The 72,089-nt window shown below is 42.7% G+C and overlaps 1 protein-coding gene across 1 annotated transcript; it reads left to right on the top strand.

Annotated features, from left to right (window-relative positions):
• Positions 1 to 2,240: 2,240 nt before the first annotated feature.
• Positions 2,241 to 42,048, top strand: LOC121288813 (protein shisa-like-2A). Its single transcript, XM_041207557.1, has 3 exons — positions 2,241 to 2,422; positions 23,509 to 23,648; positions 41,876 to 42,048. Exons 1-3 carry the CDS (start codon positions 2,241 to 2,243, stop codon positions 42,046 to 42,048), a joined length of 495 nt encoding a protein of 164 aa, XP_041063491.1.
• The last annotated feature ends 30,041 nt before the right edge of the window (positions 42,049 to 72,089 follow it).

The raw sequence follows: 72,089 nt of genomic DNA on the forward strand, positions 1-72,089 counted from the left end.
TAGATAAGTTCTTGATTGGTAAGGGGATCAAAGGTTACGGGAGAAGGCGGGAGAATGGGGTTAAGAAACTTATCAGCCATGATTGAATGGTGGAGCAGACTCGATGGGCCAAATTGCCTAATTTCTGCTCCTATGTCTTATGGTCTTATGGTCTATATCAGTAGTAGCACACATTAGACGTACTGGATGAATGACTGGTGACTGCCTAAGGGGTAGAAAATTCATATTAGCTTATTTTATCTCGCTGATGAGAGCTGGGATGGAAAATTTGGAAGGCAACATTTAAATTGTCAGAGGAGCAGTGTGCACATTTATCAACTTTATTTCTCTGCCACTGTAATGTTTAAATGGTAACTCCCACTCCCAATCCCTGACTTCAGCTTCAGCAGAATAGATATAGGAAGAAAAAGTTTCAAAAAGGCAAAGGAACCACAAGTAGAGTTGGGAGGAAGAGTTTCCGTTTCATCATTGTGGTGGAAGAGCAGGGCAACAGTGATAGGAATGTGAAGATACAAATGAAAAACAACAAACAGAAAATATTAATTTAACAAAACAGAAAATGCTGGAAATACTCAGCAGGTCTGGCAGCATTTGTGGAGAGAGAAACAGAGTTAACATTTCAAGTTGTTGGCATTTCATCAGAAAGTTAACACCATAACATCCCCTTGACTTGACACCAGACTTTCTGTCAGGAAAGATGAAAACCACACCACAGAGATCGCTGGATCTTTGTGGGAACCTTTCTCTGAGATCAGCAGCAAGCAGCAATATTGGACAGCAAAATCTGGGCTAACTGCATCACAAAAGAACTGCATCCTTTCTTATGCCATGCAGAGTTTCCCAGAACTTTGGAGCCAATTCAATTAAATTGTCAGAGGACTCCCAGGCTTATCCTTACACCTTTTTTGGAACAAGGGTGTAACATTTGTAATTCTCCAGTCTCCTGGCACCACCCCGATTCTAAGGAAGACTGTAAAATTATGGTCAGTGCCTCCGCAATTTCCACTCTCACTTCCTTCAGTATCCTTGGATGCATCTTATCCGTTCCTGGTGCCTTATCAACTTCAAGTACAGACAGCCTGTCCAATATCACCTCCTTATCGATCTTAAATTCTTCCAGTGCATAATTACCTTCCCTTTCACTTGTGTAGCATCTTCTTCCTTGGCAAAGGCAGATGCAAAATATTCATTTAATACCTCAGCTATGCCCCCGCCTCCATGTGTAAATCCCCTTTTTGGTCCCTGGTCCTCCTTTTACCACCCTTATACTATTTTTTATGCTTATTGAAGACTTTGGGATTTCCTTTTGCTGTTTCAGTAATATTACCATTTTGCTACCATTAAAATTCTGGACTGTTGGCTTCAGAGGATCAGGGGGAACTGTCTCTTATTTACATTTACGCACCACTGCTGAGGCCTGAACGTTTTACTTGACAGGGAGGTAATGTCAAGAAGCTACTCAGGTTGTGCCGCCATGGCCATTATTTTAGAAGTGAGAACATTCAGGCTTCAGAAGTAACCCATTGCAACCAAGAAAAGTATAGGGACAGAGGAAAAACGGACAACAGAGGGTCAGAGTGAAAGTGTTTTTTACTTATTTAATTTACTTTCAGTCTACCTATTGTATTATTATTATTTTATTTATATATGGACTTGTTCCACGAGTGAACTGAAAACGCAGTTCAACACACAATTTGCTTTGGACCTTCAGTCAGGTCATTCCAGTAAAGCGACGACTTCTGGGCTCCAACTTCAAAGAGTCATACGGACCCGAAATGTTAACTCTGTTTTTTCTCTCCACAGAGAGAGTTTTTCCAGCATTTTATGTTCTTGTTTCATGAAGGAAATATTTACGGGAATCAGACAAATAGAACAATTTCCTGTTCCACAGTGAGGTGCGGATCCGTGCTGAAGCGTCCCTCAGAGGTGCTGGGATGACAAAGCCTGCGGGTTGTCTTGTCAAATGTGCGTTGCGAGCCACGGAGCGTGAGCGGAGAAGAGGAATCAAGACAGCTTTGCTTCCCAAAGCTAGATGTTTAACCGGTCCCTGAGCAACTTTATTTTATTGAGCGGATCATTATAGCGGCGATCAGCCGAGCCAATTTCTCTGACTTTGGTATCAATCACCGGTTCCCCTGAAGCTTTCTAACTTCATTCCTCTCATCGGTCTCAACTGTTTCCAGCTTTTGGGACGGTTTCCGGGCTCCAGGTGCCCGCCGATCTTTCACTCCTGGTTCACCATGAGTGCGGGTTGCAGCGGCTATTATAACATCGAAAACGCCTTCGTTTCCAGCTTCACGTGTCCCAAATCCGACAGCCACTTGGGCGCCAAGTATTGCTGTGGCTTTAATGATATAAAATACTGCTGCGATGACCCCAACAGCTTCTTCCCTTACGAGTACAGCTACATGTGGTGGTTAAGGTAAGAGAAGTCTTGCGATGTGCTTTAAAATACCATCTCCCTTTTTAAAAAAGTCTTTAATTTTTTTGAGCAGCAATATTTAATAAACCCTCATCCAAGACATCCCCTAGGAAACCTTGGCGAATGAACACGGAATCGGTTTTACTGTTGTTAACACTCCTAAAAAAGGATGTGAACTCAAGGTTTGAGCGTCACAACAGCCACATTTGTGATTTACAAATTCAAACAAGAGCCAGTGAGAGTAACAGTCGGTGCAAAGACTCAACTGTAACACCGAATCCACTCCATTCCTCTTCATCGTAATGTGGTCTAAGATTATTGCACATAGAGGTTAGAAACTTAAGCGTGAACCCCACAGAAAAATGGACCAGACCCTCAAAATGGCATGTAAACTCTTGGAGGCTATTCGTGCAGCAACATGTGGAAATGCAGTTTTTGCAGTTTTCAGTGCCACTCTTGGTGGGAAACTGTTTACCTTCGACACCCCCTCTAGTTTTAATTAACGACAGCTCTTTTACATCGTGCGAGACTCACTGCAGAGATTTCCTAGCATCCTGGCTTCCCAAAGGTTCTCTGGAAAAGATGCAGTGGTTTTTGTCCAGGTTCACCCTGAGCAGCTCTACAGGACTCTGTGCTCTAGGGCACTTGGTTGCAAGCAGAGTAAACTTACCCAAATTCATGCAGCTGGCCAACTGGATGGGGCGGGGGGTTGGGGGAAAGTGTTTTAGTGGGGTTTTTATGGCTGTCAGTCAGTCTTTACTTGGTCCTGGCAGAGCCGCTAAACCATACTTCTAGGACTTGAGTCTTGTAAAAGATGTTTATAATGCACAGCCTTGTATTTCGACCCAGACATATAAATCCATCCATGCAAATACACATACGCAGTGCAGACGTTTAAACATTCACCTCCACTGAAAAAACTAAAGAAATGCACACAATATTCTGCTGGCTTTATTTATGGTTTTTTTCTATGCAGAAGTTGGTGAGGTTAAGTTGTATTATAATGTCAAACCATTGTATTTATAATGTTGAACCACTTTCAAGAAGTGTTTTTATGATTATCAGAGTAATGTGGATCTGCCAGTATCATGGCATGGATTCCACAGCAGCCAGGGCAGCAGGAAAACAACCACACAGTTCAGACCTCAATTCCTGGCCTTCAGCCTGTGCTTGTATAGGATATGGGGAATGAGGGGTGGGGGGATAGTAACCATATTATGTTCAGAATAACAGGTCGGCAACTGGAAAGAAAGATTTTTCAGGCTTGAAAGGGCAGCCAGAAAAGATGTTTGCTGTCAATTTTAATATTGCTGACAGGGCACTTCTAGAGTCACTAACAATTTTTTTCCCAAAATGATATTTTATTCATAAAATTATAAAAATACATTATCAAGTTGAAAATTACAGAAAATGCCATAAAACTCGACTTGTCTCCATACAGTGTGTTCCACTCTTAGGTGCCTCTATACAATTGTAATTCTTTTCCTATTTGCCATACACATTGCATGTCAGGCATACAGCCTGGGAAAACATTTCAAATTGAAAATTACAAAAAGTGCAATAGAATGCAACTTTCCTCCGTACAGCATGTTCCTTTCTGAGATGCCTGTAATTTCAATACTTTTGCATTCATATTCATTGTTGGCATATGGCCTGAGGGGTTCTACAAATTTTCCAGCCCCTCTGTGCACTATGGCTGAAAGGCTATAGCGACCTTACCCCAATGCATCTCTGCAGTGGCTTCCCCAAGCTTGAGTGCACCCCTCAGCACATAGTCCCGGATTTTGGAATGTGCCAGTCTGCAACACTCAGTCGAAGACAACTCTTTGCACTCAAAGACCAGCAAGTGTCGGGCAGATCAAAGTAACAATCTCCTTTTAGGTGGAGCTTGGATTCTTTAAAGGCAGCAATACCAGCACCAGTACAGATTATTTATCTCACAACAGTGCAGTTAAACTGAGACTGACATTATCAGAGGGGCCAGTTGAGATATGTTAAAAGTTGTCATGTTGTTGAGGAGTCATGGGAAGTAAATGTTTCATCATCCATGTTGTAATATAAAGATGGTAATGAACTCATCTCCATGTTGTAATACAGAAATGGTAATGAATTATTCCCTTAATTGTAATATATGCATGACAACAAATTATTTTGCCATGTTCTAATATATAGTAGCGCCTTTTTCTCCAATTTATTATATAGGTGTAAGTGAATTTCCTCCATAGATAGATGGTTGTAAATTTTTCCTCATGTTTTTGTATATAGTAGATGACAGTGTATTTTTTCTGTTTTGTAAAATAGATGGTAGTTAAAAACCTTGACGTTGTAGCATAGAGATGGTAATGAATATTTTCCTGTGCTATAATATTAAAATTGTAGTGAATAACCCCCATGTTGTAATATTTAGATGGTAATGGATTTCTTCTCCATGTAATCCACTGTCCAAAATAGCCTATTAAATTTGCACCTAAGAATTAAATGCCTTGAAGCCCCATTGCAAATTAATTTTTAAAGTGTACCTGACTTCAGTTACACAAACAACAGGAAAAATACACCCGACAAGAGTAAAGCTACAATCACAGATATATTCTAAATCACTAAATTGAAAGAATTTTTTATCGCTACAAGCACTGTATATTTTACCATGCATGAAACGTACTCATTGGATCAAAATCCTGAAGCTGTTGAGCAAAATTGCTTCATTTTTATATTTTTCAAGTCTGCTCTCATGTTTTGCTCAGGTTACACGTTCATGCTTGATAGCAAATAACCAGGAGCATTTTCTGTCTCTGCCTTCCTCTTTCTATATGTTTGTTTTCTTCTGTTTGTTCTCCCTCTTTTTGTCCTTTGTATAGCCATATTCTTCCACGTTTTTGCCTGTGACTACATCTTTCCTCTGACTCTGATTCTCACTGTTTGTGTTATACCCGAGGTTCTGTTTTCCTTTCTTTGTGGCCCTCTCTCTGTACACTTATCAATCTCACTATCTGTCACCATGTTTGTCTGTGTTTCTCTTTCTTGGTTCATGTTGCTCTATGTATCTGTGTCTGTCTGCCCCAACTGTGAATGTCCTGACTGTTATGACGTAACTTTGGTGGGCTAGGCTTTGGGAAAATTTGGCGGAGTTGAAAGAGCTGTATGTCACGTACTTCTGCATTCTTCCATAACTTGGTCAATAATTTTTTTTCACTTCAGTTTTCTGAAATCCATCTCCAAGGCTGTTGAAGTCAGTCAGCAGTCTCAGGTGTGAATATCAATCTTTCGGAAATATCAGTGGCTCTGTTTCTAAATGATCCTGAAACTCTGCATGGTACTCCTATATCTGAAATCTTCCATGATATCACATACCGCTGAATGGCATTTTGCAGAGCAGTGAATCATTGCCCAGCTGTATATTTCCTGTTTACATTGTGCTTTACAATTAAGGATGCAAGTGGCTGCTATGCTTGTTGATGATATCCATGAGGTTAGAAGAATAAAGTGACTTAGCAAGACCTGCAGCAATGCCATGCCGGCATTCAAGAGTAGACTGTGTTCAACTACCACCTCTGCCTCTTTCTTACTGTTACAAAGCTAAAAATACTTACCTAAATCAGCAGTCGCAGTTGAGGAACTACAGTTCCCAGTTGACCTCGGACTTTCTGCTCATGCGCCAGTCAGGAAATGGCAGCGCATGCTCAGTTTGTGTTGCTTCATATAGTTCGGGCTTTTCACGCATGCTCCGACTTGGAAAGGACCGCATATGCGCTGTCAGTCCTTTTTACATTCTTTAGTTTGGCAACCAGTGCTGTGTACATGTGCAGAAGAAAAGGAAGCAAAGAAGTCAAATGGTGCAAAACTGCGAGTCAGCTAACCTGAAACCAGATTGCCATTCTGGAGGAAGGTGTCCCAGGGAGCAGGACACGGGGAGAGGGACAGGGAGCAGGTTCCAAACCAGAGAATGGGACAGAAAGAGGTCCCAGAAGAAAGCCCCAGGCAGAGACAAAGACAAGGATCAAAGATAGATCCCATTGTGTCAAGATAAATGACAGGAGCAGAGAAAATGGCTCCAAGTTAAAGAAAGAGCTGTGGGGAATAGACTTGAAGCAAAGTGGGCTCAAGAGAAGCGCTGAAGACCTGAAAGGGCAGCCAAAGATTTGTGTCCCCATGTTGCAGACCAAAAGAGCAAAGGCACCCTTTAGATGCGCTGGTGTTCTGCTTGCATGGCCAAGAGTCTGGGGTGTGCTTGGAAGGTGAAACATGAGTATACTCAGAGAACAGGGGAAAGGAATCTTTGAAGGCGAACTTTAAATCCTGGAGGTATATTCTTGTTGGAACCATCCGAGTGGGAGTGATCTTTGGAGAGAATTCCGAGGTGAGTTCTTTAAATGTAGAAATTGGAAACCCTCATGAGAAAGGCAGAGTTTTAGGGAGTTGGTTGGTTCATGGTGTGTCAAACTTCTCTGTGGGTTGTTGAGAAATGCATGGAATCTACTTTGGTCACATCTGTCATTTACTTTGGAGTGTGGTGTGTCTGACCACAGTTCTCCAGTTGGTTCACATTTACCATCTGCTTACTCTGAATATTAGACAGATATAAGACAGATAAGATAAATTGTTTTATCTTTCCAAATTTGTATGTGTCTATAAAGATATAGCTGGGGTAAAGAAATATTGGGAAATTGAATCATCTTCTTGTATTTGTATTGAGATCTTTCCAGCCTTTTTGTCTGGTGTAATATAGTTCATATTTTCTTGTTTAAGAAATGTTTTATTCTTTGTGTTAAAGGTTCATCAGCAGATTCCTGTGAAATTGTTCAGTAACTTAACTCCATTGTTTCTAAAAAAATAAAAGTTAGGATCTATCAAGCCAGGTTTCACCCAGGGATCTAACTTGTCCAATATTAACATCAGCTGGAATTGTAACACTTACTTATGAAAGGGGAGTCATTCTATACTTCCTCTTCTAAATCACCATGATCCTCTGGAATCAATTTCTCCGGATGTGCTTGAACTAGTGGTGATGTAGAATACTGTTGTGAAATGCACCAATTTACTGAATCTGCGTTGTGATACATTTATAACAAGAAGGAAATGAAGCATACTAGTTAAATGCACATTGTTAAATATGTGTTTATTTCTGCGCCGATACTATGCTGCAAATGTTATAGTGCTGTGTATAGTCACTGTTGAATTGCATTTGTCCATGATTATTATTACATAAGCCTGGAGTGAATTCCACTTGTCCTGCTTGCAAACCATTTTATGCTGTGGGCAGCTGCATAGTTGATGGCCCCACTGATATTTCCGTTCCTCATCTGTAATCTGTATCTTCCTTTGAAGGCTGCTTTTTTTTTATTAATGAGACGATTAATATGGATTGAATGAGGGACTATTTTGTGCAGTCTATTTTAACCCAAATCACATTTTTATAGCTAACCAATGTAATAGCCCTGACCAACAAAAAGTTTGTGATAACTGACAGGGAGAGTGGAGTACTGGTAATGTTACTGAACTAATAATCCAGATGCCCAGGCTAATGCTTTGGGGACATGGCAGCTGGTGGAATTTAAATTCAATTAATTAATAAACCTGGATTAAAAGCAAGCCTTAGGAATGGTGACCATAAAACTATCATATTGTTGTAAAAACCCATCTAATGGGTTACACTAATGGGTTGTGTGGCACCATCACCGTGCTAAATAGGGTAGATTTTGAACAGATCTAGCAGCTCAAAACTCAACATCCATGAGGCACTGTGGGCCATCAGTAGCAAAAGAATTGTATTTAACCGCAACCTGTAACCTCCTGGCCTTGCATATCCCTCACTGAATCATTACCATCAAGCCAAGGGATCAATCCTATTTCAATGAAGAGTGCAGGATAAAGGTTAGGAGGAGCACCAGGCATATCTAAAAATGAGATACTAGCCTGATGAAAATACAACAGAGGGCTACTTATATGCCAAACAGTGGAAACAGCATGCAATAGACAGAGCTAAGTGAATCCCAAACCAACAGATCTGATCAAAGCTCTGCAGTTCTGCCACATCCAGTCAAGAATGGTGGCAGCCAATTAAACAACTAACCCCAGGAGAAGGTAATTCCACAAATATCCCCATCCTCAATGTTGAGGAAGCCCAGAACATCAGTGCAAAAGATAAAGCTGAAACATTTGCAACCATCTTCAGCCAGAAGTGCTGAGTGGATGATCTATCTCAGCCTCATTCAGAGTTCCCCAGTATAAAAACATACATATGAACATACATATTAGGAGCAGGAGTAAGCCACTTGGCCTCTTGAGCCTACACCATTCAACAAGATCGTGGCTGATCTGATTATAACCTCAACTCCACATTGCCACCTACCCCGATAACATTTCACACCTTGCTTATCAAGAATCTATCTAGCTGTGCCTTAAAAATATTCAAAGACTCTGATTCCACCACCTTTTGAGGAAGAGAGATCCAAAGACTCATGACCATCTGAAAAACAAAATTTCTCCTCATCTCTGTCTTAAATGGGCAACCCCTTATTTTTAAGCAGCGACTCCTAGTTCTAGATTCTCCCACAAGAGGAAACATCCTTTCCACATCAACCCTGTCAAGTCCCCTCAGGATCTTATATGTTTCAATCAAGTTGCCTCTTACTCTTCTAAACTTCAGCAGATACAAGCCTAGCCAGTCCAACCATTCCTCATAAGACAACCTTCCTATTCCCGGTACTTGTCTAGTAAATCTTCTCTGAACTTCTTCCAACGCATTTATAACCTTCCTTAAATAAGGAGGCTAGTACTGTTTACAGTACTGTAGATGTGGTCTTAATAATGCTCTGTATAACTGAATCATAACCTCGCTGCTTTTGCATTCAATTCCCCTCGCAATAAGCAATAATATTCTATTTTCCTAATTACTTTCTGTACCTGCATACTAATCTTTTGCGATTCATGCACTAGACCATCCAGATCCCTTTGCATCTTAGAGCTCTATAACCTTTCACCATTTAGATGATGTGCTTCCTTTTTTTCCTTCCTGCCAAAATGGATAATTTCACATTTTCCCATATTATACTCCATTTGCCAGATCTTTGCCCACTCACTTAGCCTATTAGTATCCCTTTGTAGTTGCCATTTATTGTCTTCACAACTTATTTTCCTACCTATCTTTGTGTCATCAGCAAATTTAGCAACCAGACCTTTGATCCCTTCATCCAAGTCATTTATATAAATTATAAATAGTTGAGGCCCCAGCACTGATTCCTGTGACACACCACTCATTACACACTTGCCAACCAGCATCACAGATGCCCGTCTTAGGCCAAATTGATTTGCAATTCTAGAGGTGAGGTGAGAATGACTACCCTTGACACAAAAGCAGCATTTGACCTAGTGTGGCATCAATGACCCATAGTAGAATTGAAATCAATGGGAATCAGGGAGAAAACTCTCCACTGGTTGGAGTCATACCTAGTACAAAGGAAGATGTTGTGGTTGAAGGAGGCCAATCACCTTAGCCCCAGGATATTACTGCAGGAGTTCCTCAAGGTAGTGCAGGAGAGCAGCTTGATAGAGTGAGAAGTTGGGAGTTTAGTGAGTGAGGGAGTTTGGTGAAGAGGGGAAGGAGGTGCTCTTTTCCTTTTCTACCTTTTTCAGTCTCTGGTATATAGTTCTTACTTTGGTACAAAGGAGGGAGCTGATTGGTTAGTAACTGGTAAGTTATTCTACTTATAATAAATAGTTCGTAAAGTTAAGGTATGGCAGGGCAACTTAGGCAAATGGAATGTGCATCTTGTGGCATGTGGGAAATAATGGATGCACCATGTGACCTAGACAAACACATCTTCAGGAAGTGTTACTGGCTGAAGAAGCTTGGCTCCAGAACTCGAGCAACAGTTGTAGTCACTGTGGTGCATCGACGAGGCAGATAACTATGTGGATAGCACATTTAGGAAGGTTGTCACACCACAGGTTAGGAGCATTCAGGCAGAGAGGGAATGGCTGATTGCCAGGCAATCCAAGAATTAGGTAGGTTATGCAGGAGTTGATCTCGCTTGCTAACTGGTTTTCTATTTTGGATACTGGTGAGGGCAATGGGTTCCTCACTATGCTAGTGAGCATAGGAATAGGAGAATTGAGAGATTGAACATGAGACTGGAGAATTAGTATAGGCATCAGATTTCTGAGGCATTGGGACCGGTTCTGGGACCTGTACAAGATGGATGGTTTGCACCTTAGAAGGACTGGGACTAACACCCTTGCAGGAAGATTTGCTAGTGCCGTTGGGGAGGGTTTAAACTGGATTGGCAGGAGAATGGGAACCTGAGAGAGAGGTCAGATTGGAGGGAAGCAAAACTAGTAACAGGAAGTAGAAAAGTAGTAAGTGAAATTAGAAGGCAAAGCGAAGGCAAGCATCAAATAGGATCAGAATGCAGAATAATGTTAAAAAATCAAAATTAAGTGCACTATATCTGAATGCACAAAGCATTCACAACAAGGTAGATGATTTGAAGGCACAAATAGTGGTAAATAGGTATGATTTAGTTGCCATTACAGAGACGTGATAACAGGGTGACCAAGCCTGGAAACTGAATAATCAAGACTATTCTTCATTTAGGAGGGATAGGCAAAAAGGAAAAGGAGGCAGGATAGTGCTATTAAAAAGGGACAAGATCAGTACATTCATGAGATAGGACTTTAAATTGAAGGATCAAGATGTAGAATCAGTTTGGGTGGAGCTAAGAAACAACAAGGGGCAGCTAACATTGGTAGGAGTTGTTTATAGGTCACTGAACAGTAGTGGTAATGTTGGACACAGTATAAATTAGGAAATTAGAGCTTCATGTAACATGGCTAATATAATAATAATAATGGGTGCCTTTGATTTACATAAAGACTGGGTAAACCTAATTAGCACCAATACTGTGATGAAATCCTGGAGTATGTACGAGATGGGTTTGGTATGAGATGGGACCAGTACGTTGAAGAACCAACTAGGGATTGGATTATTTTAGATTTAGTATTATGTAATGAGAAAGGGCTAATTAATAACCTTGCTGTAAAGAAATCTTTAGGAAATAGTGACCATAATATGATAGAATTTTACATCAAGTTTGAAAGTGATTTAGTTCTTTCTGAAACTAGGGTCTTAAATCTGAACAAAGGAAATTGTGGAGGTACAAGGGGCAGGTTTGCTGTGATGGATTGGGAAAATACACCAATAAAATTGACAGTAGACAGGCAATGGCTAGTATTTAAAGAAGGATTAGATGGTATGCAACAAATATATATTCCTCAAAGGCACAAAAACCCAACAGGAAGGGTGAATCAACTGTGTCTAACAAAAGAAGTTAAAGATTGCATTAGATCAAAGGAAGTGGCTTATAAGGTTGCCAAAAAATGGTAAGCCAGAGAATTGGGAACAATTTAGAATCCAGCAAAGGATGACCAAGAAACTGACAGAGAAAGGGAAAAGAGGATATCAATGCAAGCTAGTGAGAAACATAAAGATAGACAATAAAAGATTCTTTAGGTATGTGAAAAGGAAAAGATTAACAAGGACAAATATGAATCCATTACAGGCAAAGACAGGAGAATTTATAATGGAGAATAGAGAAATGGCAAATAAACTAAACAATTACTTTGTGTCTGTCTTCACGGAGGAAGATACAGAAAAATCTCCTAGAAATACTAGGGAAACAAGGGACTTGTGAAAGGAGCCGAAAGAAATTAGTATTAATAAAGGTGTAGTACTTGAAAAATTAATTGGGTTGAAGATTGATAAATCCCCTGGACCAGATGAGCTACATCCCAGAATGTTGAATGAGGTGGCCATAAATGGTTATCTTACAAAATTAACAGATTCTGGAAAGGTTCCTGCAGAACGGAAAGTAGAAAATGTGACCCAATTATTTAAGAAGGGAGAGAGAGAGAAAGTGGAGAACTACAGACCTATTAGTTTGATGTCAGTGGTAGGGAAAATGTTTGAATCTATTATAAAGGATGTGATAACTAGATACTTAGAAAATAATGATATGATTGGGTGGGGTCAACACGAACAAGGAAATCATGTTTGACAAACCTGTTGGAGTTTTTTGAAGATGTTAAAGGAGAACCAGTGGATGTGGAGTATTTTTTATTTTCAGATGGCTTTTGCTAAAGTCTCACACAGGAGGTTAGTAAACAAAACTAGACCACATGATATTGGTAGCAATATGCTGGTATGGATTGAAAATTGGTTAACAGACAGAAAACAGAGGGTAGGAATAAACTGGTCATTTTCAGGATGACAGGCTGTTATTAGTGGGGTGCCACAAGGATCAGTGCTTGGGCCACAGCTGTTCACAATCTATATAAATGATTTGGATGTGGGAACCAAATATAATATTGCTAGATTTTCTGATGACACAAAACTAGGTGGGAATGTAAGTTATGAGGAGGATGCAAGGAGGCTTCAAGGGAACTTGGACAAGCTAAGTGAATGAGCAAGAACACGGTGGATGGAATATATTGCGAATAAGTATGAAGTTATCCACTTTGATAGAGAACAAAACAGAAAAGCAGAGTATTCCTTAAATGATGGGAGGTTGGGAAGTGTTGATGTCCAAAGGGACCTGGTTGTCCTTGTTCATGAGTCATTAAAAGTGAGCATGCATGTGCAGCAAACAGTTCGGAAAGCAAGTGGTATGTCGGCCCTCATCATAGGGGGATTTGAGTAAAGATATCTTGCTGCAGATGTATAGAACCTTGGTGAGACCACATCTGGAGTGTTGTGTACAGTTTTGGCCCCCTTATCTAAGGTAGGATATATTTGCTATAGAAGGAGTGCAAGGGAGGTTCACCAGTCTAATCCCTAGGATGGCAGGATTGTCTTATGAAGAGAGATTGAGGAAACTTGGCCTGTATGCTCTAGAATTTCAAAGAATGAGAGGTGATCTCTTTGAAACTTATAAAATTCTTACAAGGCGTGACTGGATAAATGTAGATGTAGATGAGATGTTTCTCCTGGCTGATGAGCCTGGAACAGGGGACACAGTCTCAGAATAAGGAACAGGCCACTTAGGACTGAGGTGAGGAGGAATTTATTCACTCAGAGGGTGGTGAATCTTTGAAATTCTCTACCCCATAGGGCTGTGGAAGCTCAATCATTGAGCATGTTCAAGACAGGAATCGATAGACTTCTAGATACTCATGACATCAAGGGATGTGGGGATTTGGCAAGTTGAGAAAGTGGTGTTGAGATAGATGATCAACCATGATCTAACTGAATGGTGGAGCAGGCTTGACGAGACAAATGGCCTACACCAGCTCCTCTGTTCCTAGTGTTCTAGGCCCAATCATCTACAGCTGCTTCCTCAATGACCTTCCCTTCATCATAAGGTCATGACATAAGGGATGTTCGCCGCTTATTGCAGTCTTCAGTTCATTTTGCAACTTCTCAGATAAAAAAGCAATCCGTGTCTGTATACAGCAAGACTTGGACACCATTCAGGCTTGGGTTGATAAGTGGTAAATAACATTTGTGCCACACACGTGCCAGGCAATGGCCATTTCCAGCAAGAGAATGTCTAACCGCCTCCCCTTGATATTCAGTGGCATTGCCTTTGTCGTGTCCTCAATCATTAACCTCCTGGGAGTCATCATTGACCATTGGACCAGTCATAAATATTGTGGCTACAATAGCAGGTCAGAGCCTGGTTATTCTGCAGTGAGTAACTCCTCCTGACCTCCTGACTTACCAGCTTGCCCACCAGCTACAAGGAGAATTCAGGAGTGATGGGATACTCACCATTTGCCTGGATGAGTGCAGCTCCAACAACATTCAAGAAGCTTGACACCATCCAAGACAAAGCATCCTGCTTGATTGGCACCCCATTCACCATCTTAAACATTCATTCCCTCCACCAGTGGCGCACAGTTGCTGCAGTGTGTACCATCCACAAGATGCATTGCAGCAACTCACCAAGACTCCTTTGACAGTATCTTTCAAACCCACAACCTCCATCTCCTAGAAGAACAAGGTGAGCAGACATATGAAAACAACATCATCTGGATTTTCATGTCCTGTCACACACCATCCTGACTTGGAACAATATCATTGTTCTTTCATTGTTGCAGGGTCAAAATCCTGGAACACCCTACCCAGAATTATTGTAGGTGTTCCTACACCACACAGACAGGAATGGTTCAAATAGGTTCACCACTACCTTCTCAAGGCCAATAATGATTGGCATTAAATACTGGCCTTGCCAGAGATACCCACAATCTATTAACGAATGAGAAAAGGAATTATTTATGCCAACACCCCACTTACTGTCAAAAACAACCCTAAAGGGTAAAGAGGATATTTTTGGATAGAGTCCATAACTACGCTGTAAGAAATTGGGGTCTTGAATAAATAGATATTTTCTGCATAATTTAACACCCTCTAAAAGGTTTTCTAAAAAGGCAACACTTTTTAAACAGTCTGTGGAAACAGTCAAGGTCACTTAGTTCAAGTTGTCATTCCTAAGTTACGATGGCATCTTCTGTACCCCCTTTTTGATGTAATTGTTTAAAAAGGACCAAGATATGACCCTCAGCAAGATCCGCAAGGAGGGTGGTAACCACCCTGACGGTTTGAGTACCTGTCCTACAGCCATCGGTCAGAATAGTTAGATAGGTGATTGACACTGGGTAAGCTACCAGCCCCCCCAAAAGGGTATATAGATTGGTGTTATACTGGTGAGGGGTTGAGGGACTGCTGAGGTGCTGGTGAGGGGGCAGCACTCATTGGGCAGCTGCCTTCTTCAGATGGATGATGGACCAGAGGAGGATGAAGATCGAGAGATCGAGGGAAGAGTTTCCTAACACTTCGACTAGAGAGCAGCACGTTGTTATCACAAGCTGTTACGGGTTGTATACTTTTTTTTCATCTAATTAGTTAATATATTATATGTAAACTGTTGTTTCTTAATGAACTCAATGAACTATCTTAAAATTACTTGTGACCAGTCGACTGCCTATTTCGGTGTCTGTGGTCCGGAACCTCGAAATCCTATAGTTGGTATCAGAAGTACAGTAGTCGGGATTGACTTGGAATTTGAGAAGCAACAGTCTTAGTTTGTAGTTAATCGTGATTATTAAGTGAAGCCAGGAGTCACATGGCATTGGTATATGCTAGAATGCGACTGATAGACAGTTTGACAAGGAGACAGGAGCATCAGGAGCGAATGATGTCCTGGGAGCTGTAAAAGAATATGACAGAGTTTACGGGTGTATCCTTGATGGGCTTTCTAAAGGTTCAGAAAGGAAACAGAGAGTTGGAGAAAGTCCGGAATAAATTAGCCTACAGTGCACATCTGTGTGCCTTACAGCTGAGTAAAAAGTATAAGGAGTTAAGGGAACTGGTAGTTAAGTTGCAAAAGGACACTGATGACTGGCAGGAGAACGCGGCTGTTCTGGACAATCAATTACACTGGGAACAGGAGGCACATGATAGGGCGTGTTGTGCTAAGAAAAAACTGATGCAAGACTAAACATTGGAACAATTTGCTGAAATAATTTAGTTGAAAGCACTTCTGTTCCACCTCTCCTATGTGATAAGGGAATGCTGATGTGTGGGTTAACCAAGCCAGGCCAAGGACAGAGGTGGTTGGGAATGCTAAAGAACCATCCGCTGTGACTAGAGAAGAGGTCACAACCTTGCACCTTTCCCCAGGCGAGGTTAGGGCACTAAGGGAAGAGAACATTGATATTCACAAGGTCCTAGTTAGCATCATACAAGTCCCCACCAAAAGCCCGAGTGTGTTTACAGAGAGACCTGACTCCTGCACTGTCACCCTCCACTATCCTTATGCCGACCCTATGAGCGAGTACTTCTGCCCAGCTGACAGTATACCATACATTCGAGTTGTCATTGCTAAAGCAGGGTGTTGTTCTCAAACATCAAAGATTCAAAAAATTGACATCAAGGAAGGAGCTGAAATGTTTAAAATTCAAACTACATGTTTTACTGACTTTAAACTGCTGAGTGCCTGTTAATTAAAAAAAAATTTCAAACTCTACTAGTATACACCTGTGAAGGCTGGGTCATTCCCCAAATGTAAAGATAAGTCTGCAGTTTGGCAGCAATCCAATTTGAACTTTTCAAAACCATGAGTTAACTAAACTGCTAGAATTCAAAATTACAGACACAGTTACTGACTATATCTTTCAAATTTGGTTAAGTAGCAAACATAGAAAATTGAAATTTGTTTTAAAGGAGGGAAAGATTCTGTTCCTTTTCTAGAGTCTGTGAGGCTGTTGTGTTGACTTTTTTAAGAAGTGACTGAGACAAAATGCTAACAAACTTTCAAAATAATTGGAATTCAAGTTGGAGACAACAAAAGGATTTAACAAAACAAAATTAAAGTGGAGTTTGGTTTCTGATCAGAGAAGCTTTTAAAAAAATTATATAAAGTGACGCAGTTGCATGCCCAGTTTTCTCCGCCCATCCCACCACTTGAAACAAGCTGCAGGGTTAACTCTTTCTGCTGGCAGCTGCTTTTTAAAAAAAAACTCATCACACAACCTTCGGATTACTAAATGTATAATGGACATTATTAGATTTTATGTTTCTAGATTTACAGATACGATTGGACATATTAACCCATTGGGCTCCTGGCCAGAGCCACAATGGATTGTTTGTGTTTTCTTAAGCAGGTGATGATGGTTTTCAGCTCTGAGTGAACCCAGCAATTTTGAAAATTAAAGCACAGCAAAAATATTTTACCTTTCAGAGACTTGGGCTTCACCATTCAGGCTGTTTGTTACTATTTATGACCTTTTGAGACAAAGTGTTTGGGTATGGAAAACACCTCTAAACTCATGGCAAATACTTTTGTCTCGGGTGCAAAACCACCATTTAAAACCCCAAAACAAAAACAGAATTACCTGGAAAAACTCAGCAGGTCTGGCAGCATCGGCGGAGAAGAAACGAGTTGACGTTTCGAGTCCTCATGACCCTTCAACAGAACTGATTGAATGTTAGAAGAGGGGTGATATATAAGTTGATTTAAGGTGGGGGGGGGGGTGGGGGGGTGTGTGGGGGCGGAAGAGAAGTTGGGGGGGTTGGTGGGTGGTGTGGTTGTAGGGACAAGCAAGCAGTGATAGGAGCAGATAATCAAAAGATGTCACAGACAATGGAACAAAGAAGTGTTGAAGGTGGTGATATTATCTAAACGAATGTGCTAATTAAGAATGGATAGCAGGGCACTCAAGGTACAGCTCTAGTAGGGGTGGGGTGGAAAGACTAGCCCGGCATACAAGATTTAAAAATAATGGAAATAGGTGGGAAAAGAAAAATCTATATAAATTATTGGAAAAAACAAAAGGAATGGGGAAGAAATGGAAAGGGGGTGGGGATGGAGGAGGGAGTTCAAGATCTAAAGTTGTTGAATTCAATATTCAGTCCAGAAGGCTGTAAAGTGCCTAGTCGGAAGATGAGGTGCTGTTCCTCCAGTTTGCGTTGAGCTTCACTGGAACAATGCAGCAAGCCAAGGACAGACATGTGGGCAAGAGAGCAGGGTGGAGTGTTAAAATGGCAAGCGACAGGGAGGTCTGGGTCATTCTTGCGGACAGACCAAAGATGTTCTGCAAAGCGTTCGCCTAGTCTGCGTTTGGTCTCTCCAATGTAGAGGAGACCACATTGGGAGCAATGAATGCAGTAGACTAAGTTGGGGGAAATGCAAGTGAAATGCTGCTTCACTTGAAAGGAGTGTGTGGGCCCTTGGACGGAGAGGAGAGAGGAAGTGAAGGGGCAGGTGTTGCATCTTTTGCGTGGGCATGGGGAGGTGCCGTAGGTGGGGGCTGAGGAGTAGGGGGTGATGGAGGAGTGACCAGGGTGATCCGGAGGGAATGATACCTATGGAATGCTGCCCGGGGGGGTGAAGGGAAGATGTGTTTGGTGGTGGCATCATGCTGAAGTTGGCGGAAATGGCGGAGGATGATCCTTTGAATGTGGAGGCTGGTGGGGTGATAAGTGAGGACAAGGGGGACCCTATCATGTTTCTGGGAGGGAGGAGAAGGCGTGAGGGTGGATGCGCGGGAGATGGGCCGGACACGGTTGAGGGCCCTGTCAACGACCGTGGGTGAAAACCTCAGTTAAGGAAGAAGGAGGACATGTCAGAGGAACTGTTTTTGAAGGTAGCATCATCAGAACAGATGCGACGGAGGCGAAGGAACTGAGAGAATGGGATGGAGTCCTTACAGGAAGCGGGGTGTGCGGAGCTGTAGTCGAGGTAGCTGTGGGAGTCGGTAGGCTTGTAATGGATATTGGTGGACAGTCTATCACCAGAAATTGAGACAGAGAGGTCAAGGAACCCCACAGCCCCAGATATGCCTGTCTCTTTATGGGGTATGTGGAATATTCCTACTCTGGCCCCCTCCCACAACTCTTTCTCCGGTACATCGATGATTACTTCAGTGCTGCTTCATGCTCTCGTCGGGACTTGGAAAAATTTATTAATTTTGCTTCCAATCTCCACCTCTACATCATTTTCTCATGGTCCATCTCTGACACTTCCCTTCCCTTCCTTGACCTCTCTGTCTCAATTTCTGGCGATAGACTGTCCACCAATATCCATTACAAGCCTACCGACTCCCACAGCTACCTCGACTACAGCTCCTCACACCCCGCTTCCTGTAAGGACTCCATCCCATTCTATCAGTTCCTTTGCCTCCGTTACATCTGTTCTGATAATGCTACCTTCAAAAACAGTTCCTCTGACATGTCCTCCTTCTTCCTTAACCGAGGTTTTCACCCACGGTTGTTGACAGAGCCCTTAACCGTGTCCGGCCCTTCTCCCACACATCCGCCCTCACGCCTTCTCCTCCCTCCCAGAAACATGATAGGGTCCCCCTTGTCCTCACTTATCACCCCACCAGCCTCCGCATTCAAAGGATCATCCTCCGCCATTTCTGCCAACTCCAGCATGATGCCACCACCAAACACATCTTCCCCTCACCCATCCCGGCGGCATTCCGTAGGGATCGTTCCCTCCGGGACACCCTGGTCCTCTCTTCCATCACCACCTACTCTTCAACCCCCATCTATGGCACCTCCCCATGCCCACGCAAAAGATGCAACATCTGCCCCTTCACTTCCTCTCTCCTCACCGTCCATGGGCCCAAACACTCCTTTCAAATGAAGCAGCATTTCACTTGCATTTCCCCCAACTTAGTCTACTGCATTCGTTGCTCCCAATGCGGTCTCCTCTACATTGGAGAGACCAAACGTAAACTGGGCGAACGCTTTGCAGAACACCTGCGGTCTGTCCGCAAGAATGACCCAAACCTTCCTGTCGCTTGCCATTTTAACACTCCACCCTGCTCTCTTGCCCACATGTCTGTCCTTGGTTTGCTGCATTGTTCCAGTGAAGCCCAACGCAAACTGGAGGAACAGCACCTCATCTTCCGACTAGGCACTTTACAGCCTTCCGGACTGAATATTGAATTCAACAACTTTAGATCTTGAACTCCCTCCTCCATCCCCACCCCCTTTCCATTTCTTCCCCATTCCTTTTGTTTTTTTCCAATAATTTATATAGATTTTTCTTTTCCCACCTATTTCCATTATTGTTAAATCTTGTATGCCGGGCTAGTCTTTCCACCCCACCCCCACTAGAGCTGTACCTTGAGTGCCCTGCCATCCATTCTTAATTAGCACGTTCGTTTAGATAATATCACCACTTTCAACACTTCTTTGTACCATTGTCTGTGACATCTTTTGATTATCTGCTCCTATCACTGCTTGCTTGTCCTTACAACCACACCACCCACCACCCCCCCAACTTCTCTTCCCCCCCCCCCCCACCCCCACCTTAAATCAACTTATATATCACCCCTCTTCTAACATTCAATCAGTTCTGTTGAAGGGTCATGAGGACTCGAAACGTCAACTCTTTTCTTCTCCGCCGATGCTGCCAGACCTGCTGAGTTTTTCCAGGTAATTCTGTTTTTGTTCTGGATTTCCAGCATCCGCAGTTTTTTGTTTTTAAATCCCCCAAGCCTGTTTCTGAAATTGGAATTGATAAATAACTGGACAGACATTGCTACTTCAAGCATTCAAAGGGAGATTTAACTGACGTTTATGGGGATAAACAAATTCTAATTGTTCAAAAAAAAAACCTAATGGACAAGCGGTCTGGGTGGTTTTTTGGAATCAAAAAAAACTTTGTCTTTGGAGGAAATAAATCGAGCACTATCAAAACCTGTCAGCCCAACAATACTGCTATTTGAATTTGGGATAATTTTAAAATAAAATAAGTCATGTCCAATCTGGTGCAGGCTTGTCCAGCATTTTCACTTGGTGTGGGGTCACATTTCAAATTTTCTCTTGCTTGGAGGGCTAATACAGTAAATTTTGGGAAGAGAAAGAAACCGGCTCAGAGGAATGGAAATCTGCCCATGTTTTTGCCTGCTAGAAGGAGTCACTGTAGTGCAGTGGTGCATCCCAGACCTGATGCCCATCTGTCAGGCTGTGAAGAGCCTTCCCTGCCCCCTACATCAGGGCCTTGCCACATCTGCCTGGCAGGCCAGCCCCTGGACGAGCCTGATCTACTAGGTCACTTTTGAGACAATAAATTGTTGTTTAAGTGAAATAACAAATAAACAAAATGCCTGAAATCAAGTGGGAATATTTAATTTCTGTTTTAAAGATATTATGAAAGCATGTTATTGGACTATAAAGTTTCTCCAGAGCTCCTGAAAGAGATACAATAGTAATTAATAAGATACCCCATTTAGAATAAGAGATAGATTTAGTGAAAAAGACACAAACCCAAATGGGAATTGGAATAACTCATCTTGGGCTTAATTCACTGGAATATATAAATCTGGTATTGATATATGTTCTAGTGAAAGGAAAGTGTAGATGAGCTGAAAAGGTGACAATTTTGTCTTGGAGGTACTTGTGTCTTTGTCTATGAGCTTTTTAAGAAAACTGAACTTGATAATCTGGCCACCACCTGAGATCTTGGGTCCGTAGAGGGGGAGATAAATAAAGACCTTGAGACAGAGATCCCCTCTGATCTTTTGAGAAGATTACTGGAGAGTCAGGAAGAATTATTGAATGGTGCAACCTTTTAAAGACAGTGAAATCCCAGATGATGAAGTTGATTGGCAAAATACAGAGCACGATCCCTATAGACCTGATAATCCTTCCACAAATGCAAAACAAGAATTTGTGGGAGAGGGCAGAGAGACTACCATCATGCATGAAGAAGTGATGTGTAGCAGAAGGAACACTGCCCAAATAGAAAATATGATAAAAAGGGGATTACTAGAGACCACATTCAACAGAAAGGGAAACGTGAAGATGACTTACTAATGTGAAATTCGAACAGAGGATTAAAGAAGGAATTGGAACAACGGTGTGAGTGTGCAGAAGTGATGTGTAACTTGTGAAGTAACTGGCATGAAAAATTACATGATGCAGCTGCACTGAAGAATGGGTCCCAGTCTTGCTCAGCTACTTGACAAACAGCGTGACATGAAATGGTTAATATGGCCTGAAGAGTACGAAACCATTTTTAAATGATCTAGGCACTGACACATACTTTATTGAAAAACTGACTTTAATTAATTTTATTCCCCCTGACCATTATTACCACCTTAGAGTCAAATTAAATTAAGCGTGAAAGGAATTTTAGATTGGGACAAATGAAGGCTAGGAATAAATAATACTGAGTAAGAATTATCCACAAAATGGATACAGGTGAAGGGAGAGCTGGAGAATCTTTTAAGTCCATGCATAATTTGTCTTTTTAATTCTATGTACTTAGATGCTAAGAGCTTGGAAATTAGCAACACTCCTGCAAAAGAATAAGGCTGGGGTTTTCCAGCCCTGCCGAGCGGGACTCACTGTGGAGTATGCAGCGGGCCAGCCAAAAGTCCATTGACTAACAGTGGGACCAGGCGATCCTGACAGCAGGTGGGCCTGGAAAATCCCATTGTAAGGATATTTCCCTCTCAAAGAGGGGAACTGTAAGATCTGCAGCTGGGAGTGTCAATCCAAGTAATCAGATAATTCTAGTAGCTTTAGTATGTTATCTACAATATGTAATCAAGAAATTAGGGAAACAGCTTGTATTTTAGAAATAACTATGTTAGCTAAAAATTAGTTGTGAGAAGTCAATAAGGATATTTCCTTCTCAAAGGGGGTAGCTGAAAGAAATTGGGCTGTTGAATAAACAGATAATTTCTGCATAATATAACACCCCCTAAAAAGCTTTCTAAAAGATAACAATTTTGAAACAGTCTGTGGAAACTGGCAATGTCACTTAGTTCATGTTGTCATCCCTAAGTTAAGATGGCGTCTTCTGTACCCCCTTATCGATGCAATTGTTTAAAAAGGACCAAGATATGACCCTCAGCAGGATGTAAACTAAAAAGCTGACCTTGAGCGGGGTGATGCACAAGTAGGGTGGTAACCACCCTGACGGTTTGAGTACCTGTCCTATAGCCATTGGTCAGAATAGTTAGATAGGTGATTGACACTGGGTAAACTACCAGCCCCCACAAAGGGGTATATAGATTGATGTCACATTGGTGAGGGACTGAGGGACTGCTGAGATGCTGGTGAGGGGGCAGTGCTCACTGGGCAGCTGCCTTCTTCAGATGGAAGATGGACCAGAGGAGAAGGAGGAAGATCAAGAGATCGAGGGAAGAGTTTCCTAACACTTCAGCTAGAGAGCGGAATGCTGTTATCACAAGCTGTTATGTGTCATATACTTTTTTTCTGTCTAATTAGTTTATGTATCATATCTAAACTGTTGCTTCTTAATGAACTCAATGAACTATCTTAAAATTACTTATGACTGGTCGACTGCCTATTTAGGTATCTGTGGTCCTAAACCCCGAAATCTTACAATACAGATTATACATGATCTGTGGAGGCTGCCTCGAAAAAGGTCAAATATCCTTTCCTTATTTCATGCTTTCTTGTGTTCCTATTTGTGAAAGAATGTGTCTAAATGCAGAAGAATATTGAGTTAAATTAATTATTTGTTCTTTTTTCAGTGTTTTTAACTTTGACAAGTATGCAATCTAAGATCAAACTTAAAAAATATATTTTCTTGTACAATTTGTTTCAGTATTGGAGCTCTGGTGGGACTGTCTATAGCAGCGGTGATTCTCCTAACTTTCGTCATCACAGTTTGTGTTCTGTGCTACCTTTTCATCTGCACTAAACCACAGTCCAGACTGGATACTGGATTAGATTTGCAGACACCAGGTAAGTAAACTATTTGAAGATGATCATTATACATGCTTGGCTTTGTATCCGCTATAGTAGCTTATTATGTAACAATCTTTGAAAACCCTTTGAAATATGGTGGCGATAGGCTCCCATTGGATAGATTGTAAATCTGGTCGAATTGCATAGTGGTCTTTTTTATTCATTCATCAGATGTGAGTGTTTCTGGCAAGGCCATCATTTGTTGCCCATCTCTTCTTGCACTGTTGCTGTCCATGTGGTTTAGGTACACCCACAGTGCTGTTAGGAAGGGTGTTCCAAAATTTTGACTCAAAGATAGTGAAGGAATGGTGATATATTTCAAAGTCAGGATTGTGTGTGGCTTGGAGGGTGCAAGTGATGATGTTCCCAAGTGTCCGCTCCCCTTTTTCTTCTGGGTGGTAGAAATTGTGGGTTTGGATGGTGCTGTCGAAGGCGTCTTGGCAAATTACTGCGGTGTATCTTGTGGATGGTACACAAGGACTGCCTTTTTAAAATTTATTCATGGGATGTGGGCATTGCTGGTTAGACCAGCATTTATTGCACATCCCTAATTGCCCTTGACAAGGTGGTGGTGAGTTGCCTTCTTAAACCTCTGCAGTCCCTGTGGTGTAGGTACAGCCACAGTGCTGTTAAGGAGGGAGTTTCAGGATTTTGACCCAGTGACAGTGAAGGAACAGCGATATATTTCCAAGTCAGGATGGTGAGTGGCTTGGAGGGGAACGTGCAGGTGGTGGTGTTCCCATGTGCCTGCTGCCCTTGACCTTCTAGATGGTAGTGGCCGTGGGGTTTGGAAGGTGAGGTCCAAAGCACCTTGGTGAGTTCCTGCAGTGCATCTTGTAGATGGCACACACTGCTGCTACTGTACATTGGTGGTGGAGGGAGTGAGTGTTTGTGTAAGGGGTGTCAGTCAAGTGGGCTGCTTTGTCCTGGATGGTGTCGAGCTTCCTGAGTGTTATTGGACCTGCGCTGATCCATGCAAGTGGAGAGTATTCCATCACACCCCTGACTTATGCCCTGTAGATGGTGAACAGGCTTTGGGGAGTCAGGAAGTGAGTTACTTGCCACAGGATTCCTAGCCTTTGACCTGCTCTTGCAGCCAAAGTATTGATATGGCTAGTCGAGTTCAGTTTCTGGTCATTGGCTGAAGACTGGCATCTGTGATGCTGGGGATCATCCACTTGGCACTTCTGGCTAAGATTGTTGCAAAGGCTTCAGCCTTATCTTTTGCACTGATGTGCTGAGCTCTCCCAATATGAAGATGGGGATACTTGTGGAGCCTCTTCCTCCTCCTGTGGGTTGTTTAATTGTCCACCACCATTCACCACTGGATGTGGCAGGAATGCAGAGTTTAGATCTGATCCGTCGGTTGTGAGATCGCTTAGCTCTGTCAATCGCATGCTGCTTATGCTGTTTGATATGCAAGTAGTCCTGTGTTATAGCTTCACCAGGTTAACACCTCATTTTTAGGTATGCCTGGTGCTGCTCCTGGCATGCCCTCCTGCACTCTTCATTGAATCTGGGTTGATCCCCTGGCTTAGTGGTAATGGTAGAGAGGGGGATATGCTGAGCCTTGAGGTTACAGATTGTGGTTGAATACAATTGTGCTGCTGATGGTCCACAGTGCCTTATCGATACCCAGTCTTGAGTTGCTAGATCTGTCTGAAATCCATCCTATTTAGCAAGGTGGTAGTGCCACACAATGCGATGGATGATATTCTCAATGTGAAGACAGGACTTCATCTCCACAAGGACTGTGCAGTTGTCACTACTGCTGCTACTGTCATAGGCAGATGCTGGACAGATTGTGTGCTGATGGTGGAGGGAGTGAATATCCATGCTGGTGGGTGTGGTGCTAATTAAGCAGGCTCCTTTGTCTTGGATGGTATCAAGCTTCTTGAGTGTTGTTGCAGCTATACTCATCCTGGCAAGTGGAGAATATTCCATCACACTCCTGATGGTAGACATGCATTGTGGAGTCAGGAAGTGAGTTACTCGCCATAGAATTCCCAGCCCCTGACCTGTTCTTGAAACCACATTATTTATTTAGCTGGTCCAATTCAATATCTGGACAAAGGTGACGCTAGTATGTTGATGATGGGGATTCAGAGATGACAATGCCATTGAATGTCAAGGAGTGGTGGTTAGCTTCTCTCTTGTTGGAGATGATCATTGCCTGGCACTTTTGTGTTATTTGCCAGAGGTGCGGCCTGCAAAAGCTACAAGCCCATTGATTCACAGAATCACAGAATCTCACAGTGCAGAAGAGGCCCTTCGGCCCATCGAGTCTGCACCGACACCTGAGAAACACTTGACCTACCTACCTAATCCCATTTACCAGCGCTTGGTCCATAGCCTTGAATGTTATGACATGCCAAGTGTTTATCCAGGTACTTTTTAAAGGATGTGAGGCAACACACCTCCACCACCCTCCCAGGCAGTGCATTCCAGACCGTCACCACCCTCTGGGTAAAGAAGTTTTTCCTCACATCCCCCCTAAACCTCCTGCCCCTCACCTTGAACTTATGCCCCCTTGTGACTGACCCTTCAACTAAGGGAAACAGCTGCTCCCTATCCACCCTGTCCATGCCCCTCATTATCTTGTACACCTCGTTCAGGTCACCCCTCCGTCTTCTCTGCTCCAACGAAAACAACCCAAGTTTATCCAACCTCTCTTCATAACTCAAATGTTTCATCCCAGGCAACATCCTGGTGAATATCCTCTGCACCCCCTCCAGTGCAATCACATCCTTCTTATAATGTGGCGACCAGAACTGCACAGTGCTCCAGCTGTGGCCTCACCAAGGTTCTATACAACTCCAACATGACCTCCCTACTTTTGTAATCTATGTCTCGATTGATAAAGGCAAGTGTCCCATATGCCTTTTTCACCACCCCACTAACATGCCCCTCCACCGTTTGGACAGGGCTCTTGGATGTGGCCCATTAAGAGGTCGCCTCATGGAAGATTGCACAGGTCTCAAAAACCTTAGGGTCGGGACATGTATTTGTCCCCAGTGGAAGAATATTTTCAAAGCTGGTAAGATTCTGCCCAAACCTGAATGTTGCCAAGTCTTGCTGCATTTACAAGGCCAGAATTAGATATCAAGAAGTGCTTCTTTTCCCAGATAATAATGGACCTGTGGAGCAGGCTGCTGGCTTTAGCGGTGAAAACTAATTCACTGACTGCATTCAAGTGAGAGCTGGACATGAGTTTTGCTGGGACGGAGAACATGTCAAACAAAAGGTAGGTATGGTATAGCATTAATCTGGACCAGAGTTGTCTCCCGGACTAGTTTCAATCACCTAAAGGTGTGTGAGAGGAATTTTTCAGGTTTAATTTTCTCTAATTGACCTGGGTTTTTAATCTGTATTTTCGCCTCTCTCAGGAGAGAGGCTTTCTGGTGGGGTGGGGAGATTTTTTATTGTGATGTACAAACATTACAATTGTTTGTAACTGAAGGACTAGTAAGTCTTTTCCAGTTTATCTGTTTTTGTATGTGCATATATGGTCACATCTGTCACACAGGTACACATTTTGACATCAGAAATGGAGTCAAAGGAATACTTGTTTGTTCTCTCCAAGTGCTCATGGCTTAGATTTTAAATACCTTTACATTTTTGACACAACAACAGAATTACCTGGAAAGACTCAGCAGGTCTGGCAGCATTGGCGGGGAAGAAAAGAGTTGATGTTTCGAGTCCTCATGACCCTTCGACAGAACTAAGTAGAAATAGGAAAGGGGTGAAATATAAGCTGGTTTAAGGTGTGTGTGTGTGTGTGTTGGGGGGGGGTTGGGTGGGGGGAGAGAAGTGGAGGGGGGGTGTGGTTGTAGGGACAAGCAAGCAGTGATAGAAGCAGATCATCAAAAGATGTCACAGACAACAGAACAAAAGAACACATAGGTGTTGAAGTTGGTGATATATATCTAAACGAATGTGCTAATTAAGAATGGATGGTAGGGCACTCAAGGTATAGCTCTAGTGGGGGTGGGGGGAGCATAAAAGATTTAAAAATATTTAAAAATAATGGAGATAGGTGGGAAAAAGAAAAATCTATATAATTTATTGGAAAAAAAACAACAGGAAGGGGGAAGAAACAGAAAGGGGGTGGGGATGGAGAAGGGAGGTAAAGACCTAAAGTTGTTGAATTCAATATTCAGTCCGGAAGGCTGTAAAGTGCTTAGTCGGAAGATGAGGTGTTGTTCCTCCAGTTTGCGTTGGGCTTCACTGGAACAATGCAGCAAGCCAAGGACAGACATGTGGGCAAGAGAGCAGGGTGGAGTGTTGAAATGGCAAGCGACAGGGAGGTTTGGGTCATTCTTGCGGACAGACCGCAGGTGTTGTGCAAAGCGGTCGCCCAGTTTACGTTTGGTCTCTCCAATGTCGAAGAGACCGCATTGGGAGCAACGAATGCAGTAGACTAAGTTGGGGGAAACGCAAGTGAAATGTTGCTTCACTTGAAAGGAGTGTTTGGGCCCTTGGACGGTGAGGAGAGAGGAAGTGAAGGGGCAGGTGTTACATCTTTTGCGTGGGCATGGGGTGGTGCCATAGACGGGGGTTGAGGAGTAGGGGGTGATGGAGGAGTGGACCAGAGTGTCCCGGAGGGAATGATCCCTACGGAATGCCGACAGGGGGGGGTGAAGGGAAGATGTGTTTGGTGGTGGCATCATGCTGGAGTTGGCGGAAATGGCGGAGGATGATCCTTTGAATGCGGAGGCTGGTGGGGTGATAAGTGAGGACAAGGGGGACCCTATCATGTTTCTGGGAGGGCGTGAGGGCGGATGCGTGGGAGATGGGCTGGACACGGTTGAGGGCCCTGTCAACGACCGTGGGTGAAAACCTCAGTTAAGGAAGAAGGAGGACATGTCAGAAGAACTGTTTTTGAAGGTAGCATCATCGGAATAGATGCGACGGAGGCGAAGGAACTGAGAGAATGGGATGGAGTCCTTACAGGAAACAGGGTGTGAGGAGCTGTAGTCAAGGTAGCTGTGGGAGTCGGTAGGCTTGTAATGGATATTGGTGGACAGTCTATCACCAGAGATTGAGACAGCGAGGTCAAGGAAGGGAAGGGAAGTGTCAGAGATGGACCACGTGAAAATGATGGAGGGGTGGAGATTGGAAGCAAAATTAATAAATTTTTTCCAAGTCCCGACGAGAGCATGAAGCAGCACCGAAGTAATCATCGATGTATCGGAGAAAGTGTTGTGGAAGGGGGCCGGAGTAGGACTGGAACAAGGAATGTTCCACGTACCCCATAAAGAGACAGGCATAGCTGGGGCCCATGCGGGTACCCATAGCTACACCTTTTATTTGGAGGAAGTGAGAGGAGTTGAAGGAGAAATTGTTCAGCGTGAGAACAAGTTCAGCCAGACGGAGGAGAGTAGTGGTGGATGGGGATTGTTCGGGCCTCTGTTCAAGGAAGAAGCTAAGGGCCCTCAGACCATCCTGGTGGGGGATGGAGGTGTAGAGGGATTGGACGTCCATGGTGAAGAGGAAGCGGTTGGGGCCAGGGAACTGGAAATTGTTGATGTGACGTAAGGTGTCAGAGGAATCACGGACGTAGGTGGGAAGGGACTGGACAAGGGGAGAGAGAAGGGAGTCAAGATAACGAGAAATGAGTTCTTTGGGGCAGGAGCAAGCTGACACGATCGGTCTACCGGGACAGTTCTGTTTGTGGATTTTGGGTAGGAGGTAGAAGCGGGCCGTCCGAGGTTGGGCGATTATCAGGTTGGAAGCTGTGAGAGGAAGATCCCCAGAGGAGATGAGGTCAGTGACAGTCCTGAAAACAATGGCTTGATGTTCAGTGGCGGGGTCATGGTCCAGGGAGAGGTAGGAGGAAGTGTCTGCGAGTTGACGCTCAGCCTCCGTGAGGTAGAGGTCAGTGCGCCAGACAACAAAAGCACCACCCTTGTCAGCGGGTTTGATGACGATGTCAGGGTTGGACCTGAGAGAACGGAGTGCAGTAAGTTCAGAGAGAGAGAGATTAGAATGGGTGAGAGGAGCAGAGAAATTGAGACGACTAATGTCACGCCGACAGTTCTCAATGAAAAGATCAAGAGAAGGTAAGAATCCAGAGGGAGGGGTCCAGGTGGAGGGAGAATATTGCAGGTGGGTGAAAGGATCCGTTGAACGGGGAGAGGACTCCTGCCCAAAGACGTGAGCCCGGAGACGAAGACGGCGGAAGAAGAGTTCAGCATCGTGCCGAGCCCGAAATTCATTAAGATGAGGGCGTAGGAGTATGAAACTAAGTCCTTTGCTGAGCACTGAACATTCAGCATTGGAGAGGGGAAGGTCAGGGGGTATAGTGAATACACGGCTGGGGTTGGGATTGGAAGATGAGGTGGGGACGGAGGGACAGGCAGGGGTGGAGGGTCCTAGATGGGTGTTGGTGTCGATGAGTTGTTGGAGCTTGTGTTCCTTAGCACTTGAGAGAAAGAGAAAAAGTTTCTTGTTGAGGCGTCAGATGAGACGAAGAATAAAATGAAACTGGGGGCACGCGCAGCTTTGGAAAAGGGTACGGCGGTGCTGCTGGAGGGAGAGGTCGAGTGTGTTCATATGGCGGCGCATGGCACTGAGTATGGATCTCAGGATGGGACGGTTACATTTTTGAATTGGTTCTCCAGGCTGACTGCAGATTCCTATATTAGATCTTCCATCGCCGCCTCCAGGAATCTTCCAAGCACTCCTAGGCGTTTTCTCTAAGTTCGGAGCTCTCCTCCAGGTTAACTTCAGACTACAAGCTCTTCCCTCCCATAGATCCAGAGCACTCTCACAGGTCATGTCTCATTGGATTTTACTCAAGGAATGCTGAATATCAGAGATATCTATGATAGAGTGTGGATCCAAACATGAAGGCTGGAATCTGGAGGTGCATTTTTCCGAGGCTGGAGTCTTGGAGGAGTGCGCCTCCAGATTGTAGTGACTTCTCCAAGTCCCTTCCATGTCACAACTTCTTCCTCAGCTTCTCCAGGTCTCAACCTCTTCTCCAGGACTTGATGTGTCTTGCAGGCAACCTTCAGGTCTTGTACACTGCCTTAGGCAACCTTTTGCTCTCAAGCTTTCTTTCCTTAACCCATTTTCAAGTGTTGAATTCTCTTCCAGACATTCTCATGTCAAACTCACATCCAGCCCTCACGCTTCCAGGTTGGAGCTATCGCCCAGGCTGCCTCTAGATCCTGAGCTTTTCCCCAGGCTGCATCCAAGTCCTGTACTCTCCTCAAGCACCTGGCCATTGAAAGATGTAATCCAGAGCAAGATCATGAGGTGGCCTGAATGTTTGAAAACGTGACAAATCAGTATTAGTGATCATGGTTTCCTATTATGCTCACTTGATTCTAATAGCTTGTATGAAAAATACTGACACTGCAGCAAATAAAGGGCAAAATCTTATAAGGCCTGTGGAGGTGGGTTGGCGACAGGACCAGGAGGGAAATAGGAACTGATTTGACCCTAACCGGCCTCCGGATGATTTTGCCAGGGAGGGGTCATGCTGGTAATGGTTTTCTGCCCGGCATCACTGGGTAACCAGTAACTAGCAATTAGGAGGCTCATTGGGGGGGTGGGGAGGACTCAGCTGAAACTTTCCCGGTGTCAGAGCGGCCTCTCACTGAGTGCCATGCCTGGTAGTTCAGCAGATGCAACCTCCTGGCTGGATGGCCATTGGAGATGGAGGCTCTGCACTCCAATGATGGAGCCGTGAGTAGGAAGGTCCACACCTGCGACCCTAATGGCTCCCTCCACCAGAGTTTCCCCTCTGTTCTGAGTGGCCAGTTACCAGCTTTGGCTCACATCATTTTTAAATTGGATGCGCGCCCTTGAAGGTATTTTCTTATTGAAGTGCCCTTACGCTCTCTTTCTTGCCTAAGCAGCATCCACTTATCCCTGTAGAGCTGCCGGCCTGTCAAAGCTGCAGGCCCACTGATTGGACTGGGCTCTTTTAGGTGACCAATTAAGAGCTGCCTCATGGAAGATTGCACAGGCGAGCAGGTCTCAAAAAAACCTCAGGAACGGGACATGTGTTTGTTACTGATGGAAGAATATTTTCAAAGGTGATAAGATTCTGCCCAAAGTGCCCAAAATTGAATATTTATGGGTTAGGATGTACCTGACCCTCACAGTCTAGAGATTGACAGCATACCCACTTCTAAAATAATCATTATAACACTGGATCTCAGTTCATATAGTAATGCTGCTGCACTGCTTTTAATTTGTGCTGGAGAAATACAAACAGCAACGTAATAAACAAGTACATTAAATCTAATCACCTTATCTATTGCTTAAATATTAATATATGAGGTGTACATACACTGATCATGAATGGAAGGTAGTCAGCTGGACTGATACTGATTTGTGGATGCATAATTTAGTGGGTATTTAATTCTTCACAGTAATTGATTTCAGTATAATATTTTTGCATGACAAATCCTTTTGCAGTAATTTATTAGTTGTGAAGCGATCGAACATTGCCATCCTGCTATCCATATGGTAGTTATCAATATTGATGCAATTTACATTAATAACACCCATTTAGTACAAGTGTGTGTAATTTAATTTTATATTATTGCCTTTTGTTAAATGTAAATAAGTGTATATGTTGTAAAGTGCATTGACTGCCAGTCACTGAAAGTTGGATATTATTGATTGAACCAATTTGCACATGATGACATGATGACAAATAGAAGAAGCAATGCAATTGAAGGAGGCAGCTTGGAAATTACAAAACAAATTGGATAACTGGGCATTGGATAACTGCAGATGAATTTTAATACAGAGACACACTGCACATTGGAAGGAAAACTAGAAAACACATGCATGCCATCAATAGGGAACAGTATAGTTAGGGAGATAGACACTCTTCTCTGAAGCTGAGAGCGTGAGTTCCAAAGGCTGTGTTATCTGCCCGGTGCCAGGGTTTGGGACATATGTTCAGGGCTAGAGAGCAATTTGCAGTGGGAAGGGAAGAATCCAGTTGTCATGTAGGTATGAACAACAGGACTAGGAAAGAGGCTCTGTTTAGGGATTATTAGTAGTTAAGGGCTAAATTAAAAAGCAGAACCACAAAGGTCATAATCTCTCGATTACTATCAGAGCCACGAGTGAATTGACATAGGCTAAATATGATCAGAGAATTGAATGCATGGCTCAAATGTTGATGTGGGAGAAATGGATTTTGATTCATGGGATACTGGCACCAGAACTGGGGAAAGCAGGAGCTGTACCATTGAGATAACTGCCACCTGAATCGTGCTGGGACCAGTGTCCTGGCAAGTTGACTAACTAGGGTTGTAGAGGGGCCTTTAAACTAAATCACATGAGGAGAGATTTGATAAGTTTAAAAGTAAGGATAAGGTAATAGGCAAAGTAATGATACAAGTAATAATAACCAGAGTATGACTGGAAGAGACAGAGCATATAAACTTAAGAGTGCACCAGCAGATAAGGTCAGAGTGTGAAAGAATGCTAAGAAGACGGAATTAAAGGCTCTGTAACTGAATGCATGCGGTATTCATAACAAAACGGATGAATTGATTTCACAACTAGAAATAAATAAGCATGATCTGATAGCCATTACAGAGATGTGATCACAAGATGACCAAGCCTGGAACTTGAATATTCAAGGGTATTTAACATTTCAGAAGGATAGGAAAAAAAGAAAAGGTGGTGAGGTCGTCCTGGTATTAAAGGATGAGATTATTACAGTATTGAGAGATGACGTTGGTTTAGAAGAGCAAGATGTAGAATCAACCTGGGCAGAGATAAGAAATAGCAAAGGAAATAAGTCACTTGTGGGAGTGGTTTATAAGCCTCTTAACAATATTTACACTGCAGGACAGAGTATGCTTGAAAAAATAATGGAAGCTTGAAAGAAAAGTACAGCAATAATTGTGGATGATTTTAACCTTCATACAGATTGGACAAATTGCTGCAGGAATTCACCAAAGCTCCTTCGACAGCACCTTTCAAACCCACAACCACTACCATCTAGAAGGACAAGGGCAGCAGACAGATGGGAACACCACCACCTGGAGGTTCCCCTCCAAATAACTTACCATCCTGACTTGGAAATATATCACCATTCCTTCACTGTCGCTGGGTCAAAATCCTGGAACTTCTTTCCTAACAGCACTGTGGGTGTACCTACACCATGTGGAGCGCAGCAGTTCATGAAGGCAGCTCACCACCACCTTCTCAAGGGCAACTAGGCTTGGGCAATAAATGCTGGCCCAGCCAGCAAATCCCACATCCCGTGAATGAATTAAGAAAAAAGTCAAATTGGCAAAGGTAGCCTGGCAGATGAGTTCATAAAGTGTATTGGGGATAATTTCTTAGAGCAATATGTTCTAGACCCATCCAGGGAGCAGGGTATTTTAGATCTGGTAATGTGTAATGAGACAAGATTAATTAACGACCTCATAGTAGAGGAGCTTCTAGGCAACAGTGATTATAATGTGATAGAATTTCACATTCAGTTTGAGGGTGAGAAACATAGGCCTAAGACAAGTGTCTTAAGCATAAACAAAGGCAATTACAAGGATATGAAGACAAAGTTGGCTAAAGTAGATTGGGTTAAAAGGTAGGATGGTAGAGAAGCAGTGGCAGCCATTTAAGGAGATAGTTTATAACTCTCAACAAAGATATATTCCACTGAGAAAGGAAGACTCTATGAGAAGGATGCACCATCCGTGGCTAATTAAGGAAGTTAAGGATCATGTCAAATTGAAAGAAAATGCGTACAATATTGCAAGATTAGTGGTAGGTCAGAAGATCGGACACATTTTAGAAACCAGCGGAGAATAACTAAATAAAAACTGACAGAAAGCTAGCTAGAAATATAAAAACAGACAGTAAGAGTTTCTACAAGAAAAAAAAGCAAATGAATGGCTAAAGCGAGTGTTGGTCCCTTAGAGGGTGAGACTGGTGAATTAATAATAGGAAACAACAGAAGCTTTGAACGGGTATCAGTCTTCACTGTAGGTAGGTAGAAAATCAGCCATAGTCCACAAGTGTTTTGCTCTTTTAGAGAGAGACAATTGGTTATATGGCCTTGGGTGTACCCCTTGACATCCTGCATGGGCAACCAAGGAGGCAGATCTATTTCAGCCAGAATGGGAATTGAACCTGTGCTGTTGACATTATTCTGAACCACACTCTAGCCAGCAGAGCTAACCAGCCTCCAGCTTTCACTCTAGAAAACAGAAAAAGCATCCTATAAATAGTTGAAAATCAAGAAGGAAAAGGGAGGGAGGAACTTAAAACAATCATGACCACTCGGGAAAAGATACTTGAAAAACTATTGGGACTGAAGGATTACAAGTATTCTGGACCTGATGATCTAAGGTCTTAAAAGAAGAGACTGCAGAGATACTGGATGCATTAGTTGCAGTCTTCCAAAATTCCCTGGATTCTGGAAAGGTCTCAGTGGATTGGAAAACCGCAAGTGTAACACTTCTATTCAAGAAGGGATTGGAGACAGAAGGCAGGAGACTGTAGACTAGTTAGCCCACCATCTGTCATAGGGAAAATGCTGGAATCCATTATTAAAGAGATAATAGTAAGACATTTAGAAAATTGTAACGCAATCAGGGAGAGTCAACATAATTTTGTGAAAGAGAAATTGTGTTTGTTTAATTAATTAGAGTTATTTGAAGAAGTAACAAACTTGGTGGATAATCGGGGACCTGTAGATGTGGTGTATTTGGATTTCCAAAAAGCATTTGATAAGGTGCCCTATCAAAGGTTGCTACACACATTAACAGCTCATGGTGTTGGGGGTGATATATTAGCATGGATAGAGGATTGGTTAGCTAATAGGAAACAAAGAGTCAGGACAAATGGGTCATTTTTGGGCTAGCTAACATGTCACAGGGATCAGTGCTCAGGCCTCAACTATTTATAATCTGTATGAATGACTTGGATGAAGGGACCAAGTGTATGGTAGCTAAATTTGCTGACAATACAAAGATCGATCGGAAAACAAGTTGTGAAGAGGACACAAAGAGCGGGATTTTCCAGCCCCACCTACCCCCAGGACTGTCTGGTCCCGCTGAAAGTCAGTGGGCTTTTGGTTAGGCCACCAAATCTCCCGCGGTGGGTCCCGCCACAGCGCAGCCGGAGAATCCAGGCCAAAGACTTTGCAAAGGGTTATAGATAGGTTAAGTGACTGGGCAAAACTTTGACAGTTTTAATGTGGGAAAATATAAGCTTATCCATTTTGGTAGGAAGAGTGGAAAGGCAGAATGTTATATAAATTGAGAGAGATTGTAGAATGCTACAGTGCAGAGGGATCTGAGTGTCCTTGTACATGAATCACAAAAAGCTAGCATGCAGCTACAGCAAGTGATTGAAAATGCAAGAGGAATGTTGGCATTTATTGCAAGGGGAATAGAATATAAAAGTAGGGAAGTGTTGCTACAAGGCCTTAGTGAAACTGCATCTGGAATACTGTGTACAGTTTTTGTCTCCTTGCGTACGGAGGGATACAATTCATTAGAAGCAGTTCAGAGAAAGTTCACTTAGCTGATTCCTGAGATAAAAGGACTGTCTTATAAGAAATGTTGAGCAGATCAGGCCTATAATATTCATTGGAGTTTAGAAAAATGAGACTTTATCTCATTGAAACATATAGGGCATAATTTTTCGCTCAGGGTGCAGGCATGCCCCCAACATGCTCGAGTGTGAAATAGCTCGTGATGTCATTGGCCAAGTGTCCCGCCATCATCGCACACTCGCTCAATATTTCAGTCAGTGGGCATGTGTAAGAGTCGGCAGCACGCCCGCCGACAATTAAGAGGCCTATTAAGGCCATTAATGTATTAATCAACAGTGATTTTTCGCTGCCCGTCAAATGAATGGCCTACTCCTGCTACTATTTCTTAAGATCTTATAGCTTTGAAATAGCTAAGGATGAAGCTGAAAGGAGTCTTAGTCGACTCAGCACTGAACATATTCAATCTATGTATGGCATTATTCAACAACTCCAATAGAACACTGAGCTGCATAACCAAAGCAGCAGAACATAAATCAGAGAAGGTAATGATCAGACTTTTTGGTGCAGAAAATACTGTGGATGCTGAAAATCTGAGATAAAAATAGAAAATGCTCAAAATACCTAGCAGGTTAGACAGCATGTGTGGAGAGAGAAACAGAGTCAATAGGCAGACTTTTCCATGCCCGCTGGCATTGGGCATGATCCTGTGAGCGGACAATATGCAGATTCATGAGCACTTTAGTGGACAGCAGAACAATTGGACGACTGCACACATTGTACAATCTCCTCGCTAAAGCTGGCCATGGAGCAGTCACTGGAGGTGCTCACAGCCCCTTGCAATGTCAGCATCCCGGTTTGGACCACTCTCTCCCATGGTTCAAACTAACAGGCCAACCACATAGTGTACTAATTTCTGGCCATCCAAGTGGTGGTCAGCACTTCCTGGGAAGCTTTAAGGGGCCGTCATACTTAACCATGTGTCTCTGTTTTGCATCTGCGTGAGGAGTACATCAGGATCATGGAGCCTGGTGAACTAGCTGTATGCCTGATGGCCTACAGAGCGTGAGGATGACGGAGGAAAGAATGACTGAGGCTCCTGGCTGTGCAGAGGCAGGAGCAGCAGCCTCAGGAGGGGCGGCTGGGGCTCCCGCACAAACCGCCCAAGAGCCACAGCGAGCTGTCGCAGGCTGGCACCTAGCAACAACCAAGTGTCTTTCATTCCTGCAGATGACTGAGAACCAGTGTTACCAAAGACTGCACATGTTGAGGGAACAGGTCGGTCACATCTGCCAGCTACTGCAGGATTTGGCACCATGGGGACAATGAGGGCATCCACTGCCAGTGGCTCCTTTCAGGGCTCCATAGGTGACCACTCACAAGCCTCCACCCACAAATGCATCCATGACGTGATGGATGCTATCTTCATGAGGGCAGACAACTTTATGCACTTTGCCTGGGACCAGGACCGCCAGGAAGCAAGAGCGATTGAATTTGCCCAAATCTCGGGTTTCCCACAGGTGCAGGGTGCATCAACTGTATTCATGTGGCGCTCAGGTCTCCATCACAACACACGGTCATCAACTGCAAGGGCATCCATTTGCTGAATGTGCAGCTGCTGTGTGACCACCAGAAACGCATCCTGCAGGTGTGCACACGGTTTCCAGGGAGTGTGCTCGATGCCTACATCCTCAGTCAGTCACAGATCGGTTCCAGGATCCACAGAAGCTGCAGGGTTGGCTCCTTGGTCATAAGGGCTACCCACAGAGACCGTGGCTGATGACACCAGTGCGGCAGCCTCAGACTGCAGCAGAGCGACACTATAATGAGGCTAATGCAGCAGCTCACATACACACTGTTGGAGGCCAACTACGGCATCAGCAATTGTGGTGGGTCTGTGCAGCAATGCAGGAGCAAAGTTGGAGACCAAGGTCTCCATGGTAGCTGCCATCCTACCAGTGTTGATCTCGGTGCGTTTATATGCCAAAACTATCACCTCAGTCTGAAGGTGGACGGACTCCTCCATCATGTCTTGCAATCTGAGGAGTGCAGCGGACATCCCTTCCTGATGTTCCCAAGTTTGTCTTTGCAGCTCCAGTAACTGTGACATGACTGAGTCCAGAGGCTCGTTATCTGACTTGAACACAGCAAAATTCTGGCCTCCAGCAGTCCTCCGAGTGCCAGAAATCTGGGAAGCCCCTGCCTCCACCTGCTGTAGATCGGATGGTCCAATATGCTGACCAGATTGTGATCTCGGGGCTGCTCTAAAGCTAGGTCCCGCTAAGGTGTGTCTCTGCACTGGTGGAGGGTGTGGGTGAGCGCTGTGATAGGACTTCAGGGAGAGTGCCTCTAGATTCCTCTTCAGAGGTTTCTTCAGGGCTTGATTAGAGGCCCCAGGTCTACTCCATAGGCTGTTTGGCAGATGTGCCTGCAAAAGCAAGGGGAGCTAATTAGTACATGGCAGGGGACTGTGAAAAAGGACACTTCACTCAAAACATGATTGTCTGATGGATGTTGCATTGCTGGACCCTCACTTGGTAGAGAACCGCCGACCTCACTGTCAGCATTGGACTGATCCAAAACCTTGCCAGCAGCTGGATGGCTCTGTTTTCAAAGTCGGTGAGGACCTTGATTTTGGGCATTCTGACATCGGTCTGCCACCTCTCCCTCTTGTTGTGTGCCAGCTTGTCCTGGATGAATAGAGATGGAGAAAGTATAAGCAGGATCCCTGCCAGGCCAGATGATAAGTAGGCCTGGCCTGTGTGGGTGATGAGTGGTCCCATGGACAGGATGAGGACAATGACGGTGAGTGTGAGAGAGTGAATGGTGATGTCCCTTGGACCAGCAGTGGATGAGGGCCCTGTGGATGGGTGATGGGTTTGTAAGTGTATGAGTTGAGAGTGATGAGAAGAGCAACTTACCGTGGCGGAAGAGATCATTCATCCTCTTTAAGCGCTGACCACCGCTGCCACCGCTTCCCAAGCCGGGTTAGTGCTTTTGCTGCCCATCCTGCGGCCAGATCGGGGATAGCGGACATTCCAGTGGGCCCCCACAGCACCCAAAAGTCTCTTGAGGGGCGCATCGCTGAACCTGGAGGCTGCAGTCTTCTTCAGTTTCAGGGCCATGTCTTCCGTGCAGTAGTGGTGAGCTGGAAGCTCTGAGATGTGTGTTTGTGGCTGGACTTTAAATATGGTGCCTGGCATGATGCAGCGGTGGGGTGATGGCAGATGGATGAATGAGAGCCCGCCCGCCATGGAAACAGCGTGTTTCCTGGGAATGCATAAATAACGTGGCCGGTTTAGGACAATACAGATTGAAAACCCGCCATTGCGGCTGGTGGGTAAAATGTCATTTTATCAGAATTGGAAATATTTGGAGATGTATAAGATTTTAAGCAAGCACAGAGGTAGGAAAAGAGGGGATGGGAGGAAAAAAAGCAGAAGGGAGGGTCTGTGATAGGTTGGAAAGCCAGGAGAGATTAAATGACAAAAGGGATGATGATGGAAGACAAAAACTGGGTGATAATGGGACATGTTGAAAAAATGGATCTAAAGGAGATATAAATGGTATAGCAGAATCATTGCCAATAGCAGCTGTCCAAAAAATCGGAGTCAGAGGGTACGATTTGAAAATGTTGAGACTGATAGGCCATAAAGTGCCTAATCAAAAGGTGAAATGTGGCTTCTTTGAGTTTACGTTAATTTTTGTTTCTTTGATTGTCTGTCACCTGATCGACTGCTGTACAGATCCCCTATGGCTGGCACCAAATTCAAAGTGATGCTGGAATTGAGACAATCTATGCTTTAGAGCCCACTAAGTCCTTGTGTACAATTTTTATCAAGGTCAGTGGGGAGTGCTGTCCCTTCGCCACTGATGGTAAATTCCTGGATATTATTATGACCGACATCAGGAAAGACTTTGCCAAGGAGTGACTGAACAATAAATGGAGTTAAACTTGCAGGTAGAATGCTGGAGGCACTAAATGCAACAAGTACATTGCTGGATGAGTTAACCTGGCAATTATTTTGGGTCTCATTGACACATATGAGAAAATGATAAATATTGGAATATTGTGTGTATGATCTTTTTCATCGATTCTATGAATTACGACCTTCTTAACAAAAAAGGTTAGGTGATTTTCTGATCTGCACTGTCTTCCCTATATGTCCTGGATAGTGTTTATTATCCATTGCAGAGACAGTTTGTGCTACACTCACAGGAATGGCCATTCAGTGCAGGAACATGTTCAATGACCTCGCAAGGGTCATAAAGATTAAGTGTAGACTTTTGTGTCAGTACACAACTTCTTCACTCACACTGTTGCCATTCCCTACTGGTCATGCTCTTTGGGCGGAATTTTCTGGCCCCATTGGCATTGGGTGTCATAGCAGGCGGGGTGGGGGGTGGACAAATGCTGAGAAGGCCAAAAATCAATTTCACGCTGTTGTGAAACCAGTCTGCTCCACCCATGTTGGGCCTCGTTTCCCACCGCTGCACATCGGGAACTTAATTTCAATAGTAAGCCCTGCTCAGCGGAATCATCCCCCACACTGGATCAGCCGGGGACACTAGCACAATTGCACACTGACGTGTTTCACAGCTATACATAAGCGACATGCACCCAGCAAGCTGTACTTTGCCCGGGACTTTGCGATTTGTTTGCTACCATGATTTGGGTAGCACTCGCAGTCATCAGCACCAGGCATCGCAGGCAGCACCACATCACTTTTCGAGGGGCTCGTGGGCAGGTCACTACCTTGCTTGGAAAAGGGGGAGAAGTGGCCTTAGGCAAGGGAAGAGGCTGCAGGGCAAGGGCTGTACTGGGGAAGGGAGGTATTCCAGGGTGTGTGTGGGGGCACATGTTGATTTGTGCAAGCGGCCTCAAGATGGTGAGGGCTGAGGAGGCAGTCTCCAGAGGAGATAAAGCAAGATAGAGATGTGAAGGTGTGTGTGAGAGAGTGAGTGGTGACATCCCTTGAACTGGCAGTGAGTGAGATGCTACTGAATATGTGATGGGCTTGTGAGTATGTGAGTTTAGAGTGATAGGATGGTTGCCTTACCCAGGTGGCACAGATCAGATCATTCATCAGTTTTCTGCACTGGATGGTCGATCTCTTGTGTTGGCACTGACCACCTCTGCCACTGCCTCCCAAGTCGGAGAGATGAGACTGATGGGCCTCCTGCACCAGAGCTGGGGTAGAGGACATCATGATGGGCCTCCACAGTATCCAGAAGGCATCCCAGAGATGTGTCACTGAATCAGGGGGCTGCACTCTTCTTGGCTTTTGGGGCCATGTCTTCACTGGAACAGTCCTGGTTGTAAGCATTGAGAAGTGTGCACGCGGCTGCAGTTTAAATATGGTGTCCTGTGTGAGGAAACAGTGAGGTAATGGCATGGTGGGCAAATTTAAGGCCACCTGTCAAAAAGACGGCGTGTTTCCTGTGGCTGCATAATTAATAAAGCAGGAATGGGACGTTACGGCTCAAAAACCTGCCATTGTGGCCAGCAGGTAAAACGACTTTAATCCCCCCACCAATTACCACACTTTGTGCAAATCTGGGACAATTCCGCCCTTTGTCGCAGCACTATTACAAAGGTAAACGTCTCAAAATGCTCAAGCACCGTCTTGACTAATAACCGCTATGCCAACTCCGTAACCCAACTTAGGGATTCTCCTGGTCTTCAGAAACATCTCAGAAACTGTTTAACCATTTATGTGGCCCTTTTGTTTTTCTGCAGGTACTGAACAAATTTTAGAAATCCCAAATCAGTCCAGTCGGCTGAATACAATTAGGAAGCAGTTTCAGAGTCGGAAATTAGATTGCGGCAATCAGCCACCTGAACCTGACAGATTTTTCCAGAGATGTTTCATGGCTACCGTCACAACCATTAACATACAAGACTCCTCCTGAAGTTCTAATCTAGTTTGAAATTTGCCAGAATAAATCATTGTACAAGTTGTGCATGTGCAATTGTCTCACAATATATAACAGTTTTAGACCATGGTTACAAGCAACCTTATTAACACGTTTTTCAAATTGACTGTCACAAGGTTGATGGTTTTGTGATGTCATAAGCAGTGAGTTTTAGACATGAAAGAAAGATTAGGCAGGAGAGACATCATTTACAGCCTACAGTTTTCCACCAGCAACTATAATGGTTCAAGAGAGGATTAAAATACTAGGGAGGAGCAAGATACAAGTTTTTGTTGATAATTTCAGTTATTTTCATTTCCCTTCAATTCCCTGCAAAGTTGCCAGATATTCAGATTGGCCTAGGAGAGGGGTGGGCTAGGTTCTGATAAATCTGGAATTTTGTGTCATAAATTCTGAACATAAGAAAGCCTATTTTTTATACTGATGTATAAAAATCTTTCAATTTTTGAGGTGGCCATGGCCAGAATTTAGCTTGAAATATGCAAGACCTGTAGACCTGATGCCTGGCTTTCATATTCATTGAATAGACGGAATATTCTTTTCATGACAATAGATTTTGTTTTCAGAACCAGTTAAGATCACGGGCAAAATTTTCCCCCCGTTGGCGGGGGGTGGCGGGGATGTGCAGGAGTGGACATGGGTGGGCGCCCCTCTGATCGGCACTCCTGATCGGGGGTGCGCTGCCGTTTTTCGTGGGCAGGCCAATTAATGCCCGCCCAGTGTGACGTCGACACGGAAGCACTGTGAGCTCCCTGTGCAGGCGGCGGGAGGTGGGGGATGGGAAATGCGCAAGTGCGCCCCTTCGTCCACGCATGTGAACGAGTGTTGCCTCAGGGAGATTGGTTCCCAAAGGGTCTCGAAAATTTCATTTGCCGTCCATGTCCCCTCATATGACAATGTCACATGAGCTGGGACATGGACATAACTTTAAGTAAAAGTGAATGTTAACTTTTAATTCAGTCATGAAACCTCATCCTGCCTGTGGATGAGGTTTCATGCTTCTTCAGGTGGCGCCTGCACTCCTGACCTGCCCGCCAACCTTAAGGTTGGACGGGCAGGTCCACTAATTGCTTTAATTGATTTTTGAATGGCCTCAGTAGGCTGTTGACAGGTTGGTGAGTGCACAGCTGACTCAGCTGCGCCTCTGCCGAATTGAAAACGCAAATGATGCAGGATGATGTCGTGAGTTCTGCCCCTGCTCTCTGGGAAAATTCGTGCCAATATGTAGTTCCATTGATGACCATTTTGCAGAACATCTTGCTACATTTTATTAAAGATCCATTGAGACGAAAGGACTTTGCAGTCAATTAGCAAATGATTTTTGGGTCTGAGACCTATTAGGTGGACTTCTTTTTATTCATTCATGGGATGTGGGCTTTGCTGGCTAAGCAGAATTTATTGCCCATCCCTAATTGCCCTTGAGAAGGTAGTGTTGAGCTGCCTTCTTGAACTGCTGTAGTCCATGTGGTTTAGGTAAACCCACAGAAGTGTTATGGAAAGAGTTCCAGGATTTTGACCCAGCAACTGTGAAGGAATAGCGATATATTTCCAAATCAGGATGGTGAGTGGCTTGGTGGGGAACTTCCAGGTGGTGGTGTTCCCATGTGTCTGCTGCTCTTGTCCTTCTAGATGGTAGAAGTCGTGGGTTTGGAAGATGCTGTCAAAGAAGTCTAGGTGAGTTCCTGCAGTGCATCTTGTAGGTGGTACACATTGTTGCTACTGTGCATCAGTGGTGAGGGAGTGAATGTTTGTGGATGGGGTGCCAATCAAGTGGGCTGCTTTGTCATGGATGGTTTCAAGCTTCTTGAGTGTTGTTGGAGCTGCCCTCATCCAGGCAAGTGGAGAGTATTCCATCACACTCTTGACTTGAGCCTAGTAGATTGTGGACAGGCTTTGAGGAGTTAGAAGGTGAATTACTCACCACAGTATTTATATAGCTGGCCCAGTTTAGTTTCTGGTCAATGTTAACCTCCAGGATGCTGTTACTTTGCAGTGTAGTCCCTGGAACTGCAGATGTTCTCTGTATTCATTTAAATGCAGGATTGGCATATAATTTTGACATATGATTTTGAAAGATGTACTGATATTTTCTGTATTTAAAAATTTAAATTTAAAAAGGTATGAGGGTATATAGGTCAGGAAGCACATTCCCACTACATCAATTCGTCTGTGGCTAGAAAGAGAAAGCTGAGACTACATTAATAACAGGTTGCATCCGTGTGAAATGTTTCTTTGTGTAGAAATGCTTTGTAATCTACTGTAACCTGCTGTATTGTATGCTCTAATGTTTACCTATTATTAATAAACCCTTTCCTTAGTTTGTAGCTTAAGCCACAGTCTAATAGAACCTTTATTCCTTCATATTTCCAGGTCCAGGAAGTCACAAGAGGGATCATGACATATCCACTGAGCTAAATACAATGACAAGAGTTTCTGGAGAATGCCTAAGATCACTACATTTTTAGATATCAGGCACAAAATAGGACCATAGGCAGTGAGGAGTGATCATTGATGTTAAACACAATAGAAATATCTAAATCTGAATTGCCCAACCTTTCCACTCAGGGGTCCATATCTGCACTTTTTAGCCCACCACAACTTTGCCCTCCCCAGGACCACCACAACTTGGCTCACCAGACCCGCCATATCTTGGCTCCCCAGGCTCCAGCCCCATCGCACCTTGACTCCCTGGGCTCTCGCTCCACAACAACTTGGCTCCCTGGGTTCCAGCCCCACCACACCTTGATTTTCCGGCCTCCAGCCCCACTGTACCTTGTCTCCCCAGGCTCCAGGTCCACTTCATCTTCGCTAACCGGGCTCCAGGCCCACCACACTGTCACTTCCCTTGGTCCCTGCAGCCCTCAGCACACTCACTGTCGCTGGTGTTCGCTGCTCCTGCAATCAGAGACTTTTTCTCCCTCATTCGCTAATGAGCCTATCAGCAGCAAATGAGGGAAAGGAATGGTCTGTGATTGGAGGAACAGCCCCTAGCAAAATCTTGAATTTCACTTAGCTGCATTTTGAACTTACTGGCCTGTCTTACTGACTTTTGAACAGTGGCTCCAGAGGCCACAAAGAAGGGCTTCATGGGCCATAATGTGGCCCACAGGCTGCCAATTGGACAAACCTGATCTAAATCCAAACCTAAAGTTATAACAGTATGAGATCCCATATCACAATCAGACCAACGCTAGGCTATTGAAACTTCTAAATGTTAAAGATATAGGCATCATAAATAGCATTGTTTAGAATAATTAGAAAATATTTATATATGACCTAAGGTAGCAATGAAAAATAAGGGATGTTTATTATTTAGAAGTAATTACATTGGATGTAGTAAAGGAACAACTGAAAGGACAATGAAAACAACACAAATTTTTAGGTGATGAAAATGGCATTACTGCAAACTGAAGGTGAGCTAAAAAGCAAAAGAGAAGCTTTTAGCTCAGAGATGCTTTTGATAGAAGGAAAAGCAATGGCAGTATTAATATGCAATGGCTGGACAATTTACAACAAATGTAATCCAAATAAATGATAGTCCAGTTAATCCAGCTCATGGTCTGATATATGATATAATCTAGTCTGATTTTAATATTTAATGATATGGATGATATTTTAGTATTTGAATTTAAAAGAGGAAATTAAACTTGGACAGGACATTGGTTATATCACATGGGAAAACTATTAGACCTAAAGGTTGACAAGTCCCCAGGACGGCATGGTCTGTAACCTAGGATCTTAAAAGAAGTGGCTGCAGAGATAGTAGATGCATCGGTTATAATCTTCCAAAATTCCTTAGATCCTGGAAGGGTCTCATTGGATTGAAAAATAGCAAGAAAGGAGAGAGACAGAAAGCAGGAAACTATAGCCCAGTTAGCTTAACATCTGTGTAGTGGGGTTAAGACCTCATGCTATATTTTTATAATATATATATCCTCATAGCTAAATTCTAAAATTTTAAAACTGGACAATGACCTTTTAAAATGACTGAAGCTATGTCTGGCTATGACTCTAAACAAAAGAGCTATCAGGGCAGTGTCGCAGACACTTGTGCCTCATTATCTCTGAAGAGACGCCAACGACCTCTGTGGACTACAGAGACCAAATTGAAAGGGGATTATGCACAGGCCACCTCCATTTCATAGGCCATATTGGCCAACCAGAGTCGAGTTGTCTGCTAGGACAAAGGACACCAGAACCTTCCTTTCAAATTCTTAATGGTTGGAACATTAACAATCTCAGGAACCCAGACGAAGAGTCAAAGCCAAAGTGGAGAGGTAGGAGTCAGGTGACATGACCCCCCACCCCCTTTACGCTGGGAGAACTAGTTATATTGTTAGTCCGCCATCTTCCATCTACCAAGCAGCAGCATAGAAAAGGGGCTCTGTCCAGATTTGAATGCCTGGCCCCAGCTACACTATTTCTGCTTGAACTTCTGAACATCTGCATCATTGCCTACAAGACTGATTCACCTCCATATGCTTATCTTATGGAAGCCAACCCTACTGGAAAAGTGAATTATCCAGCATCAGTTCACCCTGCCGACCTCTGTGAAGGAATACACCATTGGGCTTTGATTCTGGACTCGGGACTGACATGAAACAATTCTTTACTCTGTGGTCTTTGCCCTGTAACGCTTTCCCCTTCTTTTATTGTATGAATGAAAATAAGGCAACATTACTACCCTCCACCCATGTTTGAGTGTACAAATAAACTAACACTCTGCGTTCACCCTTTTTTGAGTTTGCTGTGGGGTTATTATTAGAAATTGGATCCCACCAAAACCAAAGGGGTGGGAATACGTCACTGCTTATAAAGGCCGGGGGTGGGAGGGGGGGGATCAAAATCAAAACATCTTTCTCTTTATGGATGGGTGGTGAGAGGAGAAATCAGGGCTGTTTAAACTAATCTCCCTCCTGCCTGTGACGTCTGTCGTAGGGAAGTTGCTAGAATCCATTATTAAGGAAGTTATAGCTGGATACTATTAAAACCATAATTTGATCAGGCAAAATCAACATGGGTTTGTGAAAAGAAAATTTTATTTAACTAATTTATTAGAGTTTTCTGAGGAAGTAACAAGCAAGGTAGATAAAGAGGAACTGGTAGATTAGATGTGGTGTGCTTAGATTTCCAGAATGCATTTGATAATGTGCCACATCAAAGGTTACTACACAAGATAAGAGCACATGTTGTAGGGGTTAACATATTAACATGGGTAAAGGATTGGTTAGCTAACAAGAACCAGACAGTTAGGATAAATGGGTCTTTTATGGATTGGTAAGCTGTAACAAGTGGAGTGCCACAGGATCAGTGCTGGTGCCTCAACCGTTTACAGTATATTTCAATGATTTGCTTGAAGGGACTGAATGTATGATAGCTAAATTTGCTGATGACACCAAGATAGGTAGGAAAGTAAGTTATAAAGAGGAGGTAGAGAGTCTGCAAAGGGGTATAAACAGGTTAAGTGAATGGGCAAAAATTTGATAGATTGAGTATAATGTGGGAAAATGTGAACTTGTCCATTTTGGCAGGAAGAATACAAAAGCAGTATATTATTTAAATGAAGAGAGTTTGCAGAACTCAGTGGTACAGAGGGATCTGGGGTCTCCTGGTGCATGATTCACCAAAAGTGAATATGCAGGTACAGCAAGTGCTTAGGAAGGCAATTGGAATGGTGACATTTATTGTAAGGGGAATGGAATATAAACGTGGGGAAGATTTACAGCAGCTATGCAGGGCCTTGGTGAGACCACATCTGGAATACTATGTACAGTTTTGGCCTCCTTATTTGAAGAAAAGATATAATTTTGTTAGAAACAGTTCAGGGAAGGTTCACTTGACTCATTCATGGGATGAGGGGCTTATCTTATGAAGAAATGTTGAACAGTTTGGGTCTATACTGACTGGAGTTTTAAAGAATCAGATGTGGTCTTATTGAAACATATAAGATCCTGAGGGGAATTGATGGGTAGATACTGCAAGGATGTTTCAACTTGTGGAAGAGACCATAACCAGGGGACATCATTTAAGAATCAGAGATCTACCATTTAAGATGGATATGATGAGAATTTCTTTCTCTCAGTGGGTCATATGTGAAATTCTCTTCCCTAGAAAGCAGTGGAGGCTGTGTCATTGAATTTATTCAAAGCAGAGTTAGACAGATTTTGATAGACAAGGGAGTCAAAGGTCATGGCGGGCAGATGTCAAAGTGGAGTTGAGACACAATCAGTTGAGCCATGATCTTATTGAATGGCGGAGCAGGCTCAAAGTGTTCCTAAGTCCTATCTTTCTATGTTATGTGAGGAAAAGCTTTATTTACACAATGAGTAGTTAGGCTCTGGAATGTACTGTCCAAGAATGTGGTGGAGGCTGATTCAATTGTTGCTTTCAAATGGGAATTGGATGATTATCTGAAGAGAAAAAAATATTGTAGGGCTATGGTGAAAGGATGGGAGAGTGGGACAAGTTGAGTTGTTCTTCCAGAGAACTGGTACAGACTCCTGGGGGTTTACCATTTCATTCTAATTGTAATCCATTTAGACAGTGTTGATGCTTTAATCTTGGGATTGTACGTTTGTGCTGAGTTCATTGAACTCAGTTGGGGCTGTTACTGTTGGCCTCTGCATTCCTGGGCTGGGGAATGGAAAGTTTCCACTAAATACTATCTGGTGACCCCTGCTGGAAGGTCCAGGCAAGTAGTTCAGGTTCATTTCTGACAACCTTTGAAGGTTTACTAACAGTGAAGGATCATACATGAGGTGTGGCAGCTTAGTTGAAGTACTAAGGTTACCAGGCACCTGTTGAACCAGACTGGCATCTGTGATGCTGGGGACCTCCGGAGGAGGCTGAGATGGATCATCTTCTTGACATTTCTGACTGAAGGTTGCATTCTTCACTGAACCAGGGTGGATCCCCTGGCTTGGTGGTAATTGTAGAGTAGGGGATATGCTGTGCCATGACGTTACAGATAGTAGTTGAGTACAATTCTGCTGCTGCTGATGGTACACAGCACCTCATGGATGCCCAGTCTTGAATTGCTAGGTCTGTTTGAACGCAACCCCTCTTAGCACGGTGGTAGTGCCACACAACACGATGGAGTGTATCCTCAATGTGAAGATGGGACTTTGCCTCCACAAGGACTCTGCAGTGATCACTCCTACTAATGCTGTCATCGTCAGATGCACCTGCAGTTGGCAGAATGGTAAGGATGAAGTCAAGTATGTTCCTCCCTCTTGTTGAAGAGGTTCCCTCACCACCTGCCACAGGCCCAGTCTGGCAGCTATGTCATTTAGGACTCAGCCAGCTCAGTCAATAGTGAAGCTACTGAGACACTCTTGGTGGTGGACATTGAAGTACGCTCAGCGCCATTTCCACCCTCAGTGCTTCCTCCAAGTGGTATTCAACATGGAAGAGCACTGATTCATCAGCTGAGGGAGGGCGGTACATGGTAATCAGCAGGAGGTCTCCTTGCCCATGAGACTTCATGGGGCCCAGAGTCAATGTTGAGGACTCCTAGGGCAACTCCCTCCTGACTGTATGCCATTGTGGTGCCACCTTTGCTGGATCTTTCCTTCTGGTGAGACAGGACATACCCAGGGATGGTGATGGTGGTATCTGGGACATTATCTGTAAGGTATGAGTCCATGAGTATGACGATGTCGAGTTATTGCTTGACTAGTCAGTGAGACAGCTACCCCAATTTTGGCACCAAATGTTAGTAAGGAGGACTTTGCAGGGTCAATAGGGCTGAGTTCGCCATTGTCGTTTCTGGTGCTTAAGTTGATGCCGAGTGGTCTTTCCGGTTCCATTCCTTGTACTTTTCATAGTGGCTTGATACAACTGAGTGGCTTGCTGAGGGCATTTAAGAGTCAACCACATTGCTGTCTGTCTGGAGTCACAGGTAGGCCAGACCAGGTAAGGATGGCAGATTTCCTTCCCTAAATGGCATTAGTGAACCAGATGGGTTGTTATGACAATTGACACTGGTTTCATGGTCATCATTAGACTTTTAATTCCAGAGTTTTATCCAATTCAAATTCCACCATCTGCCGTGGTGGGATTCAAACCCAGGTCACTAGGGCATTACCCTGCGTCTCTGGATTATTAGTTCAGTAACAATACCGCTATGCCACCGCCTTCCCCCTATTACCTTTGATATGTTCATCAGAAATATTTAGCATAGAATACTGTCAAACTAGGTACTTCGTTATTTTGTAGGTGGCCTTAACTGCAATGATGTAAATGTAGCCTAATATTTTGAATATTGGCCAATAACATCTGAGAAACAAACAACCCTTTTCTTTATTACACCAATTCTTATTGATTTGATGTGGCATATAAAGTTTTAGGAGGAGACAGGTTGTTTTGACCCTGACATCAGAAGAGACCATTATTAGTTGCCATAGCAAAGGCTAAAAATATACATGAACAGGTACTGACTCATATTAACAGCAGGTTAGTAATATTATAGCTGTGGGTGTACCAACAAAGTTGCTTTTTGCGTATTGGTCTAACCATTTGTTATATCAAAGCTGAAGAGGCAGCAATGTGTTTACTAATACTGAATGATTTAAGGGTAGATTTGAACTATTGGGCAAATATCTGAGAGGACAGCTGAACCAGCCAAACAAGACTTTATATAGGAAGCCTGGTACATTTCAAGGGCCCGGTCTCATTAACATCCATGCGGCAAACTGTATGCCTCAAACTTGTGTCCCAAAGCACCAGTCTGCCTCTGGGCTGGAGCAATATCCAGAGCCCAAAGGGTTGAATGACTATATAAATAAATTGTTTCTAGTTGCTAAGGCCAATTTTAATTCCACTGCCTGGGCAGTAGTGTAGCAAAAATTGTAGCAGTGGACTTAACAATCTCACTTCCCATTTACTGCCATATTCCCTCTGATGTTTTCATGGGTGGTTGAGGCATCCACCTGAATCAACCTCATTAATTCCAGCATATAAGAGTCCTACAACATATGTGAGACCCCAATGCTATTTTAATGGCCTATTGCACAAAAGATGGATGCTGCACTTGGTAAAACTTGGTGGTATAGCAGATGAGACTTACAAGATTAAATGTTAAAATTATTTCTGTGGAAATCTCCAAGAATAATGTTGCCCACTGCCATTCTAGGCTCCTCCCCTCCCCTCCCCCCACCCTGCAATTGAAACCTCCCCACTCATCCGCTTTTCTCCTGGCCTGGGAAAAGGTTAGTAATACAAATATGGGACAATTTACTAAATAATCAAAGGGGGGAACTGATGCAGCTTCATGTCAGATGCTATGACAAATAGATACCAACTCTTCAATATTTATATTACTAACCTTGTGTCTATTTATATAGGCTCAAGTGAAACCACAGTAATTGCCCACCACCTGCATATAATAAAACACAATTAATATGTTCCCCTCTTTCTTTTTAAATGAGAACTAGGGTTAATATGCATAATTAAAATTAAATCAAAAATGGCATACTTAGTGCAAAGCATTACATTGCATGACACCCCTCCTCTGGGACCCCTAACAATTTATTTGTACGTATATTTATTTTGTAACACATCAGACATGACTTGTATCCATCCATTTAATTTTAATGATTTCCTTCCTCTCTAGCATTTGTTTCAAGCCAGCAAGGTCAATCAATCTGTAACCATTTCTCACTCATGCTTTTTGTAGAGTGTACATTATCCCACAAAGAATGATTATCTACATAACATTCAATCAGTGTACTATCTTAAGTGTGCCCCTTGTATAGAATATCACTTAAAATGTTTGAGAAATAGAATCCACTTTCTACTGCCTCCACAAGAGCAAGTGTTTCAGCAGCTAAAGTACTTTTAACAATCATTTTTATTTTCTTAGCTTTCCAACATTTCCCATTTTCACCCATAAGAAATATTATGAAACCAGCTGTACCAGATATCCATCAGGAAGATTAAAATATATAGCAATGCGAAAAATGGTGAATTTCATGTTCTTTGGGTCACTTCAGGATGGGAACGTAAGTATACATTTCTTCAAATTTAATTTGATTAATGTTTTATTTGCCCTTAAAACATTAGGGTGTTTTATGATAGTACTTAACTGTACTAAGTCAAAACTAGCATCTAGCTTAGTCTGAGTGACCTACCAGTTCAACTGACCAATCAAGTTTCACAATTGCTCTGTCTATTTTTTAGATATAACATCATCTTTCTGAGATGGCCTAGCATGATGAACAGGGATGGGAGTAACAGACTGTAATTAGGACTACTAACACCTGTGGTCATTGAAGATTTATGAGGCTAATCGAAGAGATTGGTGACAAGTGTGTCATACATAAAATGTATTGGATGATGGCTCCGCATCCTATTGTAAGCCTTTGTTTGGCATGTGACTTTAACAAGGTAGTTACCATGGATCGAAAGGGAAAGGACAAGGAAACAATTTTATTCCACATTTTGTACACTTAGTGACCAGATTTAAATCTTTCCAGAATAATATTTAGTTGGAACAAAATTGTTATTATAGACAAAATCATGGCAAATTAGACAGAGACTGGACTTGAGGCAGCAGCAAAGTTTCAGAATGATAATGGAGAGGCATTTCCCAATCATGAGTTCAGAGACACATGTGAAAATATAAACACCATGGTCATGAATCTGCAGCTGAAAGTACTTTCAGCAGTGGGCTCCAAAAGGAATTGTATGGCAATCAGTGAAATGCTACATAAAAGTTAGCTGATTAGCCACGCTGCAAGTTGACAAGCACTCTGGCATAGGTGGTGCATGGGTGGTTCCTGCAAAGAATTCATCCCAGTTAGTTAGAAGGTATAGTCCCTGTCAATTAGCCAATGGGCAAAATCTTAAATTGTCTTCTGTGCTGTATGATGATAATCCTGCTCCAGAAGGCACTACAATTAGTTCCATTGTAACCAGATTTTTAACCTGTGACAAGTAGGGTGCACAAATTATTTACGTAACTTTAAGAACATTTGTTTTTTTCTCTCTGATTCTTGTCATTCGATGCCATAAATACTTATTTAACACTGATGTGAAACATCAGATATTGTTAAGGCAATACAATAATGTTCCAGCTACGTCAGCTGCAGGCCCAATTACTTTCCAAAAATAATTGCCTTATCATGTTCCATATCAGTTTTGTTTGTATCTTTTTCATTGAAGGCTTACTCAATGGAATAGTTATCCCATTAGAGACTGCATCAGTACTGATAAAGTGGCTTACTTCAGCTGCTTTACATGCAATTATAACTCTGCTTAGTGACCTCAAAGTGTTGTCATTACCAAACCGAAACCAAGTAGTTCATCTATATTCTTTAACCTTGTATTGATCCTCACTACTTAGCAAATCAAGATAACATGTTAACCATTCTATTCCACATTCAGTTGAAGTGAAAGCTCTATCTAGCACTGCACAGTTAAAGAAGTCTGCAACTGAAATATTGAAACAGGGCTAAAACTTCTTGTGAACTGGAACATTTTTCTGCCCCTGTCCCCTCTCTGGGACTCTTCTTTTAGGACCTCTTCCTGTCCTTTCTCTCTCTTTGTGGCCTCTCCCTGTCCTCTCTCCCTTTGGGACTCTCCCAGGACCCTCTTCCTGTCCCTTGCCTGAGACTCTTCTTTATCAATGGCACTCCACTCCCATCACCTGACAGAGGTTTCATGTTATTTTCTTTTTCTTTCTTGATGCGCAAGCGTGCTGGGCCTGTCCTGGGCCCGAACAACTTACACTGCAGATCTGTACATGTACAGCCCACGTCCGGTCTGCGCATGTATGGAAAGTCTGAGATCTGCCAGGAGTTGAAGTTCCCGACCTCCACTCTTAATACCAAGGTAAGTTTGAGTTTCATAACAATATCCACATTCCCCTCATCAATCTTCCCTGTTTCTTCATCAAAAAATACAATTAGATTAGTTGAACACAATCTCTTAATTCTATTCTCTCTTAATTAACTCAAATCTCTCTTAATTTTTTCCCTGATTATTGTTTCAGAGCCTTACCCACCATTGATTTTAAACCGACTGGTCCGTAGTTACTAGGAACGTCCTTACACCGTTTCTTGAACAAATGGAGTATCACATTCACCAGTTTCCAATTCTCTAGCATCTCCCCTATATCTAGGTAAGCTTAGAAGGTTATGCCATATCTCCATCCCTATTTCCTTAAGCAACCTGTGATGCAAGTCATCTGGATTGGGTAGCTTATCCACTTGAGGCATAGCCAGCCTTACCGTAGCTAAAGAAAGAAAGAACTTGTGTTTATTTCTTAGCATTTTATAGAACTTTTAAAGTCCAACCACTTTTATTTTTTTGGGCAAATGCAGCTGCTAATTTGCACATAGCAAGGTCCTACAAACAGCAATGAGATTAATGACAGAAATCTGTTTTCGTGGTGGAGAGATAAAGCTTGGCTTCACAGAACCTTTTATGTTCATCTGTCCATTCAAATGGTTCCCCTCATTGAAATCAACCAAACAAAAAAAAATCTCCAGTTTTGCTGTTCTTCCTCAAATCGGATTGGGCGTTGAATCCATGACTCCATGACCTTGCTGACTCAGAAGTAAGAATGCAACTATTGAGTCAAGCTATTTTGCATAAGAATGCAGTTCATTGGAAAGAAAGGGGAAAAAAGTACTTTACAATATTTCCCTATAGTGCCAAGACTGAAGTAAGCAGATTAGAGGCGTTTATGACTATTTCATCTGTCTTTGATCTCCCCACAGGGAGAAGCGACAGCACTGGAAGCAGTCAATGCACCACACTAATTGGAGGAAATTCACAGCAATTGCTGTGTTACAAGGAATGGGTATTTGGAGCTCTGAACAATATGAGGAAAACATGACTAGATAAGTCATGCTGAGAGGGGCAGTGGAAGTCAGGGTGTTGGAAGAATGATTAAGGTTACCCTGGAGGAAGCAATTCCTCTCAAAAGTGGAGAGGAGGTGAGGATAAAGAATATACTTGATATTGGGATTATATTGTAGGCGGAGGAAAAGATGGAAGGTGCTCTGGTGAATGTGAAGGCTGGCAGAGTGGAAGATGAGGGCAAGGACTAGCTTTTTGTCGTGAGGGGAATTTCAGTAGAGGCATGGAAAGGAGGCAAACGCAGTCCAGGGCTCCATGGCTGAGGGGAAACCTCAGCCAAGCAAAAATAATTTTTCAGAAACTCTGGTTTGGAAAGTGAAGTTACAGAGGAGATGTTATGGAAGAGGGGAAACTGGGAGAAAGAAATGGGAACCTTTGCAGGATGTAAATGGAAATATAATCCATAAAGTTGTGGGAGTTAATGGTGGGCGTGCAGCCAACACCAGTGCGTGCCCGCTGAACTGAATACCTGAATGACGCTTGGTGACGTTGGGACACATGCCCAACATCACCGTGTGTCATTTTACGCGTCGGCAAGTGGGGCCCGCCCCCGCTCGCCAACCTAAAGATTCTGCCCCATGATTCTGTGGTCCTGACTGGTGAGGCACAGTCAACTACAGGTTGTGTATCCTTATCCAAAATCCTTGGGGTCATTCACATTTCAAATTTCAGATAATTTCGGATTCAGATGCTGTATATAGGACTAGGCCCACTTACATTACAATAGCCTAAGGCTCAGCTAGCTATAGTATAAAGTAAATAAAATGGCTAAAAAAGTAAGATGTATCACTGAATAATAAATACAAGGTACCTGTAATAAGTTTCTTTTTGACATGTTCACCACAAAAATCGCAAGGTAAACAGGGCAGACAAACAATAGACTCGCCATGCTAAAGGTCAGGTTCGGTTGGTGAGGTTCATGTCAGCTTGGGTCAAGGACTTCCTGTGGTAAAAGTAAGGTGCAGCTGGTGAGGTTGATGTTGGCTCAGGTCGTGTTGGCACAGGTCAGGGACTTCCCGTGCTAAAAGTTAATGGGGCTCAAAAAAAGTGCAGTTTTTGGATGTGTTTGGTTTTCGGATTTACAGATAAAGGATACTCGGACTGTATTTGGAAAGTCATCACTTAGAAGCATACTCAATTAAAATTTCAAGGTTTAAACAAGAGTAGGAAGTAGCAAGGACACAGTTGTCAATTTAACAGATGCAGAAGGTGAATTGGAGCAAAGGGTGCTATCCTGTAGAAACACAGATGTAGCTGGGACCCATGTCCGTTCCCATAGTAACACCTTTTATCAGGAGAAAGAAAGAGACTATTTCCCTTTATTTTCTTTCTGTTGAACATATTGTGGCATGGCACAAATGGGTCTGTGAGAGTTAGTAAGAGTTGGTCATTGGAATTAAACACAAACATGCTTCCTTGCTAATGACTAGTCTTTCCAGCTGACCAGAGTTTGTTCAGGGAAGTTTTACAATTTAGTTTCAGGCAAGTTCATTTCGAGTATGAGAAATTTGAAAACTATTGACTTAGTGAAGAAATGTTATGATATCTAAAACATATTCAAGTCCTTAATACAATTTATATGTCATACTACATTTTAGAAACAATTTATTTTTACTTTTTCTAATATATCTAGTTATTCTGGATCAATGTAATTTTCTGCTATCACTTAAAATAAACAGGTTAACAATAGAGCTCCCAGAGATTCACTGGAAACATGTTCTTACATACCGTGCCAGCCAATCTCCCAAGCCTATCTGTTGAGTAATTAGTTTTCAAAATGGCTTTTTCCATCATTAATTTTCACACATTCTCTGTAGGTATCAGAGTTCTCCCAATTGAATCACAAGATTAATAAAAACACTTGAATTTATAATAGAGCCTTCAAGGTAGAAAAACACCAAGGCACTGATAGAATGTGGTGGTGTGTGTGGTGGTGCGTGGGGTGGGGTAGGGAGGAGAGGGCGGCGGGAGAGCTGCAGAACAAGCTAAATAAGCAAAAGAAACAAACATTGAACTAACGAGGGAGAGTTGGAAGAGGGGAGAGTGAAAACTTGGTTGTAAAGATCTGTTCTGAGAAGGCTTATGAAGATGAAAAGGGAAGTGAAGAGGCAGAAGAGTTTAGGGTGCGAGTTCCAGAGTGGGCTGGGGCAAAAGATGGGGAAAAGTGGGGGTGTAGGGACTGCTTAAAAGGCTTGAGTTGGAGGACTTGTGGACATAGTGCAGATATAATGCTGGAGGAGGTTTGCAGAGGCCAGATGGGTTAAGGTCATGGAAGGTTTTGAAGATGAGGGTGAGAATTTTAAATTCACTGTAATGACAGACAAGGAAACAACTTGGATCAGCAAGGACAGAGTCAAGAGCTTTGGGCAGAATACAGGCATTTGAGTTTTGAATAAGTTAGAGTCAATGGAGGGTGGAGGATGAGTAAGTGGCAAGGAGAATATTGGAAACATTGAGTTTAAAGATGATAAAGATAGGGGAGAGGTAGGTAACATTGAGCAGATGGAATTAAGTGGTCTTAGTGTAGGTTTGAAACCAAAATTCTGCATAACCATGTTTTCAGTCCAAGTAAGTGGCCAGGAGGATAATGAAGTAAATGAAAAGAGATGGCAGTTTACAGCAGGGCAGAAAATGATGGAATTGGCTTTCACAATGTTTAGTTGGAGGAAATTTTGATTCATTCACAATTTGGGGCCTGGATCAAAAGTGGCTGGGAGCTAAAATCAGCTGCACCAGCCAGCGTGCTGTTTCCTGATTCCATTGTCTCTGGGCCATTTTTGGACACAGCAGGTAGCTGATAAGGCTCATTAAGAGCCTAACTGGAACCAAGCAATGGAAGTTGACTAGAATATTTCTGTCACCTCTGGGTTCCCGGGGTGGGAGCGGTCAATTTAGGTGCCGGAGATGGCAAGGAGCAGCCACAGGCTGCCCAGTAGAGAGGTTGTCCCGCTTCCCCCATACCACCACAGTGGTGGCTTGCCTGCTGAATTTATTTTTTAATTAAAGATTTGAAAAAAATGGAGAGAGGGCACCTCCATATTGAAGTGCCCTCTGTCTTACCTTCCAATGCTGCCTGCTGTTCCTTTCATGCTGGAAGGCCTCTGAATGGTCCTTCAGCTTCAAGAGCCCACTTGCAGTCCTTAATTGGATAGCAGACCTGCTGTCTGGCCATTAGTTGGCTGCTGCAGCCAAAATAGGTGATGAGTGACTATTTACTCCTGAGGGAGGGTTTGGGACCTGTTTCTTGGCTCAGGAGGGAAAATCCAGTCCATCAGTGTCAGTCAAATGTCACGACGATGTGTCATGTGCAATGTGGAATATTGATCTTTAGTTTCATTGATAGGTGTAATGCCTTGGATTATTTTTAAAATGGAAAGAAACAGTTAGAAATGCAAAGACACTGTGCTTTAAAACGGCTGCAGAAGTCACCTGACATGCAAATTGGCCAAGTTTCTAGAAGCCTGTGAAAGCAAATTACAAGGAGACATGCCAAGGCAGTTCCCTTGATGGACTTCACACTTGCCATTGTCTGAACTCTCTATAAAACACAAGGACAATAGACCACCAGAATTCATGAATCCAGAACCTGCCAGGAACAAAGAAGGATGAACAAAACTCATTTTGCTAGGAGGGTTCTAAGGACCTCTATCTGTTCTGATTGCATCTTGATAGCTTTGACAAAGGGAGATAGGAGCTCCTTCGTTAATATGGAGTCGCCCTGCATTCTGTGCCAATAGCCAGTTGTCACATGATCAAAACTCCACATGTGAAAAGCTATGATTATAAGCTTGTCTAATTGTTACAGCAGAAGAGGTCTGCAAAATGCAACAATAACAGAAGACTGCAGAATGTAACATCATCTCTCTCTGTCCCTGCTGTTCTCAAGTTCAGACCCTGGGCTGAATTTTGCCGTTGGCGAGCAGGGGACGCGGCACACTCGCCGATGTGCAAAGTTCCCCCCGACGTCATCCCACCCCATTTAAATCTTCAGGAAGGTGGGCCCGCAGCACACATATGAAAGCTGAACCCATGTTTGTGGGTAACATCATCAAGGCCACATGTAGACTAAGAGAAGCAGTCAAGGTTGGATCCTTGGGGGGGATTCCAGAAGTGATTAAGTGGAATAGGAAGAGAGTCCAGTGTTGCAAATGAACTGATTGCATTGGGACATGTGGGAATTGTATCATATGAAGGCAGTCTCACAAAGCTGAGGAACAGAGGCAAAGTGGTGGAGGAGGATGTTGGACATCCTGGATAGATTTAAGTTGGAAATCTTCGGAAGTTAAGGATTAATATTCACACTTTTTTGTGTCTGGAGCAATGGACTTTCTGAGGTAAATCTGATGGCTTTGAAGTGTTGTGATCAGAGCACATAACTTGCCTTCTGACATGGAAAGTACTTGTGTAAGGAATTAAGTGACATTAATGACAACAGCCATGTGTAATTAAGGTGCAATGGTAAGACCTAGGGCGATAAACATAGGTAGAGGTATCCATTAGTTATTCTTTCATGGGATGTGGGCATCACTGGCAAGGTCAGCATTTGTTGCCATCCCTAATTGCCCTTGAGAGCAGTTAAGAATCAACCACACTACCCTGGGTCTGAAGCCACTTGTAGGTAGACTAGATAAGGACAACAGATTTCCTTCCCCAAAGGACACTAGTAAATGTAGAAAAATAACAGGTAATAAACCTTCAAAGAGGTTGTGAACAGTTGAAACAGGAAGCCTTGTTTGAGTGAAATAGCTTTGGAATATTCAATGCAATTATTCACATGAATAGATTGACTTGAGGGAAGTTGAGAATATATACATCATGAAGCCTTATCTATGACATGTACCTTTGATGTAGACAAAATATGGTGTTTCAAGGAGCATAGTTTTCAGCAGTTCTTCGAAGGGCTTAAAAGATAAAACATTACACTGAAAGCCATTATCTTTTGTTGGTTGAGCTGATCACTCAAACTGTTCTTTAATAAAGTCTGATTTGTGTACAACACTAAGTCCTCAAAATGTGTTGCTGTAAACCATGGAAGGAAAGAGTTGACTACTAATAGACTACTAATAGTGTGGCAGATTATGTCAAACCCTAAAGAGGGGTTGAGGAGAGCAAGGAAGAACAATGCATTCTGGTTGCAGCCTCTGGGTTGTGAGCCAGGTGGAAAGCAAGTATAAGGAAATCGAAGAGGCAGTTTTGGGCACGGAGCAGAGAGGCGACAACATGTTCGAGCATCTTACTGAGAAAAGGAGGCTTTGAAGAAGGAACGCTTAGCTGGAGAGCATGGATTATTTGAGGGTGTGCTTTTGAAGAGGGAGGTGATGACAGAGGTTTTGAAAGAGAGGGGTTTGCCTGGCCCCTATTGAATTTGGGGTTGCGAGTTTGCAGATGGGTCAGGAGATTTCAAGTAGATTTCTTACAGGGAATGATAGGTAAACTTAAAGGACAGCAGATACTTAAAAGTAAACGGCTACATTTAAGGATGACAATGTTCTCATCAATTACAAATGCTACTAATATTTGCATCGCATATCTTAGTAATCACAAAAGTTGCTTAGGTAACAAAAATGGCTGGCAAAACCCAAAGGTTGTCTCAATAAATGTCGAAGCAGGAAATCAAGCAATGGTCTAGCAATGGAACATCCAAACCCTGCCTGATGATTGTCAAAGTGGAGATGATGCAGTATGAGGAGATAGCAAGGAATGTGGTCCACTTTCAAATCCTGACAGAGAATGGGAACTTAACAATGTAACTGACTAGTATTCCATCTCAAGATCTGGAAGAGCATTAATGAGACTCATCAGGCTCGTTTATTTGGTTATTCTCCTGCAAAAGGTCTCTAGATCACCACTATTGTTTAATACCTCACTTCTTTTCTGTTTGTCACAAGAACAGCTTATATTTATATAGCACCTTTAACATAATAAAATGTTCCATTGGAGCATTACTAAATAAAATATGACACTGAGACGCATAAGGAGATATTAGGTCCCATGACCAAAAGTTTGGTTAAAGAGGAAGATTTTAGGAATTGTCTTAAAGTTGGAAAGTGGGGTGAAGAGGCTGAAAGGTGTAGGGAGGGAATTCCAGAACTTAGGGCTAGGCAACTGAAGGTGCTGCCACCAATGGCCACCAGAGGGATCTGCAGAGGGAGATGGTGTCCTTGTAACTCTTTCGAGTCAAACACGTTTCCATCTGTTCCTATTCAGATAAAGTTACATTGTTTCATAGTTTGCCATTGTGAGATTTGAACTCTTGATCTTGGGGTTACAAGCCCAGTACCATAACCACTTGGCTATTTAGGCCAAGCATTAAATGTCAGTGTACATGCACACACTTTTGAGGTGAATCACACGGCACACTATATTGGTTTAGGCATTAGTGTGTTCACAGCCAACATTCACCGAAAGTAACTCTTTCAAGTACAAACACATTTCCATCTGTTTCAGATGAAGTTACATTGTTTCATAGTTTGCCATTGTGAGATTTGAACTCTTGATCTTGGGGTTACTAACCCAGTACCATAACCACTTGGCTATTTAGGCCAAGCATGGTGTCCTTGTACATGAATTGTAAAAGGTTCAAATGCAGGTACAGCAAGTAATTAGGCAAGCTAATAGAATGTCATTGTTTATTGCAAGGGGAATTGAATGCAAGAGTAGAGAGGTTATGCTTCAGTTATACAGGGCATTGGTGAGACCACTTCTGGACTACTATGTACAGTATTGATCTCCTCATTTAAGGAAGGATATAAATGCATTGGAAGCAGTTTAGAAAAGGTTTACTAGACTAATACTTGGAATGGGTGGGTTGTCTTATGAGGAAAGGCTGGACAGGCTTGGCTTGTATCTGATGGAATAAAATCAGAAAATGCTGGAAAACTCGGCAGGTCTGGCAACACCTGTGAAGAGAGAAACAGAGTTAACATTTTGAGTCCCTATGAGTTTTCTTCTGAGTCATGCTTTTATCTTAGTGTTTAATTCACTGCCACTTCTCTTCCTGGAATGTCTACCTTCTCTCCAACAGGATCTCCGTTTGTCTCTTTCACCCTGGATGTGGAAAACACGTTTCATCTTGTGGGAGAATCTAAAACTAGGGGGTCACTGTTTAAAAATAAGGGGTTGGCCATTTAAGACAGAGATGTGGAGAAATTCTTTCCCTGAGAAAGTCTTTGGAGCTCTCTTCCTCAAAAGGCGGTATCAGGCAGAGGTAGATAGGTCTGGCAGCATCTGCGGAGAGGAACACAGTTAACGTTTTGAGTCCGTATGACTCTTCAATAGAACAGAGTCATACGGACTCGAAATGGTAACTGTGTTCCTCTCCGCAGATGCTGCCAGACCTGCTGAGTTTTTCCAGGTATTTTTATTTTTGTTTTGGATTTCCAGTATCTGCAGTTTTTTATTTTTATTATAGAGGTAGATAGGTCCTTGATAAGCAAGGGGGTGAAAGGTTATTGGGGGTAGGCAGGAATGTGGCATTGATGTTAAAATCAGATCAGCCATGACCTTATTGAATGGCGGAGCAGGCTCGAAGGGCCGAGTGGCCTACTCCTGCTCCTAGTTTGTACATTTGTATGTTTAAAATTGGCATGCTCTAGAGGCCAGAATTAGAGGAATGCAGATATCTCGGAAAGTTGTGAAGCTGGAGGAGATTATAGAAATGGGGAGGGGCAAGGCCATGGAGGGATTTGAAAACAAGGATGAGAATTTTAAAATCAATAAGTTGCTTGACTGGGAGCCAATGTAGGACATGGAGCACAGGCGTGATAGGAGAATGGGACTTGGTGTAAGTTAAAACACAGGCATCAGAGTTTTGCATAACCTCAAACTTACTGAAGTTAGAATGTGGGAGACCAGCCAGGAGTGTGTTGGAATAGTCAACTCTAGAGGTAATGAAGAAATGAATGAGGCTTTCAGCTGATGAGCTGAGATAGGGCCTAAGTCAGGTGATGTCACAGAGATGGAAATAGATGGTCTTATTGATGGTGCGAGTGTGAGTCCGGAATCTCATTTGGGTGTCAATTGTGACACCAAGGTGGTGAACGCACTGGGTTAAACTCACTGTTTCCAGGAAGAGGGATGAAATCGGTAACTAGGGAATGAAATATGGAGCAGGTATCAAAAACAATGGCTTCAGATTTCCCAATATTTAATAAAGCTGATTAATAGATAAGTCTATTATGAAAAGTGTTTTACATAGTTGATATTATTTGTTTCCTAATTGATGTACAATGTAATGAATTCCTATGCATTATGCAGTAGCAAGTCTATGACAAAATCCCAAGATACATTATTCCTGTTTACCACATGTTCTAATGTTATAGAAACATCAATTTGCTCCAAATATGAACAAAGAGAATTGAGAGATCATGGCCAGAATTCCAAAATTGAATCTTTAGCCTCTTACCCTAATTATTCTTGTGTCTGCTGAATATCCAATTTTACCCATCTGGCCCCATGCTCATGAAAGTGTTTTATAAGTACATGGTTTTCAGCATCGTAGTGATGGCAGGGTATGTTTTTGGACAACATTCTGGGGCGATTTTCATCTTGTTTCTGCCTCATTTACACCTAAAAATGATCTCTTTATTTTCTTTTTCTCTCTCTCTCTATCATATAGCTGCAGCGGCTAGCCCTAATTCCCGTCATTCTGATCCTAATCATGTGCAGGATACCCATACTGAACCTACCCCGTGCACTCAATGAGACTCCAACTGCACCACCCACTCACACCCCTGGAAAGGAAAATGCGGTTGGATGCTGGTGGGATCACATAAACAGTTCACCTTTTCTCCGACAGCTGCAGGAAAATCCAGTCTAGGTATCAAATTATTGTCTGTGAATTGGGAGTGCTTTGTTAGGACTGTCAATTAATGGTTAATGGAAATAATGTTGGTAGGGTTAGGAGTCTGATGATGCTCTAGCTTATTAAGGGCCAGAGAATTCCCAAGGAGCATTTAAGTCAAAGAACTACAAAGCAACAGTAATGAACAGAGCTTTTGTACAGCATGTAAATTTTCAGCCTGCTGGTAAAATCCTCTCTCTTACACCATAGAGTGACGTTTCTAACAAAAGCAATAGCCAAAAACCATGTGACTGTTTCCGGCCAGAATGCCTTTTGATTTTGCACTTTACTGAAACAGTTTTAAGAACATTTATCAATGTTCTGCCTCCTCTAGTTGTATAAATTTGACTTGCTGTATATTATTTTTCCAAATAAACATTTTATAAAATAATTTTCACACACACCTAATGCTCCTTATATCATTTTAATTGCAATGTAGGGATGGTTGGGAGGCAACAGGGTTGGAGGTGGAGTGCATCCACTACTGCACAATTCATACTGGAGGGAAAGCCCGATTAAAAAGTTGTGCGCGCTGCTGCCAATTGTTTTAGTTTACATCTTGGAGTTTCAAATCCTGCTATTTCGGGCAGCAAATAGGATTAACTTGTGTGCTAATTTGGTTCCCTTTTGCTACTGCAAATATCAGACTTAATAGACTAAAATCCTAAATCACTGTATCACAGTATCATTACAGTGCAGAATGAGGCTATTCTGCCCATCAAGTCTGCACTGGCTCCCTGAAAGAGCATTCCACCTAGTCCCGCTCATCTGCCTTATCCCTGTAACTTTGCACATTCTCTCTTTTCAGGTAGCAATCCAATTCTCTTTTGAATACCTCAATCGAACCTGCCTCCACCACCCTTCCAGGAAATTTGTTCCAACAACCCTCTGGGTGAAAAAAATTTTCTTCAATCACATTTACTTTTCTTGCCAATTATTTAGAATCTGTGGCCTCTAGTTCTTGATGTTCTCTTGAGTGGGAACAGTTTCTCACTATTTATCCTGTCCATTCCCCTCAGGATCTTGAATAACTTGATCAAGTCTCCTCTCAGCCTTCTTTTCTCCAAGGAAAACAGTTCCAATCTCTCCAATCTATCCTCTTGGCTACAGTTGTTCATCCTGGGAATCATTCTTGTGAATCTCCTCTTTACTCTCTCCAATATCTTTGGGCTCTCTCTGCCTATTTATGATAAATGTATGTGCTAATTGCACTCATCAGTATTGTCTAAAAATGAGACAGAAGTCAAGTAATTATCATACAAAGAGACAAGATAAAATTACTCCACTTCTTTGGAAGGAAGATTTCCATTTAATAAACAAAGAAATGTCAAAGAAAGCTGATTATAATATTGCTCAAAAGAAGTGTTACTGAAGCTTTTTGTCTTGTACTCATCAGGACAAACACAAGAATAAGAACATAAGAAATAGGAGCAGGAGTAGGCTATTCGGCCCCTCAAGCCTACCCCGCCATTCAATAAGATCATGGATGATCTGCCTCAGGCCTCAACTCCTCTTTCGTGCCAGCTCCTCATATCCCTCAACTCCCCAATATTTCAAAAATCTATCTACCTACACTTTAAATACTTTCAGTGATCTAGCCTCCACAGCTCTCTGGGTAGAGAATTCCAGGCATTCACTATCCTCTGAGAGAAGAAATTCCTTCACATCTCAGTTTTAAACAAATGCCCCCTTATTCTGTAATTATGTCCACTAGCTTAAGATTCACCCACTACATCTTCTCAACATCTACCCTGACAAGCCCCCTCAGAATCTTGTACCTTTCAATAAGATCACCCGTCATTCTTCTAAACTCTAATGAATAAAGGCCTAACCTGTTTAGCTATTCTCAAACGCTTCATCCCAGAAATCAGCCTAATGAATCTCTTTTGAACTGCCTCCAGTGCCACTATATCCTTTCTTAAATACAGGGACCAAAACTGTACACAGCATTCCAAATGCGGCCTCACCAGCACCCCATCCAGTTGTAACAAGACTTCCCTATTTTTAAACTCCAACCCCCTAGCAATACAGGCCAAAATTACATTTGCCTTTGTAATTACTTGCTGAACCTGCATGCTAACTTTTTGTGTTTCATGCACAAGAACACCAGATTCCTCTATGCTGCACTTCTTTGGAGTCTCTCTCCATTTAAATAATAGTCTGCCTTTGATTCTTCCTACCAAAGTGCATGACCTCACACTTTCCTACATTAAACTCCATCTGCCAAGTTTTTGCCCACTCACTCAACCTACCTATATCCCCTTGCAGATTCCTTATGTCCTCCCATCTATTTTTGCATCATCAGCAAATCTGGATACATTACACTCTGCCCCCTCCTCCAAGTCATTAATATAGATAGTAAATAATTGAGGCCCTAGGACTGATCCTTGTGGCACTCTGCTAGTTAAGTCTTTCCAACCTGAAAAAGACCCATTAATCCTGACTCTCTGTCTCCTGTGTGTTAACCAATCCTCAATCCACGCTAATACGTTACCCCCAATACCGTGAGCTCCTATCTTGTGCAATAACCTTTTATGTGGCACCTTATCGAATGCTTTCTGGAAATCCAAATACACAACATCTACTGGTTTCCCTTTATCAACTCTCTTGTTATATTCTCAAAGAACTCTAGCAAATTTGTTAAACATGATTTCCCTTTCACAAAACCCATTTGAGTCTGTTTGATTGCGTTAAGCTCTTCTAAATGTCCTGCTATTTCTTCCTTAATAACGGACTCTAGCATTTTCCCAACGACAGAAGTTCAGCTGACTGGCCAATAGTTTTCTGCTTTTTGTCTCCCTCCCTTCTTGATCAGGGATGTCACATTAGTGGTTTTCCAATCTGCTGGGACCCTCCAGGAATCCAGTGAGTTCTGGAATATTTCGACCAATGCCTCCGTAATCTCTGCAGCCATTTCCCTTAAAACCCTTGGATGAAGGCCATCAGAATTGCAAATTTCAAATGATCACAACAATTTATATTGCAGGTGCTGATTGATTGGTAAGCCAACTCTGATTGGCCAACACATTTCCATGGAAAAAGTAACAGGGAGCTATAGGCTCCCCAAGCTCCTGGGTAATTTGGAAAATCCTTGATGTGCTAGTTAAGAAATCTGCTAATGGGTTCTCCACTGCTATCTATAAGGCTACCTCCACCTGTAAATATACACATTGGGATTCATATAGCTCAATGCACAGTAAGATAGGCCTTATCAGCAATCTTTTAAATAGGGCCCGAGTCATTTGCTCACCTTGAAAGCTAGATGCAGAAATAGAGTGCATCAAAGTTATCCTGCAGGACAGTGGTTACCCTGATCAGATGTGTCCAGTTCGCTGTGTGTTGTGCAAACTCACCAGGGGCCAAAGGCTACCACTTTCAGACCTGAAAAGTGCCTGGTCTACCTCAAATTACCCTGGATAGGCAAAATATCTGAAAAATTCAAGCAAATTAAGCAAGCCATTTAACACTTTTTAAAAATTCATTCACTGACATAGGCTTTGCTGGCTGGGTCAGCATTTATTGCCCATCCCTAGTTCCCCTTGAGAAGGTGGTGGTGAGCTGCCTTCTTGAACTGCTGTAGTCCATATGGTGTAGGTACACCTACAGTGCTGTTAGGAAGGGCGTTCCAGGATTTTGACTCAACAATAGTGAAGGAATGATATATTTCCAAGTCAGGGTCATGAGTGACTTGGAGGGGAAATTTCAGGTGGTGGTGTTCCCATTGATCTGCTGCCTTTGTCCTTCTAGATGGTAGTAGTTGTGGGTTTGGAAGGTGCTGTCTAAGGAGTCTTGGCGAATCCCTTCAGTACGTATTGTAGATGGTACACTCTGCTGCTACTGTGCGTCGGTGGTGGATGGAGTGAATATTTGTATATATGCCAATCAAGCGGGCTGCTTTGACCTGGGCAATGTCAAGCTTCTTGAGTGTTGTGAGATCTGCACTCCAGGCAAGTGGGGAGTATTCCATCGCACACCTGGCTTGTGCCTTGTAGATGGTGGACAGGCTTTGTGGAGTTAGGAGGCAAGTTACTCGTCATAGATTCCTAGCCTCTGACCTGCTCTTGTAGCCATAGTATTTATATGGCTAGTCCAGTTCAGTTTCTAGTCAATGGTAACCCCCTGGATGTTGATTATGGGGGAATTCAGTGATGGTAATGTCATTGAATGTCAAGGGGCGATGGTTAGATTCTATCTTGTTGGAGATGGTCATTGCTTGGCAATTGTGTGGCGCAAATGTTACTTGCCACTTGTCAGCCCAAGCCTGGATATTGTCCAGGTCTCGTTGCATTTGGACATGGATTGCTTCAGTACAATGCAGTGGCTATGTGAATGGTATTTTCCACTAACAGGATGCTGCAGACATTCTGCTTATCACACAATTGAGCGAGGTTGTGTATGAATTTCAGTGCTGGTGTGATGCAAGTTACATAGGCCATACATCCCAACAATTGGCTGATCAACTCAAACAGCATGTTCCTTCAGTTGTTCATAATAGGCAGAGTACAGGCCATACTCAACCATCCCTCACTTTCAAAACCCAAAATAATTTGCCTACTGTTATTTGTGATTCCACAGCACTTGCTGAACAATCCTGAATGCACTAACAGCTATACTAACAACCAATTTAAGAAAAACAGTTGAACTTGCATCAGTCATTTATGTTTGCTAGAAGTGACATACATTCGTACTCAGGGACTTGTTCTCTGCAAACAAAATGGATATGTTCCAAGCCTTGCACCATTTTTGAACTTGGAGAGCCTATAGTGCCCCGTTGCATTCTCCATGGCAACATCACAGCCAATCAAGAGTTGTCTTGTCAACCAATTAGCACCACTTTCTCCTATAGTACAAATTATTGTGATAGTTTGAAATTAGGCATTCTTGCTTTTGCCCTGATGCATACAAGATGAAAAGTTCAGCAACATGTCCCAATTTTCAGCAATATTCAAGTTCTGTACTACCAAGAAACTAATGTAGATTCATTTTTCATTAAAGTAACAATCACTAGACTGATTAAAAATGCAACATCCTGGTTGTTTTGAATGTTTTAATTGCTTTGTCTTTCTTTGCAAATCTTTCACTTTTGATTTACCTGAGCAAAAATCTATTATTTTTTGAGGCACTGTGTCAGTAAAAAAGCCTCAAAATGACATGGTGTTTTCAGCATTTCTTTAGTGCAAAATTGGGCTAAATACTTTTTATGGCCAGAAACTATTTCTGGAGGTGGAAACTATTTCAGGAGGTGGAAACTATTTCACTTTTTTGCTTTTGCATTCAACCTAGACAATCAAACTGGCACTGTAAGACTGTTGAGAAATTTTGATTCTCCAACCACAGTGAAGGCTTCTAAAGAGCAGGTATGGAATTTTCTGTGAACATGTCCTCATTTGTCAATATCATGGAGAAGGAGAAAGAAAAGGAGAGGATGGAAGAAAAGAAAGCGAGGAAGCATTTAAGGAGGATGCATCCCACCAGTTAGTATCTCCCAAAAAGATATAGATAGCACAGGCCCCTACCTGAACATTAGTGAAAAGATATTAATTAGAAAAATGTATGTCACCAAAGAGGCAACAAGGGAACTGTGGCACCTAATGCATGAGGACATGCAGCCATGGTCATCTGCCTGCACATTTCTGTCTGCAGTTAATGTTATGATATGGCAGATGATGTGTGCCAGGCAGACCAAATCAACAAGGGCAACTTGGCCATGCTATCACAACAGTTTTACAATTTGTGTTTATTACGAGAAGATGTGTGCAATGAATTCAGAAGCAATGAGTCCACTAAGACCTTTAGAGATTTTAAAAATTAAGTTAAAGTATTAACAAAAATAAAGGATTTAATATACATTCATAAGACTACATTACTTACTATTATAATAACTCTTAAAATTCCTAATTAAACTGACTCCCAGTTACACACCCCTTTAAGGCAACAGTCCAAATTAGACTTTAGATTTTTTTAAAAACCCAGCAAATTAACACAGTACCCACTTGACAGTGCAATTCCAAATGGCTTTCTCTAACTTTAGTTACTGGACACAACAAACTTATGAACAATTGGCTGGAAACTTCTTCTAGGCTGTTTCACACAGTCACACAGCCCTGTTAGGTCTCACATGGCTCCCACCCAACATAGCCTTTCATTCTCCTTTATGTATATTTCTCTCTCTTTAATGTGTAAATTCCATTGTTCCATATGTCTTTGGAACTGTACCTTTCCCATAATATAAAAACTTTCATGTTGTCAATATTGTCAGTAACCTTTGGGTAAAATAAACACAGTCCTTAGCCTTGCTTAGCTGGCTGGTTGTAAACAGACTATCATCCTTTTAAAATCCAAACAAACCCTTCACTTATCTAGAAATGCAAATTCCCTTCACACCTTGCAGGCTAAGAGAGCATCCATGTTTACTCATTAGCATTTCAAATGCATTTCCACACCTAGCTTATTTTGATAATTTCAAGCTTGCAGCCTTCCTGACTCCAAATGTAATTAAATCACACAGACAGAACCACTTACACTCACACCCATAAACTTACTTTACAACAAACCAGAAAAATATTATGAAAAGTATTATACTTTTGTAACACTAATAAGGCAACAACTGCAGCCACTTTTATAGCACAGCATTTTTTTCAGGCTGCCATAGGGGATCTTTGCAATATCAGCCTGGGTACAGTATGGGCTCCTTCAGCAACTAACTGATGTGCTTTTCAGGCAAGCAATGAAATTCAATCACTTTGGAATCAAAGAAAGGGAGCAGTGAGTTGGGGCCTTCCAATTTTGTGGAACTCTTGGCTCTCCCAAGGTACTGGATGCTTTTCCAGCTCCTACAGTCAAACTTCCTAAACTGAAAGAAATTCCACTCCCTGGCTCTACAGTTTGTGCGTGAATATAAATGTCAACATACAATTTGCTTGATGTTTTCAGAATGCAGTCATCCTTCAGAATTCAACCCTTCCTAAATTCTTCAAGGAGAGAAATCATGTCAAGAGCGGACTGCAGATTTTCCCAGAAGTACAGCAACTATCATTCATTTTCTCAGTGTTTGCAATGCTGATATCATAATACCAATCCCCATCAGATACAATTTCTATAAAACAGAGGAAAAAGTAATCATTTCCTGCTTGGGATCCCCCTAACTACATTTGGGTAGCTGTGATCAAAAATGTGTAGGCAACTCTCTGGCAGACTGTTTCTAACCTAATGGCTGCGGTCCTCCTTCTGTTTTTACTGAATAAGAGGCTCCCTAATGGAAACGCTATTATCTTCTGGACACTAACTCAGTTTATGCTACCTAAATATAACACCTCAAAATTTGAACAGTGCCACTCTGAATAGTATTAAAAGGGAATTTTGTGTGTCTAGTAATGTAATCCCTATGAACAACACTTTTTTTAAAGTATCATTTAATATATAAAGAAGCTTTGCGGTGCAGGACAGTAGAATATGAGCTCATTAAATTTGATACCCTCATGAGGAAGCTTGGCAAAATGAAACTATAAACATCAAATTTTAAATATATCTTATGCTCTTACATTATGATTGTACTGAAACTTGTAGGTATCATGTAGATTTAATATATTGATCGCTTGAAGGTGGATTGAGTGAAGCTGACCTAGCATGACTCAACTAATTTGTTTTTCCAAAGGCAAGAGTTTGGCAAATCATTGTTGTCAAAATCTAAGTAGAAGTCAAGGGCGGAGAGAGTGTGGGTGCATAATTTTGTAAGGCGACAGGATGGAGTGGGTAGAATGGAGAAGTAGATAATGGAGAGTAAGTGATTACCTTTCTGCTGATATAGTATATTCTATTCAGTATGAATGTGAAGTTAAGTCATGAGGCAGGTTTTACTTTTGCTGAACCTAATTTGCAACATGGTAAACATCTGATTATTTTGTGTTCTAGAGATCTGTTACAATTATGAGGCTTGTAAGATTATTATGTTGTGGGACTGTATTTTTAAATTTAGGGCAAAATTAGGGAGGTCATGTGACTTGTTCTGAAGACTACCTGACAGTAAACCAGGTTTGTTTGATTGTTAGAGATCAACGGGTTAGGTTTCAAAATGAAGAAGAGCTGGGATCACAAGGATAGCTAATTAGCATTTCTATCTAGATACAAGACCCATGTGATTCATTTTGCCATGGGGAAGGATGCAGAGGAAGCCACTGTAAAGATCAGGTATTAGGCTTTCCTAGCATATCACTGAGTATCACAGACAGTGTTTTTAGTCTGCCTGGATTCGGGAGAAAGGGAGCAGCTAGAAACCAAAATCTTTCAATGGTTTGTTCTGTAGGAATACAGG

Source organism: Carcharodon carcharias, chromosome 16 (assembly GCF_017639515.1).
Source record: "Carcharodon carcharias isolate sCarCar2 chromosome 16, sCarCar2.pri, whole genome shotgun sequence".
Classification (NCBI taxonomy): Eukaryota; Metazoa; Chordata; class Chondrichthyes; order Lamniformes; family Lamnidae; genus Carcharodon; species Carcharodon carcharias.

Excerpts from the sequence above, each read along its gene's own strand:
- LOC121288813 (XM_041207557.1), top strand. The coding sequence starts at position 2,241 with ATGAGTGCGGGTTGCAGCGGCTATTATAACATCGAAAACGCCTTCGTT. Across the intron at positions 2,423-23,508 it reads AGCTACATGTGGTGGTTAAG|TATTGGAGCTCTGGTGGGAC; the intron begins GTAAGAGAAGTC and ends AATTTGTTTCAG. Across the intron at positions 23,649-41,875 it reads ATTAGATTTGCAGACACCAG|GTACTGAACAAATTTTAGAA; the intron begins GTAAGTAAACTA and ends GTTTTTCTGCAG.